A 72,089-nucleotide genomic window follows, 5' to 3' on the forward strand; every position below is an offset into this window, starting at 1 on the left:
GTACAGAAATGTAATAAATAATTAATAAATATTTCACCATTCCTTCACGGTGTCCGGTCTCCCAAACGGGCCATTTCAGGATTGGAGCCCCCACAGTGACTTCCACTGAGGAAGCAAGTGCAGATGTGATAAAACAGATTGGGTGATGGCAGGCGCGGCTCGTGAACTCATCTCCGGGGAAGCGGTGGGTGGCTTCTTTAACTGTAAATGGAGCTGGTGCTCCATGCCACCCAGCAGCCCCTGCGGCGGGGAATCTCCTCCCCCACTCACTGGGCTCCTACGGAGGCGAGGCCTCGCCAGCGGCCAGGTGAGTGGCAGAGGCGATTCCCCGCTGCGGGGGCTGCTGGGCAGCACGGAGCACCGGCTCTGTTTACAGGTAAAGAAGCTGCCCACCTCCCCCCCCCCGGAGGTGAGTTCACGAGCCACCCCTGGGTGATGGTAATCTCAGACATATCAGCTTTATATATGATAGAACTCTGCTAATTCCCTATGAGGGAGTGGTGGTGAAATGTTTATCAGTTGTTGGTTTTTGTTTTCACTTATTTGCAGATCTGGAGGATAGGGGATCATCCTTCTTGGTTTGATAGTGGGACACAGCAGTCACCATTGGGTGTCCCAGCACTGTAGTGATCTGCATCTGGGTTTTTCACCGGACACATGGCATGCGGTGGCAAGAACTAATTCCACCTTTATCCAGTCTGGTGTATCAAGAATGCACTCCTAATGTGTGAGTGATTCATTTAGGAGAGAACAACCTGGTGCATATTTCTGCTCTGGAGCTTATCTCCTTAGTAGCTAGGGACCTGAGTAAGGATACTGGAATTGTTCCCCAGTGCAATTTGCTGTTTGGTCAAAATGCTCCCTTGGTTACAATGACCAGGGGAGAGGGATATTGTGGCAGTGAATCATGCCTGCAAAAAAATGAACAGTGAGTTGGCCAAGATCTTGGCATGGAGAGGCAGTGTAATGATTCACCAGCATAAGTTTAGGTTTCCTTGCCTGGAGCTCTTTTGTAGGGATGGGATCCATCTATCTCAGGAGGGTGATCGAGCATACCTTAGTTGTTTACAGTTTGGTTATTTCTGTTATCTTTTATGCACATCTTCATGGAGGGACAGGCGCATATGGTTTTGCATGCCTGCCTATGGCAGGGTGAGATGGAAGGCAGTGTTGCATAAGTAGCATGGGAAAGTTATGTTAAGGAGGTTATGGAGGTCAGAATGAAGAAAACTGATTTAATTTGTAAGTTGATATTGAATTTTTAGCATAATTTTGTAATTTGAGGCTTTATAATAGGGGATCAACCACCAGGCCTGTCAGCTGGGATCCTCTCCTATACTTTGCTTAGCCAAGCTTACTGAGCCCTGGGTAGCTGGGGTGGCTGGGCTCCCATGGGCACATTATTTAGGCATGACCTCCTTCCCTGCCTTTAGAACATCAACCTTTAGAACAACTTGACGCATCTGTTTCATTCTTTATATTGTGATTTAATATGTGAAGATAAACATTTTTGTCTATACCCCTTTTACCCAAATATTGGTGTGTGGCTTCTTCATTGATCTCAGTGCAATTAAAGGCATTAATTGAAATCATTGGGATTTAAAGGTGCTTAATTTGGTTTGGATCATGCCTAAGTTTTATTAAAGACTGAGAACCAAGGTTTTTTTTGTCTCGGTTTCTGATGTCTCTTGGTTCAGGAAATTCCAGTACATGGATACAGTGTTTCCCCTGTGGGTTTTGTTCGATTTGGGCCTTATTTTGAAGACAAAGAAATGTTGGAAGACTCAAGATTTCTCCATTGCTCATTAACAGAAGAAGAAACTTGAGTTTCTTGGAAAGAAATGATACATCTCCTTTAAAAATCTCCAGAGACTCCAGATGAACAAAATAAAATTATGCTGGTCATGATGGTTCCTTTTCTTCAGTGCATGTTAGCTACAGAAGTCCAACATCACTCATACTGAGAAGGCCGGTAGTAGAGTGCTATCCCCAGGCAACAGAAATGAAAGGGGGAAACACAAGCCCCAGAAAACTAGTCACCACCTTTTGCACATACCTATTTGAGACATATAACTGAGTGTATGTTGAAGACAGCCTACTGTGACTTGATCAATATTCTTAAAGGATAGTTCTGCTCCATTAGAAACAGCCACATTGGCAGTAGAGAAGAGAGAACACAAAGCCAGAACTTGAAGTAATTTCATGTTATAAGCATGCTCTCAAAGCAACAATCTCATAAAAGAATAAATATTGGTAATAAATATGACTGATATGCAAGTAGGATGCTTGATTTTTAGAGGGGAATTCTGCTATTGATACAAAGGCTATATGCTAGTCTACTGTGAATAAACAAGATACCTGTGCCTTTTAATTTTGTTTTCATTTTGTATTAGTTGAAATGAAAACACATGCCCATACAAATGCAAATAATTAATATGTATCATGCAGCCAACTAGAATTTTGCCCTGTCTGATCCCAAAATAACAACCAAAGTTCCAGTGAAGGTAGGGAAAGAAAATATGGAGGAGGAAAGGGAACGTAGTAGTAACACTGCATTAAGAGGCATGCCAAGGTCCAACTCTACTTTAAAAAGCCAGACCTTTTTGGCCTTGACTCTAGGTGGCCTTTCACAAGACCTCAGGGAATGCTGCTGGGCATGCGGTGGGGAAGGCAGGAGCTTGCCTGCCTTCCCTAGCAGATGAGCAGCAGCCACCCTCCACCCCACCAGGCTGCATGCCCTCATGAGTGGTGGTACGGCAGAAGCTGGCCATTCCTTCCCCCCAGCTCACTGCCAGAAATATCGGCGGACCTGGGGGAGGTCTCTTCCCAGCAGCAATCACCGAGCCAATCACATGCTGAGGTAAAGCGAACCACCTCGGCTAAATGCCAGGTATAAAGAAGCTTGCAGGAGAGAGAAGAGAGACAACATCTGCTCCCAGGTAGACCCCGGGATGTGAGACTGGGTGCCTGCCTGTTTGCTTGTCCTGCTGCCCCCCTGTCTGTTATCTGTCCCCCAGGACTGGTTGCTGTGCTGAGGTAAGGCCTTGCAGGATTGGGGCCGGGGAGGAGGGTGACTTGGCAGTTTCCTGCATTCCAGCTGCCTAGAGCTGCCTGCTCAGGGCTATATAGGCTTCTGCCAGTGGTGGCAGGCCTGCCACCGGCGGGGTCGCCACTAAAGAGGCGACACAAAAGGGGGTTGCCCCCTTGAGGGAGCCACCTCGGGGGGTAGTGAGGGCCAAGTCTCTTGGCCTAGGTGTTTGTATGGGGGGGCATTTAATAATGGAGCTTCTGTTTTAATTTGTCCTGGCTGAGACAATCTTAGAATGCGTCTGGTCTTAACTGGAGATGGGGAGACAGGGGGCGTGTCCACTTACTGTGGGGCGGCCATTCTGGTAGTGGTGGGGAACAGAAGAAGTAATGTTGGCAGGTCAGCAGGCCGTTACAGGGGAAGGGGACTTGGAAATCTAATAGCTGTTTCCCCTTCCGGCTGTCGTGCCAGCAATTTTAACTTGGGGAGCAGTGCCGATCATCCTTGGAACCTCACCTTGCTCCTCTGTAATGCCAGGTTGGTCCAGAACAAATCAGAAACCATCCATGATTTGATTCTGGATGAAGGTGCCGACCTGGTATGTATTACAGAGACCTGGTTGGGGGAGGCTGGGGGCCGAGTGTGGTCCCGGCTTCTTCCTCCAGGCTACTCTGTTGAAGAGCGGGTGAGGGACCGGGGGCGGGGAGGTGGAGTGGTTGTAGTCTATAAGAATAACCTTTCCCTTAACAGGATCCCTGTTGGAGTGTTGGACCATATCGAATGTGTGTACTTAAGTCTGGGGACCAGGGATAGACTGGGACTTCTGCTGGTGCACTCGCTGCTCAACGGGGTCCCTAACCAAGCTAACGGACTTGGTCTCGGACTTGGTGTTGGAGTCCCCCAGGCTTGTGGTGCAGGGGACTTCAATGTTCACTTTGGGACCAATTTGTCCGGGGCAGCTCAGGAGTTCATAGCGGCCATGACGACTATGGGCCTATCCCAAGTGGTCTCAGGGCCGATGCACATTGCTGGTCACACGCTTGATTTGGTCTTTCACTCTGATCAGGGTGGTGTTCTGTGGGTGGGGAATCATGTGATTTCCCCATTGTCATGGGCGCACCACCATCTGGTTAAGGTTGGACTCACAATCACTTCCCACCTTCACAGGGGTAAGGGAACTATTAGGATGATCCGCCCAAGAAGTTTATTGGATCCAATAGGATTTCAAGAAGCCTTGGAGGGATTTAGTGTTGGCCCTGCTGTTGATCCTGTTGATGCCCTGGTGGAGAATTGGAACAGCAAACTCACTGGGGTAGTAGACATGATTGCTCCTAAGCGTCCTCTCCAACCTGCTTCAAAATTGGCCCCTTGGTACACAGAAGAACTATGGGGGCTGAAGCGGCGAGGTAGATGACTGGAGCGCAAGTGGAGAAAGACTCGGCTTGAATCCAACAGATTGCAACATAGAGCTGATTTGAAAACCTATGCTCAGGCCATACGTGCGGCAAAGAAGCGATTCTTTTCTGCTCGTATTGCATCCGCAAGTTCACGTCCGGAGGAGTTGTTCAGGGTTGTGAGAGGGCTAGTGAGTGCCCCTCCTCTCTTGAATCAGAATCTGGAACCATCGATTACCTGCTGTGACGTGTTTAATGAATTCTTTGTGGGGAAAATCTTTCGTATTCGGGCCGACTTAGACTCCGTCTCCACAATTACTCAGTGTCTGATGTGAAGGTGTCCAGCAACTCCTCTTGTGTGATTAGGTTGGATCAGTTCCAGTTTGTGACTCCTGAGGATGTGGACAAGCTGATTGGAATGGTGCGGCCTACCACCTGTTCTCTTGACCCTTGTCCGACATGGTTTATATTATCTGGCAGGGGGGTTGTTGTAGAAGGCCTGGTAGAGATTATAAATGCGTCTCTGAGGGAAGGTAGGATGCCTCTTGTCTTATGGAGGCAATTATTAGACCGCTTCTGAAGAAGCTTACCCTGGATCCCTTGGACTTGAACAACTGCAGGCCTGTCTCCAACTATCTGTGGCTGGGCAAGGTAATTGAGAGGGTGGTGGCCTCACAGCTCCAGACAGTCTTGGAGGAAACTGATTATCTTGACCCATTTCAAACTGGCTTTCGGGCTGGCTATGGGGTGGAGACTGCTTTGGTCGGCCTGATTGATGATCTCCAATTGGCAATTGACAGAGGAAGTGTGACTCTGTTGGTCCTTTTGGACCTCTTGGCGGCTTTTGATACTATCGACCATAGTATCCTTCTGGAGCGTCTGAGGGGGTTGGGAGTTGGAGGCATTGCTTTACAGTGGTTCTGCTCCTACCTCTCAGGCAGGTTCCAGATAGTGTCCCTTGGAGACTGCTGTTCTTCAAAATCTGAACTTTTGTATGGTGTTTCCCAGTGCTCCATATTGTCTCCGGTGTTGTTTAATATCTACATGAAACCACTGAGAGAGATCATCAGGAGATTTGGTGCAGGGTGCTACCAGTATGCTGATGATGCCCAAATCTATTTCTCCATGTCAACGTCATTAGGAGAGGGCATAACCTCCCTAAATGCCTGTCTGGAGTTGGTGATGGGCTGGATGAGGGATAACAAACTGAGACTGAATCCAGCTAAGATGGAGGTACTCATTGTTCGAGGTCAGAACTCCAGAGATTATTTTGATCTGCCTGTTCTGGATGGGGTCACACTTCCCCAGAAGGAACAGGTACACAGTCTACGAGTGCTTCTGTATCCGAGCCTCTCCCTGGTGTCCCAGGTTGAGATAGTGGCCTGAAGTGCCTTCTATCAGCTTCGGCTGATACACCAGCTGCGTCCGTTTCTTGAGATGAATGACCTCAAAACAGTGGTACATCTGCTGGTAACCTCCAGACTGGATTACTGCAATGCGCTCTATGTGGGGATGCCCTTGTACGTAGTCCAGAAACTACAGTTGGTCCAGAATGTGTCAGCCAGACTGGTCTCTGGGTCATCTAGGGGAGACCATATCACTCCCGTATTGAAGGAGTTACACTGGCTGCCGATATGTTTTCGGGCAAAATACAAGGCGCTGGTTATAACCTATAAAGCCCTAAACAGTTTGGGCCCTGGGTATTTAAGGGAACGCCTTCTTCTGCATGAACCCCACCGCCCACTGGGATCTGCTGGAGAGGTCTGTCTGCAGCTGCCACCGGCTCATCTGGTGGCCACTCTGGGACAGGCCTTCTCCGCTGCTGCCCTGAGGCTTTGGAATGCGCTCCCTAGTGAAATAAGAACATCCCCATTTCTGACACCTTTTAAAAAGTCTTTAAAAACACATTTCTTCACTTAGGCTTAATTAATGATGTTTTAATGCTGTTTTAAAATATTATTTTAAAATTTTAAAATTGTTGTAATGTGTGTGTCCCCCCCCACCCCATTTTTGTCTTAATGAATGTTTTACTTTATTTTTATTCTGTTGTAAACTGCCCAGAGACGTAAGTTTTGGGCGGTATAAAAATGTTTTAATAAATAAAAATTAAAAATTAAAAATTAAAGCAGGGCTAGGCGAGAGGGCAGTGCCGGATGGGAGTCAATCCTGTTGCTTCACATATGCAGCCTAGTGAAGCCTGGGCTGCCAAAGCCTGGGCTAGGCAGCACATGTGAACAGCCCCCAGTAGTGCTTAGTGAGTCATGTGTAGCAATTAGTGGCTCTGTCAAGGAATGTTCACTCTTAGTAGGGATGTGCATTTCGATTTGGCTACAAAATGTTTTGTATCCGAAAATGGCACTTTTGTATGTTTTGTACACATACCGAAAATGAAAAATGCCATAATGAAGAGTTTTGTACCCGAATCAAAATGACCCCATTTCAGAAACGAAGATTTGTATTTTATTTTTTAAAAAAAATGGACCTGTTTTTGTAATTCCTAGCAGTCTCCAAGAGTCTCCCTTTTAGTTCTTCTGCTGACGTCTGAATTTCCCGTCCTTCAGGCCTACAGATTGGCAGGCAAAAGCAGGTCTGGATGTGGCAGGGAGGAACTTCCAGAGCAGCAGGAAAAGAGCAGCAGCAGAGCGTCAGGGGCAGGGACTCAGGGAGCTTGCTGCCCGAAGCCCAGAGAGCTCCTTGCTTGTGTGGGCAGCAGCGGCGGGCATGGCTGTGGTGGTGGGCATGGCTATGGTGGCGGTGGAGGAGGCAGATGGCGGGGTGAGGAGCCATGGGCCCTGGCAGAGGAGGCGGACAGCAGGATATGGCAGATGGTAGGTATGGAGGCGGTAGTGGGGTATGGATGTGGTGGCGGCAGGCCCTATTGGAGGAGGCAGGTGGGCAAAAATGGGAGGGAAGGAGGGAGCCTGGCGCTGGGGAGAGAAAGCAGGGAAGGAGAACAGAAAGGAAGGAGGACAACAACGGGGACGGACTTGGGCGGAAGGGAGCGGGGAAGTGGCGGGCAGATGCAGCCCGCAATTCAGATTCAGTTTCGGAGCAATTCGGCTCTGAAACCAAAAATTGGGGGCTTCGGGAGGGTTGAATTTGGACCCTCCCCAAATTAGAGGTGCTTTGGATTCAGCCAAAGCCGAATGGAAAACCTCTCAAAATGCACAACCCTAACTCTTAGCTTTTTCAAAAGATTCAGCCATCCAGATCCAAAGGGCATAGATGAGCATCACAATGCAGATGTGGATACACATCTATATGCCACTTCATCCCCCATTGGTTGCACATGCAGGAACTTGCTTCTGTCCAAAGATCTCTCTCTTTTTAAAATCAGAACACCTCATTCTAAGTATTGACATATGTGGCATCCTGCTGCTGAAGTGGAACTATTAAATTTGGCCCCACTAACCACTTGCCTTTTGAATACAATGCCTTACTACAGCATTTTGCTTATGCAAAGTCATGCTGCTGATAGGGAGATGGATCAACTTTAAGATGAGCCACAAATAGTAGTTGGTGTCCCCACATAGTACACCCCATTTCTCCTTTCCCCCTTCCCAACACCATTGAGCTGTCCACCTGTCTTACACAGTAGCACTGCCAATGTCTTTATCAGCTCAGGGTACAGAACCAGATCACCGAGCAGCACGAAGGGGACATGGTGTCCTCTTAGTTAGAGTCTCTGTCCCAAAACATAGTGCCCCTGTGCACTGGAGTGTAAGAATAGCATGATTAATTCCCGTAACATTTGGCTTTGAAAGGGATTTGGTCTTCTGCAGGCTGAATACAAATTATGAACAAAAAATACCAGATTCACTCTCATGCATTATATCTGTCAGAAGCATAGCATGCTCCTTGTGCTGAAATGGTTTCAAGAGAGTCAGAAATCTCTTTACAATCTTAGATGATATTGTATTAGCCCATAGCAATAAATAATGAATGCAAAGTGTGGTGTGTACTAGTACTGGAGACACAGAGCTATGAGGTGTAGCATACACGTTCCTAACGATTCTGCACATTTGAAAATGATTAAAGACAAGGATCAAGGTTATGGAAATGTTTTATTACTGGCTACTGTTCTTGAAAGGATAGAAACCAAAGCAACATTAAGCGAACACATTCTTCTAATTTTCACTGGGTGTGGAATTTAATGCTGAATATGCTTGGGTGACTATTTGCCAAATATTCTCCAGCTATTTAAGATCTGTGATTTGATTTGATGTGTATGTGGTATTTGACAGTATCTGCTGTCTGCGGTGGTGTTTGACAATATTTCATAGATAGCATGCAGTAGCATTTAATTTTTGAAAAGCAACATGCCATGCTATTTAATATATTCGACAGCTTATGCCATTTAATATTTGATGCCTGTCAAAATTATGGCGAGTTTACTCTAAATCACTCACATTTTGTTCTAAACTAGATTTTCACTTTCAAAACTTAAGTGGCAAATAGGAAAGTTTACCACATGTTGAATATCTATGAATATTTGTTTCAGTTTTAGTGTATTTAGCATGTATCTACATATCAGACTTGCCAGTCAAAAGGTTGTCGCTTGCATGCCCACACAGACCTATGTTATGTCAAGTGCGATCTAAAATAAGGGGAAAAAATTGATCTGGCTAAAGATTACATGCCTAGTTTTCTGAAGGTGACTGATTCTTATTTGTCACAAGTGACCGTGTGAGTGGATTTCTGCAATTCTCAGCTATGTGTGTATGAATATATTTGTGTACAGTATTTATATGTATACAATAACGGCCCAAGTCCAGAAGTCATGGTGTGTATTACCAGGGTCCCTGTTAGGGTATCAGACCATATTGAATGTGTGTACTTAAGTTGGGCACCAGGGATAGAGTGGGACTTCTGCTGGTGTACCGATCGCACCACTGCCCAACTGAGTCCCTTACTGAGCTCACGGACTTGGTTGCATAACTTGCGTTGGAGTCTCCCAGACTTTTGGTGCTTTGGGACTTCAATGTTCATTTCAGGACCAATTTGTCCAGGGCAGCTCAGGAGTTCATATAGGTCATGACAACTATGGGCCTATTCCAAGTGGTCTCTGGACCGATGCACATTGCAGGTCACATGCTTGAGTTGGTCTTTTACTCTGATCATGGTGGTGTTCCATGGGTAGGGACTCTTGTGATTTCCCCATTGTCATGGATGGACCACCATCTGATTAAGGTTAGGCTTACAACCAGTTTCCACCTCTGCAGGGGTGAGGGGCCTATTAGAATAGTCTGCTTGAAGAGGTTATTGGACCCAATAGGTTTCCAAGAAGCCTTGGAGGGATTTAATGTTGGCTTTGCCTGTGATCCTGTTGATGCCCTGGTGGAGAACTGGAACAACATGCTCACCAGGGCCTTAGACATGATTGCTCCTAAGCGTCCCCTCTGACCCACTTCAAAATTGGCCCCTTGGTATATGCAGAGGCATATCTAGGGAAAATAGCACCTAGGGTAAGCACTGAAATTGCGCCCCTGTCCAAACAGCAATGATGATACTTGTAATCAACAATATCTGGAAATCCCTGTTGAAAGGAACACTGTACCAGCTAGACATGGTTGTTGATCAAAACCTGAAAACAGGAGCCATCTCTGTAAAAAGACTTAGAACAACAGTCAGGAGTTATGTGAGGATTCCAAGTGTCATTTTCTCTGTCTCATCTCATTCTTTGAAAAACATGACTTTGTCCTAGAGGATCACCTGCCCAAATAGCCACTAGCAAAATAGGGGAAGAAGAAGTGGGGGGTGGGGGTAAGCCTATAAACCAGTGAATGATTCCTGCCAGCCTTTGTCTTGTGATGACCGTTGGCTCATGATAGGGTATATGAGCATTCACCACACTAGTGCTTACTAGTGCTGACACCAAGAGGGAGGAGGATACATTAGTTTGCCACACTAGACAGAGGCATTTGCAACAGGAGCCGACAGCCAAGTTCTGCCAGGGCCAAAACCAGCCCCTGCCAGACTAAGAAATCATTGTAATTTGCCCCTTCCTGTCACAAGCAGTGTGCTGTTCTTTTATTATTGACTCTAACTCTCAGATATCCCAGTCATGGATGGAAAATTCAGGGTCAATTTACAAGAGACACATTTTCTACATGGAAGTTTCTTCTGTGCAGGTGTTGTGCAGAAACCCATGTGTAGTGATCAATACATATGTATCTATTCTGCCAGGGGCATAGCAAGGTTGGAATGGGCCAAGAGATGAGATTTTAAAGTGGGCCCCCAGCCCCACAAAGTCCAAGGCCTCTGCACACTCCAGGCCCCCAAGGATTTAAGTCTGATATTTCAAACTAAGTATGCTGCCTGGAAATACATTTCACTGAATACACACATGCACACTTCACAATATATAGTGATATACATTGAGTACTATATATTTGTGCTACTTTTAATGCCTAGAACACACTAGAAACACTAATTATTAAAATGGGCCCCTCCCTGCAGATTAGCAAAGGAGACATTCAACCATGCAGTGTGAGCCTGTATGTTTTCTCAGAATTCTGAACAAATTCAGTAAAGTTTGATTCCAAGAGGTTTTTCACACGAGGCTTTTAAAGCCCTTTAACACACATCTCCTCTGGAATGGAGGTGCTGCATTCACATGTTGGACAGATTGACCCTGAAGTCCCTGCGAGTTATTGGGGAGCAGCTCACACACAAGAAAAATAAAATAAAATAAAAGCACCACACATGCTTCACAGTTCTCACTCAGACCTTCTGGGTTGCAAAACAACTTGAACATAAGTGCATTTATAAATGAATGAATGAATGAATATAATATTGTTTGTTCCAGAAGTTTTTGTAATTTTCTGCCATGAAACAAGCCGCATAGGCCTTTTAAGATAGTTTTTGTTTTTAAAGCCAGCAAATTTTCCAATCTGTTTTAAATTAAATATTCAGAGACTTTGCAGTCTCCCCCCACATATCAAAGCCCTATGGCAAGCAGATCCCTATATACCCGGGGTGGGGGCAACCACAAAAAGGAATTCACAGTCTACCTTGCAAAAGCTGTGCTTGATGGTCCGGGCAGAGGGTCTTCTGCTGCAGAGAACTCTGGCTGCCTCCTTCCTGGCTTGCTTGAGGCCTGCCGAGTTCAGGCTTCAAGGAGGCCCACACGGAGGCCTCTCTGGAAGCCCTGCCCGCCCACTGATCAGCTGAGAGGCAGGAGAGAAGAGCTCTGCAGTTTGCAGGCCTCTCTGATTCTAGGCAGGAGCCAGAGGGCAAGGCAAGCAGGAAGGCAAGTGGCTGAGGGGCCCTGGGGCTGGGCAGGTGGGCAATGGGGTGGGAGTGGCAGGCACTGGCGTGGTGCCCCCCCCAGTGGCGCTTAGGGCATGTACCCTTGCTGCCCTCCCTCAGTTCCGCCCATGGGTATATGGAAGCTCTATGGGGGCAGAAGTGGCAAGGTAGGCAACTGGAGCACAAGTGGAGAAAGACTCGACTCGACTCCAACAGATTAAGACATAGAGCACATTTGAAGATCTATGCTCAAATATGTGTGGAAAGAAGCGGTTCTTATCTGCCCGTATTGCATCTGTGAGTTATTTATTTTTAATTATTATTTTTATTTAACAACATATTTTTATACCGCCCAAAACTCATGTCTCTGGGCAGTTTACAACAAGATAAAAACAAAAGTAAAACATTAGTTAAAAACAAAAACAAGAAATTTAAAACACAACAATTTAAAAATATTAAAACAATATTCTAAAAACAACATTAAAACAATCAAAACAATATCAGTTAAAAGCCTGGGTGAACAGGTGCGTCTTTAAAGACTTTTTAAAAGTTGTCAGAGATGGGGAGGCTCTTATTTCACTAGGGAGCGCATTCCAAAGCCTTGGGGCAGCAATGGAGAAGGCCTGTCCCTGAGTAGCCACCAGACGAGCCAGCAGCAAATGCAGACGGACCTCTCAGCCTGGAGTTCACATCCAGCAGAGTTGTTCAGGGTTGTGAGGGGGCTAGTATGCACCCCGCTTACTTGAAACAGAATTTGGAGCTGTCAGTTACCCGCTGTGATGTGTTTAAAGAATTTTTTGCAGATAAAATCTCTCGGATTCGGGCCAACTTAGATGGAGGCTCCACAATTAATTCTATGTCTGAATTGGAGGTGTCCAGCAACTCCTCTTATGTAGTTCAACTAGATCGGTTTCAGTTTGTGACTCCTGAGGATGTGGAATAGCTGATTGGAACAGTGAGGCCTACCACTTGTTCTCTTGACCCTTGTCCAACATGGCTTGTTCTATCTAGCAGGGATGGTGGTATTGGAAGGACGCTTCGGGAAGGTGCCCTATGATAAAAGATTATGCCCCTGCCAGAACGGTGAAGTGGAGACTACGGAACATCTGATGCTGAAATGTAGATTTTATACTGAAATAAGGGAAAAGCTTCTCTCCCCTCTATTAATTCATTACAATTCTAATTGCCCTTCTGATGGGGACAAGTTCCTTTTTCTGCTTGCTGATAAGTCAGAGTACGTTTACAGGAGGGTAGCAAAAAAATTTTTCATAGCAAGCAAGATTCGGTTTAGAATGATTGAGGCATGAGATGCCGGGCTGTGCATTTCAGATTAACCTGTTTCATTTGAAGGAAATTAGTCATGTATATGGTATTTGAAGGTATTAATGTTTTATGTATTTTATGTATTTTATTGTTGTTGTTGTTGTTGTTTGTTTTTCTTGTATTTATGCTGGCCTTGGGCCAAAATAAACAAATACATACATACGTACATACATACATACATACATACATACATACATATCTAGCAGGGAGGCTGCTGTAGGAGGCCTGGTAGAAATCATAAATGCTTCTCTGAAGGAGGGCAGGATGCCTCCTTGTCTTAAGGAGGCAACTATTAGACCTCTTCTAAAGAAGCCTGCATTAGATCCCTCAGAGCTGAGCAACTATAGGCCTGTTTCCAACCTCCCATGGCTGGGCAAGGTAATAGAGAGGGTAATCTCAGCTCCAGGCAGTCTTGGAGTAAACTGATTATTTAGACCCATTTCAAACTGGCTTTCGGGTGGGCTATGGGGTGGAGACTGGCTCTGCCAGCCTGATGGATGATCTCCAATTGGGAATTGACAGAAGAAGTGTGACTCTGTTGGTCCTTTTGGACCTCTCGGCGGCTTTCAATACTATCGTCCATAGTGTCCTTCTGGAACGTCTGAGAGTGTTGGGGGTGGAAGGCAATGTTTTACAGTGGTTCCGCTCCTACCTTTCGGACAAATTCCAGATGGTGTCAATTGGAGACTGTTGCTCTTCGAAATCTGAGCTTAAGTATGGTGTCCCTCAAGGCTCCAATGCTCTTTAACATCTACATGAAACCACTGGGAGAGTTCATCAGGGGATTTGGAGCTGGGTATTATCAGTATGCTGATGACACCCAGATCTACTTCTCCATGTCAACTTCTTCAGGAGATGGCATAACCTCCCTAAATGCCTGCCTGGAAGCAGTAATGGGCTAGATGAGGGAGAATAAACTAAGACTGAATCCAGATAAGACGGAGATACTTATTGTGCAGGGTCAGAACTCCAGAGATGATTTTGATCTCCCCGTTCTAGATGGGATAACAATTCCCCAAAAAGAACAGGTTTGCAGTCTGGGAGTACTTCTGGATCCACACCTCTCCCTGGTATCTCAGGTTGAGGTGGTGGCCAGAGGGGCTTTCTATCAGCTTCAGCTGATATGCCAGCTGCGTCCATTTCTCGAGATGAATGACCTCAAAACAGTGGTACATTTGTTGGTAACCCCCAGACTTGACTTCTGCAATGCGCTCTATGTAGGGCTGCCTTTGTAAGTAGTCTGGAAACTTTAGTTGGTACAGAATGCAGCAGCCAGGTTGGTCTCTGGGTCATCTCGTAGAGACCACGTCACTCCTTTGCTGATAGAGCTACACTGGCTGCCAATAGGTTTCTGGGCAAAATACAAAGTGCTAATTAAAGCCCTAAACGGCTTAGGCCCTGGGTATTTAAGAGAACATCTTCTTCATTATAAGCCCCACCGCCCACTGAAGTTGTCTGGAGAGGTCCATCTCCAGTTGCCGCCAGCTGGGCTTTCTCAGGCTTTCGGACGGGCTTTCTCGGTTACTACCCCGAGACTCTGGAATGTGCTCTCTGCTGAGATACGATCCTCCCCATCTCTGACCATTTTAAAAAAGCATTTGAAAACCCACCTCTTCACCCAAGCTTTTTCAGCTTTTAAAATTTTTTGGGATTTAATCTGTGGTTGATTTTTAAATTGTTAAATTGTTTTAAGTTTTTGTATATGTTTTTAACGTGTTTTATGCTATTGTTTACCATTCAGAGATGAAAGTTTGGGGTGTTGTACAAATTAGGTAGGTAGATAGACAGACAGACAGACAGACAGACAGACAGAGGGTCTGGTGAACTCAAACTCTGAGGCATGCAGTTAGGCATATGTCCATACTGGAAATGACCTTTAGTGGCTCAAAGACAAAGGTTTGATTAGGCTGAAGCTGATCCTTTTACTCTGTTCAGGTGCACCAAAAGGGACCTTAGGCAGGCATGTAGCTCTCTTTTAAAACTTTTTTTTTTAGTGTGTGTGTGTGTGTGTGTGTGTGACTAGACAGTGTTTCTCACACATTACTCAAGGGGTGTTTTAAATTTCTGTGAAAAGGGAGGGCTAGAGTTGACCTTGACTAGACCTTGACTAATCCCAATGACCAGGCTCTAGAACTCCCCCAAGCAGGGAAGCTGAGTCACTATTGATATCCTTATCAATCTATGCCAGTTTGCAACCTTATTATGCATCTGGCCATGCTTTCAGCCTCCTGTTGCACAGGTAGAGATCTTTCAATTCTTACTTTGTCTGAGGTTCTAGGAATGCAAAATCAATTATACTGATTGCATCCCTATGTTTGGGAGTCAAACCATAGATAGATTGGGGGTATCATTGGCAAAAATTATCCATGCCTTGTGCAACCGGTAATGGTTGCCACCATCTTGTTTGATAGTGACCTGGGACTGGGCTTTCTCTGTGGCTTCTCTGGGGCTTTGGAATACACTCCCTACTGAAATAAGAGCACCTCCTTCTCTGTTTTCAGGAAGACCCTCAAGACTCACCTGTTCTTTCAGGTTTTTCATTAGAATTAATTTTAATAATTTGTTTTAATAACTTTTATGCTATTGTTTTTATTGTGTCTCATGTAGTTTAATCTGTGTTGACTCTTAAATATTGTTTTACATTTTTTACACTGTCTAGAGATGTACACAACAGGCGGTATAAAAATATGATAAATAAATGTCCTGTGACGCTCAGGATGCTCTCCATTGTGATGCTTCTTCCTGGGTGTGAGCACATGGTTAATTGGGATGTCAGCCAGGGCCATAGCAAAGTTGGAGTGGGTCCTTCAACAGAAAGTGAATATGGGCCCTGGCCCTTGCTCCCCTGACACCCTCTTCAGAGAGGCATGTCAAGAGCAAAGAAAAAGCAGCCACCCAGATGGTGGGGCCTGTCCTCCCTCAGGACCCTAGGGTCATTTGTTCCTCCTTGTTTAATTGTAGCTATGCCCCTGATGTTGGCCAGCATATCTGGGAACAGAACTACTGAAGAGACCTTAGGTTAATTGGTTAAGTGACTGTCAAGTTCCAGGGCTAGTCATGAGTCAGTGATGCTTTTTACTGCTAGACTACATTGACCAGTCAGGCACATAGAACAGTGCTCATAATTTGTTATTCTGAGCCAGTCTGAGATGGACAGTAGATGATGATGGTATTTAACATTACTTATGATTTTCAGTAGTGATTCATGGTAAAACATTTGTCTGCTGACTCTGATATCAGCAATCTTGAAGGATGCTTTCCCCTTCCTTCCTTCTACTGCTAACTGAGGTTTGAAAAGCTAAACAACTGAGTGCTTAAACTGTGATGATGATGATGATGATGATGATGATGATGATGATGATAATTAATAAATAAAATCTGCAGCAAGGAATTTGTATTTGTAAAGGATGAACTTTATATCATAGAGAATAGTAGCAATGATCTCTGAGGCTCCATAGAGCTTTTGTTTCACTGATTGACCATATTCTATTAATTTATATCTCTAAAAGAAAGAAAAGATCCAATAGAATAACTTTGCTTTCTACATTGTCCCCCTAATTATTAAATGCCATTTATTGCAAAAACGTCAATAGAAGAATATTGGCATGCACTAACAAAAGGAAACAATGGGCAACTGCATTTTTCTTTCAATTCAGAAGCCTTGAGTGTGCCTGGGCATGGAGATATTGGGTGACATACTGCACAAGCTTACAAGGGCAGAGGTCTTCCACCCTTGCAAGCAATCAGGAAATGGATGGCGTGTGAGGCTTGCTTTGTGATGCAGAGCCCAGGGAGGGGAAGGAAGAAGCAATTTTTAGCTCCTCTCTGCTCCCTGTAAAATTTCTCTTCATGTTCAGGAATATGCCCATGAGGGCTGCATTTTTTAAGGAGTGACAGTCTTCTGACATCACCAGGTTCCACCTTGTGACATCACTAACCCTTGGAAATCTCAGAGTTTTAAATGCATCCAACTTGGTAACCCAAATGCATCCACCACCCTGTTGCAATGGGGAGTCCCTATGAAGCATTGATCCCCTTTGACCATAGGGGTATATGGGCAGTGACCATCATCTCATATGAGGGGAGTAAGAACACACTGAGATTCTCAGGTGCAACCCATGCCATTGTTGAGAGATGCAGGGGAATCCCAAAACCATTGCCATTGTTCAGAATGCAAGGTCTTGTCCCTGACTTAGTGGGCAATGCAGAGAATGGGAGGCAGTATGAAATGAGGTATCCCAGTTGCAAGAAGGATGACTGTTTTGGGAACTGATATGCACACATATATATCTTTCTATCCATATATCTCCATGCAGATATACTGTAGATAGATGTATCCATAAAAGAGTCAAGTGTGCCTCCACTTTTAATCCAGAAATAAACTGCTTTTCTCAGGTATCCGAGGTTCAGGAAACACAGCAGTGCTTTTTGCCTTTTGTTTGCATTTGTATGTCTCCATCTTTGCTTTACTAAGCTGTAGTGATCAGCCACCCCTCCCCTAAAGAGTTAACTGGAAGTGAACCCTGTCCTGACTGACAGCCTAGTAGGGTTGTGCACAAAACCGGTTTGCCCAGTTCGGTTCGAATTCAAACCAGGTTTGAACCAGGAGGGGGTGGTTCGGTTTTGGTTTTGCGTGAACCATGGGTTGTTGTTAGCAACCCATGGAGGTGGTTAGCACCCTCGCTCTGGGCCACCCCAGCACCCCCCAAGTGCAGTTATGGGGCTGCTGAAACCTCCATTCTTCCCTATCGAGAAAAACCTTAAAGCCACTTGTAGGGTGCTGGGGTGGCCCAGAGTGAGTGGTGGTCTAGTGCAAAGAGGGTGCCAACCACCCCCATGGGTTGCTAACCCATGGGGTACTGGGTTTTGTTGTTTCAGAAGTGTTCTGAGTGTAGATTCTTTGGTAGCATATAAGATTTTCAATGACAAACCATGAATCCACTCTCATCTGCTAACCTTAAAGACACATACACTTCAAAAATCACTTAAAAATCAGCCCTTTGTTCAATTCCTTTCAAATAATTCTGATAGCTTCCTTGCCCCCCTTGGGCACTACCACCCACCACACTCTGCTCTAGGCCACCCCTTTGCCCACTACGTGAAGCTATACATTTGCTGACACCTCCATGCTTCTTTATGGAGAAAAACCTTAAAGATGCATAAACTTCAAAAAATCACTTAAAAATCAGCCCTTTGCCCAATTCCTTTCAAATAATTCTGATAGCTTCCTTGCCCACCCTAGGAACTACCACCCACCACACTCCACTCTATGAAACCCCTTTCTCCCCGACGTGAAGCTATACATTGCTGCAATCCTAATTATTCCCTATGAGGAATTCCAAAATACCAGTCAGCTTTTTTTCCCCTTAAACATTTTCAAATGTTTCACTGCTGGCGAAGAGCCAGAGGCAGGAAGTGTGGCTGCAGATAGACCAGAATCAGATACCAGTTCAAGAAGATAAGGAGCAGCTGCAGAAGATGAGGCCATGGTCAGGACAGACCAAGTCCACATAGTACTCAGTACAACCTGCTCAGACTGAAGGGTAAGCTTGGAAGCATGGATTTTATACAGCCTCATGTCTCATGCATTTTCATTGGGTTGTAAGGTAAGCTGACTGCATTCAGGCTATGCCTGGCTGGCTGATGAGCAGTGGTAGGAACATAGGAAGCTGCCATATACCAAGTCAGACCATTGGTCTATCTAGTTCAGTATAGTTTTCACAGACTGGCAGTGGCTTCTCCAAGATTGCAGGCAAGAATCTCTCTCATCCCTATCTTGGGGATGCCAGGGAGGGAACCTGGATCCTAGGTGGTCTTCCCAGAGAGGCTCCATCCCCTGAGGGGAATATCTTACAGTGCTCATACATTAAGTCTCCCTTTCATATGCAACCAGGGTGGACCCTGCTTAGCTAAGGGGACAAGTCATGCTTGCTACCACAAGACCAGCTCTCCTCTCTACTACAGGATCAGCTCTCCACCGTACAGGAGGTATGTTGCCAGGGACTGTCTCCGGGAAGTTTTGGTTTGAGACACACATACCCTGGCACATTACAGCCATAGACAATGAAGAAAAGTTAGGAAAAGATGTTTTTTAAGTCACTCAACACAAAGCAGGGGGCGGGGACAGGACAGTCATCAGTGATGGCACTAGTACCCCAGCTTCTGTCTGCCAGTGCCAATTGCTCATGACAGGCTGCCTAACTAAGACAAAAAGTCTTATTCTGTTACCATGTGTAGCTCTAACAGCAAACCCCAGGCCAGTGTTTCCCTAATACATCAGCCCACTACCCTGCTTACCACAAGGACAGCACTTGCCTGATGAGAAAGACACTATACTTGGGGAGATTCTCTCCATTACTTCAAACACTGCCAGCATTTGCAATCATGGGGAGACTTTCTCCCCTGGTAGGTTGGCCTCGACGAATGTACTGTGTCTGCAGAAGGATAGGCCTTGCTGCTTGCATTTGTAACTACTGTACATAGTTTTGGAGCCACAGAACAAGGCTTCCTATATACAGAAGGGGCCTATTTAGTTTTGAAGCCTCTTCAAAGCCTGCAAGTGCCTGAGACTCAGAGAGAAAAAGGTTCAAGAAACAATGGTAGGTTTGGATGATGCTTTCGTCTCCAGCCCTAGAATGCACTATAAGGACATGCTTGCTCCTTGAGTATGCACATCCTTCCCGTCCCCCTGGCATACCAGGCATCTTTTCCCTGATTATTGGGGGACAGTTCATCCAACTGCCCCCTCTACATGCACTACATAGATTAGTAGTTCAAACTAGTATTTCTAACATGTATAGAGGGATGGTTGGGATAACTTCCCCTGTGTGGTAATGGAAAGGTGCCCTGGTGCATCGAAATGGGGGAAGGATGTGTACAGTTGCACATGTCCTTATTGCACATTCTAGGGCCAAAGTATTGTCTGAATTGGCCCAGATTAATCCTCAAATTCCTAGTTTTCTTCTGCTTTTTCAAGAGAGCATTTGGAAAAGTATATAAAGCTGAGTGGGCCTTTAGTTTACTTGGGCAGGGCTGTAGTTCAGTGGAATAGTGCATGTTTGCACGCAGAAGGTCTCACATTCAGTTTCTGGCTGGGAAAGACCCCTGGAGATCCACTGCTAGTCAGCACAGACAAAACAGATCAATGGTCCAACTGAGTATAAGTAAGGCTTTCAATCTGCTTTGTACGCTAAGATAAGAAAACAAAGTGGCATTGGCTTCAAACCTGTGTGGTAAACAGAAGGGATAGAAAGAAGCACAAGTGACCCATGCTTTAAAGAAAATGTGTGTGTGGCTTATTTGGTAATATCCTATAGAACTGCCTTACATTGAGAAAGACCATTGGTCAATGAAGTCCAATGTATTGTCTACTTTGATTGACAGCAGCTCTCCACGGTGTCAGTTGAGATCTTTCCCAATCCTGCCACCTGATATCCTTTGTCAAATGGGTGTTGCTGAAGTAGCACAAAAATAGGAAGCATGTAGTACTCATACTTCCTGTTTCCCATAGAAGCTATAATCTTTAAAACTGTTAAAAGATTTGGCTTTTGTTGTGGCATAACATGGAAGGCAGAAAATGGAATGTTTCAGCAATATGGGTGGAGGGGAAAGCTAGTTCGAAAATGAGAAGAAAATTCAAGTTCCTTCAGTGAATACTGCCTCAGATTCATCAGTATTCTATGGTTTCAGTCAAGGAAACAAGAACAAATTTCTTTGCCACCAAACCCTTTGTCACCAAACCCTCACCAAACCCTGGATGAGAATTCAAGACCCTGCAGTTCTGTCTTCCAAGAGCTTCAGTCACCTCCAGCAGCCATCCACCCTGGCCACATGTGTTCTTCTCTGCACCTCCAGCCCAGCTTCTCTTCTAAGAAAGAAACCTGTTCTTCCTCCCAATGACTCTCTAGGTCCCACCCACCTAGTGTGCTGATTGGCTAAGCCCTGGGCTGTAGGGATGTGCGAACTGGTTCAAATTCGAACCGGTTCGAATTCAAACCAGGGTGGTTCAAAGGTTTGAATTCGAACCAAACCAGCCATCAGGTTCGAGCTGCAGGTTCGAATTCAAACTGAACCAGGGGGTGGTTTGATTTGAACTGGTTTGAACCAGTTTGAACCAGTTCAGACATCCAAAAATTGGAAGTATGGTAGCTGGCACCCAGGGGTACCTGCCACCCAAACCCCAAAGCAATCGGACACTCGTACGATTTTTTATGAATTTTTGAAAAATATTTTTATTTTTTTCTCATAGGGTATAATGGGACTTGAACCAGGCCATTATACCTTATTGTGGAGCACCCATGGGTGCCAACAACCACCCAAACCCTGAAGCAATCAGACAGTACTACAATTTTTTATGAATATTTGAAATATTTTCAATTATTTTTCTCAGAGTATAATGGACCCAGAACCAGTCCATATCCCCTATTGTGGAGGACTTAGGGTCACAAAAGCAGGGTGGGTGGTAGACAGACAGGAGTTCCTACCACCCACAAAACCCCAAGGCAATTGGACACTCCTCTGATTATTGGTGAATTCTCCTCTGATTATTGGTGAATTCTACCTCCTACCACAGCTCATCAGCCAGCCAGGCATAGCCTGAATGCAGTCAGCTTACCTTACAACCCAATGAAAATGCATGAGACATGAGGCTGTATAAAATCCATGCTTCCAAGCTTACCCTTCAGTCTGAGCAGGTTGTACTGAGTACTATGTGGACTTGGTCTGTCCTGACCATGGCCTCATCTTCTGCAGCTGCTCCTTATCTTCTTGAACTGGTATCTGATTCTGGTCTGTCTGCAGCCACACTTCCTGCCTCTGGCTCTTCGCCAGCAGTGAAACATTTGAAAATGTTTAAGGAAAAAAAAGCTGACTGGTGCCACCAAGGTGAGTCCCACTGCCCTCACTCTACAAACTAGAAAGCAACTATGTAGGTGGAGGTCCACAAGTATGGGTAGTCTGTTGAGGATCTTCTCCAACCTGGTCTGAATACAGATATACTTTTGGTCATAATTGTAGCAAGCAAAGGATTGTCAAATTGTCACATTTAAGCCCGCTTTGCATTCAGAGCAGGCTATCTAGAGGTGTGAGCCACCTAATGGTGCAGTGGGGAAGTAACCTGACTAGAGAGGCTGTTGGTTCAAATCCCAGCTGGTATGTTTCCCAGACTATGGAAAACTCCTACAGTATATCAGGCAGCAGCGATATAGGAAGATGCTGAAAGGCATCATCTCATACTGCACAGGAGAAGGCAATGGTAAATCACTCCTGTATTCTGCTAAGAAAACCACATGGCTCTGTGGTCGCCAGGAGTTGATGCCGTCTCGAAGGCACAACCTAACCTAATCTAGAGGTGTAGCAAATAGCTTATTTGGATTTGGACAGGGTGATCTTTTGAGATCACCTGGGCTATAGCTGGTTCAAATGATCCCAGGGAAACACTTGCAGCATGAAAAAGGGGCTTTGTGGAAGGCCCTTTGTTCCTTGAAAGATGAACAATTTACATTTTTTAATAGTGGTTTGCTGGTGGTTGTTTACATCCTGACTGGGTGTAATAAATGTTCGGATGTTTATCATCTCCTAACCATGATGCATACTATAAAAGCACAGCTAAATATGTTGACAAATTAATGTCAGATTTCTTTCCTGATCAAGCATGCAGGGTAGATTGCCACATGCACTTTATCTCATGTTACCTGCACAAGAATCACATGTTGGTTTGTCTGAGAGATGATGATTTATTCAAGGTAATATGATGAGAGACTTCTGTGCTCTTTATCCTTTATAGATTGCCAGTAGGTAAGACTTATCATTGATCAGGCAAAGTCATTTTGCATAGATTACACTGCTGAGAATTTTCAAGAAATGAAATCCCAGTAGCCCTATAAATCCCAGTTGTGCACGTGCACTGGCCACTGATGCTTACCAGGGCAGCAAGAACGTACGCTGCTGCCCTCCACAGTGATTTTGGGCACAATGCTGGCAGGGAAAACAAAGTGGGGGGAAGGTAAGAGCACCCTCCCAGTCCCTTAAAGGTAACTCCTCTGCCGACGAATCGTCGGATGGTTTGTGCACATCCCTGGTTTAAAGTTTAAATCGCCACTCTCTCAACTTCTCAGCTGATGCACAGAGAGGTTTAAAGAAGCAGTGAAAGAGCGAAGCGTGGATGGAGTAACCTGTGCTTCTCACACCACTTCTTTAAATCTCCCTGCATGCCATCTGAGAAGTGAGGAGAATGGCTATTTAAACTGTATACCGATTTAGTTAGGTGGGTAGAAAACTACGAATAACTGAAACAACCCCCACGAATGACCAACGAATGAACAAAACTGTGGGAAATGAACCAGTGATATTCGAGTGTCATTTGTATACATCATAGAATTTTTTATTAATGTGCTTGTAAAAGGAAAGTAGAAAAACAGTTTGTAATTAGTAGGATTTCAACTTCAAACAGTATTCGTTTTACTGAATCATACTATGTATGGTAAATTTTGATCATAGTAACTTTGAATCTGAGAAATGTCCTGCTTATCTTGGACATGATGTTGTTTTGGAATTATGGATCTGATTGTGTTAAATCTGTTGAGAGCAATAAACAGTAATAAGTCTGATGATTCAGAATATCTTCTAAAAATACAAACAATTAAACCTTTCTCCAAGCATATTCCAGTGTAAAGAGCATTGCATTCACCTAATTTAAGTGGCAAGATTGTTCATGCAAAATTTATAGGTAATTGGGAAGTTTGATATTCAGAATTTCTCATTAAAACTATTTAAATTTTATTCAAGCATATTGCAGTGTAAAAAGTGATCCATTAAACTAATTTCAGTGGCAGAACTGTATGTGCAAAATTTGGTATCTGTAGGTCATTGGGAAGTTTGCACAAACAAATCCTTCAAATGAGATTCCCCCCCTATTTTGTACTTTTTCTAAAAGTTGGAATCTGTGTGGATTATGATTATTATTATTAGCAGCCCTTTTTATCTCCTTCTCTGCCCAAACTACTACATCTATTAATCATGCTTGCAAGTATGGGTTCTGAACACTTTTAGCGATCAACGTGTGTGATCCAAAGATTTGTTTTAATTGGCAATGATCTGGTGTGCATTCAGTTGGTCTTTGCACCTCATTGAAAACAGAGACTTAAGCAGCTTGATTCTGAAATCATTACAGTACTGTATTAACAGGACTCTACTTCTGACTGAAACAAGATAATATGGAATTACAATCTTGTAAGACACCTTTGCAGTTGCTTGATATGCAAATGTTATATTTGGAAAAAGGAATAAGATGGCCAAGAGCAAAAAGATATGGGAAGGCATCTTTCTTGTTGTTGTGTTGAACTTTAGCCAATGTTTCTTGTGTCTTGACTCATCTTAACAAATGATACATATTGGCTCTGTGGAAGCCATTCAGGATAAATCCAGTGAACTACCTGCTCCATTTGTTATCTGCCAGCTAGCAACTTACTCCATGAGTTAAAAATAATCTATATTCATTCTCTGACTCATCAGGCAGAATATTAAGAAAACTAGCAATCAGGGCGTCACATCTTGTAGTCTCCAGAAGTGGCAGTTGTTCAAGGAAGGTAAATAAGCTGGAGACCACTTTTGGTTTCTTGCTCTGAACCAAATGAAGCCTGTTATGTGCTCAGGCTCTGATTGCACAAGGAAATTTCATGAATCAGTGCTGCAGACTTGCAGTGACACAATCCAGTGGGAAGTCCTCCTGTGCAGGTCCCATAGAAGGAATGGGAGCTATACAACAGCACATGTGGAGACTGACTGGATTTTAGGGAACGCCCTAGAATGGGTTCTCCCCAGCAGCTCCCAGGCTGGATGGCAAGCAGTGGGCAGCCGCTGCCACCACAGTGAATGGAGTGGGGGAGGAAGGGGGAGTGCTGAGTGATGTGTGGCAGCAACCCTGGCAGGCAAGCATCAGGAGTCACCAGGGCAAGTGTGTGTAAGGTGGCAAAAGGAGAGGGAATGGAGAGTGATGCCTGGAACATGGGGAACACTGGTAGCTCTTCTCCTGCTAAGAGAATTGCTAAAATTGATTCTGGAACTGAAGCATGTGCAGTTCATTGCAGTTTTTGGTTCCTACCGTTCATTTCCAACTTTTTAGCATTGCTAAAACACTGCAGAGAAGCATTCTTGAAGTGATCACATACATAATTGCCTCAAGATTCTTCTTCTTTTTGAGGGGTAGTATTTTGCTGTTGCACAAATGTGCTTCAGCACATTGGTAAAATACAGTGTGTAGTTGTTGAGGAAATTAGTTTCCACAAGGATTCACCCTTACAAGTATACCTGAGCTGGCTTGGGTAGGCTCAAGGGCCAAGCTGGACCTAGCTCAACTGAACCCAGGACTGGATCAGTTCAAATCCAGCCTGTATTCAAACAGAGCTGGCCCAGGGTTGTAAGGGGGCAAGTATGTGCCCCTCCCTCTTGAACTCTAATTTGGAACCTTTGATCATCCACTGTGATGTTTTTAATGACTTGCTTATGGAGAAAATCTCTCATATTTGGGCTGAACTGGATTACCTGTTTATTTCAGAGCCTACCAGGAAGGTGTCCAGCAACTCCTCTTATGGGATCAGATTGGATCACTTTCACTTGTGATTCCTGAGGACGTGCGCAAGCTGTTTCAGACTGTACGTCCTACTATCTGTTTTCTTGACTCTTTCCCAACTTGGCTAATTTCATCTGCCAATAGTATTATCAGAAAGAGTCCATTTTGGCAGCTGCTCGCTTGTACGGAGGCCCGAAAGGGCCAAAAGGGCTTTGCTTACCCAGCTGCGGCAGTGATGAGGAAGGCCGGTGGGAGGAGAGGGAACCTGCGTGGGACCTCCCACCCCACCCCCGCAGCTACAGCAAGCCCTCTGAAGGAGCTACAGGTACTTCTTTTATGGTTTTTTTTTTTTTTTTTTTTACAAAAAAAAGTTTGCGGACCGGTCCCGGACCAGACTGGACTGGAGGGGGGCGGGGTTCGAAGGGGGCCAGACCGAACTGGCCCGGTTCCGTTTGATGCTGGTCCAGCCTCGAACTGAACCAGGCCAGACGGTTCTGTGCCCACCCCTAGTCTATAATGCTCAGGAAAGTTGAAGAAAAGAGAAGAAGAGGACGACCACAGCAGTAAGGTGGATGTTTTTTGCAATTACAACAGCAATGAATGTACCGCTAAGATACCTTAAAGGCCAAGTTGAAGACAGATCATCCTGGAGAGTGTCTATGTGGTCGCTAAGAGTCAACACTGACTTGATGGCACTTAATCAATCAATCAACACCATCTAGGGATGCACATGTCAGATACTATATAAATATGATAAATAAATAAATAAGCATGAAGAGGTTGAAGAAAGTGAAGGTGCAGCAAACTGCCCACGCACAGTCCTCTCTCCAAATTTCATACATTAAAAAATGGAACAATGGAGAATTCCACATCCATCAGTTCCACTTTGGAAACAAGAACAGATCATTTCAAACTCCAAAATCTAGGGAGAAATTGGTCTGTGGTATGTCCTGGAGAAACTATATCACTCTGGTTTTAAAAGAACTACACTGGCTATCTATTGGTTTCTGGGCAAAATACGAAGTACTGGTTATTACCTATAAAGCCCTTAATGGCTTGGGCCCAGGGTATTAAGAGAATGCCTTCTTGGTTATGAACCCCATCACCTATTAAGATCTTCCGGGGAGGTTAGTCTGATGCTGCTTGCAAGCTCCATCTGACAACTCGAAGGAGAGCTTTCTCTGTAGTTGCCACAGAGCTGTGGAATGCACTTCCTGCTGAGATTAGAGCTGCTCCATCTCTGTTGGCTTTTAGGAAACTACTAAAGACACAGCCAAGCTTTTTCACTATTTGGGAGTATTTATAGGTGTTTTAATTTGATCCTTTACATCTTTTAACTATAAAACTTGGATTGTTTTATAGTTGTAAACCACTTAGACTTTGGTAGTGGGTGGTAAACAAATACATTAAATAAATCAATAATCAAGAAATCTCCATGCTTACATTGTCTGTCTGCAAGACGAACACTGTACTTGTGGAGAGAGTTTTTTCCCATGAGCAGAATGCTGGGGTGCCCAAGCATTCCGCATAATGGAGGGGATCTTTCCAGGAATACAGCATTGTCTTTGCAGATAAATACAGAAATTTTGGAGGGGGTGGTGGGACTGGGTTTCAGAGTACATCATAATGGTGGTGGGCTTCCAAACGTGTTCTTGGGGATACTGTATGTTAGGTGTGTGCTGTTACATAAATCCAATGGGCATAACAGGCCAATAGTAGCCATGTTGTTACTATCAGCAGTAATTCCACAGCTGATAAGAGAGGGGTCTCTCATCTCAAAATCCCAATTGCCCTCCATCCTATTGGCGTGGAATTACGTATTTCCAGTATGCCTATTGGAAATCCCCCCACCCCCACCGAACACACACTTAGGTCCTTTAAAATTTTTAAACTCACCACCACCGTTCCAGGTCACTACTGGCCACCTGCCACTCCTACCAGCCATCTGCCGCTCCTCCAGACCAGCACTAGCCCTGTTGCTGTCACCAGCTCGAGGGTCACTTTGCCCAGCCATGCCTCCAGTGTGGGCCCCCAATAACACCTCCAGCCCTGCTCCCCCGTGTGGCAGACCTCCAGTGCCACTGCTGCTTCTCTTTTGTTTACAAAGCAGAAGAGAGTAGGGGGAAAGGCCATTTCAAAAAGCCAAAGACCTTACTTGGTGCTTGCCTTTTAAAAAAATGGCCACAAGGAATGGAAGATTGTGGGGATTGTAGTTCCTCTACAGCAGGCCTGCACAACTCAAATGACCTGGCGGGCCGAAACCGACCGTGACTTGGTTCATGGGGGCCGAGGTCAATTCCTAGGGTGCTGATTATTAGAGTAACACTTAACATCAATCAATCAACCAATCAACTGAATTAAAGTGAAATGAATTAAAAATGAATTAAATCAATATTTAACTTTTGATGTTCGGGCAGGCCAAGATTGATTTAAATTAATATGAAATAAGTTGAATTAAAATTCATTCTAATAATATAAATATTATACAATCTGTACAAAATACATAATAAAATTCATTGTTCTTTCTTTCCACCTCTGCCAAATCATCACACAAAACATGGAACACTTTTAAGGGGAAAAAAATGAGAACCTCTTCTCATAATTTTGGAAAAAAGGGAGAAGGGGAAAGAAAGATGGAAAGGATGCAGCAGGAGGCTTGACCTGAGAGAGAGAGAGAGAATGGAGCAGTCTTGGTGGGGGAGAGAGAGAGAGACTTAAGAGACTTAACTGCGCAGGCGTGCCTCGCAGTTGGGAAGCAACACCGGGCCAAATAGCAGACCCGAGTGTTGCTCTGGTTTCTGCCGCTGTGCGCCACTGCTGCCGTGGGGGAGGGTAAGGAAGAACACCCACACCCCTGCAGCCATCTCCTCGGCCATGCAGCGGTTGGAATTTTTTTGGGGGGGGGGGGTTAAGCAGCAGGGGGAGGAAGAGGAAATAGCCCCGGGGGCCAAAAAAAAAAAGGCCTCGCGGGCCGCATCCGGCCCCCGGGCCACATGTTGTGCAGGCCTGCTCTACAGGATGCAGCAATGGAGGCTTCTCAGAGCCAGCAGTGACTTGGAGCAGTGTGAGGGGGGGGGGCTTGAAATTTTAAAGGGTCTAAGTGTGGGGGGAGGATTTCTGTTAGGATTATCTGTAATATATCGGATCCATTCTGACTGGATCCAAATTCCGATAGTATTTTTCCCCAATCAGATCAGATATTTTTAGTGGAGCACAGGCCTGCTGCATGTCCTGCATTCAGGTAAGAAATATCAAATGCACAAGGATGGGGGAAACCTGGGTTGGCAGCGGTACATGTGAAAGGGACAAAGGTGTCCTAGTAGACTACAGATTGAACATGAGCTAACAGTGTGATGTACCTGCTAGAAAAATCAAGTGTAGCCTTTGGCTGCATTAACAGTAGCATAGTATCCAGATGACAAGAAGTGATAATTCTGTGCTGGCCAGACCTCACTGGGAATATTGTGATCAGTTCTGAGCACCATCTTTTAAGGAGGACACTGATAAATTGGACGAGGTTCAGAGGAGGGCAACAAATGTGAGGGACCTGGAAACAATGATCTATGAGGAATAGTCAAGGTACTGGGTATGTTAATGTTTAGCCTGGAGAAAAGAAAAGTAAGGGGAGGAGGAATAGCCATCTTCAAATATCTGAAAGGCTTTTGCATAAAAGAAAGAGGACTTGCTCCCTTTTGGTTCTGCGGGCAGAACTAGAACCAATTGGTTGAAATTATGAGGAAGCAGATTCAGGCTGGATATTAGGAAAATTTTCTAACCAAGAGAGCTGTTTGACAGTGGTATAGAGAGTCATTTGACTGCTGGGCTCTCCTGCACTTAGTGATTTCCGGACAGAACCTGAATGGCCATCTGTCAGGGATGCTTTAGTAGTTCCCTTCTCCAACTAGTGGGCTGGACCAGAAGAGTCCCAAGGTCCCTTACAACTCTGAAACTTTATGTTTCCATTATTTTATAACTGTTGAACAGTACTACAGTTGGTACTATCTAACTGTAGTACAACATTACTGTCAATGGTAGTAGATCTAGGATAGCTGTTTAGGCATGCAAGTTACCATCAAATGATGAATATGTATATAGCAATAGCACTTACATTTATATACCACTCTATAGCCGAAGCTCTCTAAGCGGTTTACAATGATTTAGCATATTGCCCCCAACATTCTGGGTACTCATTTTACCGACCTCGGAAGGATGGAAGGCTGAGTCAACCTTGAGCCCCTGGTCAGGATCGAACTTGTAACCTTCTGGTTACAGGGTGGCAGTTTTACCACTGCACCACCAGGGGCTCTTTCTGGACCAAATTTAGGTGGTGTTAATGAAAGTAGATCCTTGGAATAAAATAAGTAGACCATCTGACTGAGTTTTCTTCCACATCAGTTGTAATAAGGCAATTGCACACTTCTTATTTCCCCTCTGATTAAATATGGTCACTTCATGTATGTGTTTTACCACTTCCATTTTCTTTGTGGGTGAAATAAAATCTCATTCTCTTTGATATTTTCTCTGTTCAACTGACAGTATAAACAACATCAGTGTACCCTCACTGTGAAATAACTGCTGTCAATACAGTAATTAGACCATTAAATAGCAATGGATATGCATTAAGCAACAAGGAAGCCCCTCAGCTGTGTGAAACAGGTTGCTGAAAATAGCACTTGCTTAAGGCGGGGCTAGTTAAGAATATCAAACAGTTAGATGAAAAAAGATAGGGAGCAGAATAAACTTATTTTTACTGATAAGCATCTAGCAAATGCGAAAGGGGAAAAAAGCAGCAGCATTCTTGGCAGTTTGTGATGGATCAGCTTTAATCTCCAGAGCAACCTGCAATTAGTGTTAGTTTTTTATCTTAAGCACAAAGCAAGAATAAATAGTCCATATACATGGAAAATAGATTTGAAATCTAATTAACATGGAGGCCAAGTAATAAGCACAGAAACCTTATCTTGCCAAAGAAGGAGAATTAATCAAGAGAGACCAACGCAGAACTCTGCTACCAGTCCCTCAGGGTTTCCTGAATTTTTACAAGTTGCAAAGAGAATTTGGTGGTAGGTGTTGCTGTTAATGCTGGAAGAAGTACATTTTCATGAGGTGTTTGGTCACAGTGAACTGTGATATAGCGAGGGTTGGCTTACCTATCCAACAGCCAGTAGCAGTTCTGTATTTGTTTATGCCAATAATTGGTATAAGTGGCTTAAAGAGCTTAGGTCCTTCATACTTCAGGGGAAAAACCACTTCTTACTAACTGTTGTGAATGCTTATGGGTGCTTTCAACATTACTTCTAAAGCTGCAAGAGGAGAAATGGCAAAAAAAAGGGGGGGCATCTATAGGATCCCATGGGGGTTTGTGGGGGAAAGTGAAAAAAGTGTTTATAATCACCCACTTGCCCATTTCTTTTGTGGGTTGGGTGGTAGGTAGCACCCACCATGCCCTACCATACAACCCACATTGGTTTCCCTAGGAGTTACCCATGGGGGAATAATGGGGGGTGCTTTGTGTTCTCCGTTGTTCCTTATGGCTGGAACAGTTTTGCATTGCAATTTCCAATGCATTTTGCAACCCTGCCTTGAAAAACACCACAGAAGCACACCGTAAAAGGGAATCTGTCCCTCCCAACAAAGAACACACATTTCAAACATAGTCCAAAAAAGAATCACTTTCCCAGAATCCACTGCCAGCCACAGTGCCTGTAACAACATTGGCACAAGTTGCTTTCACACACAATTCTAACACTTTCTTCCTAGCATTGCAACAGCTGCCACAGAAGCACCATTATTTTATTTATTTATTTATTCGTTCGATTTCTAGACCGGCCTTACAGAATAGCTCAGGGCGGTTCAAATACCACAAAACAGTTAAAATCAATCAATGACTGAAAACAAAGCTTTAAAAATACAATAAAGCAGCTTAAAAATGCAAAACTTTATAAAAACCCGATACACTAAGAACCATTTAAAACAATTTAAAAACCCTGGAAGGCCAGGCCGAACAGGTAGGTCTTTAGGCCTCTCCTAAATGCCGATAAAAGAATTCAAATTATGGATTTCTACAGCGAGTGCATTCCACAGTCTAGGCGTGGCTACAGAGAAGGCCCGCCCCTGAGTCACCACCAGATGAGCCAGTGGCAACTGGAGCTGGACCTCCTCAGGCGATCTCAGCGTGCGGTGGTGATCAGACTGAAGAAGGTGCTTTCTAAGGTAACCTGGACCAAAGCCTTTCAGCGCTTTAAAGGTAATAACCAGCACTTTGTATTTTGCCCAGAAACATATTGGCAGCCAGTGCAACTGTTTTAAAACAGGCATAATATGGTCTCTCCGAGTTACCCCAGAGACCAGCCTGGCTGCCCGATTTTGAACTAACTGAAGTTTCCGAACTACGTACAAAGGCAGCCCCACATAGAGCACATTACAGTAGTCAAGCCTGGAGGATACCAGCTGGTGCACCACTGTTCTGAGGTCATCCTCCTCAAGGAATGGACGCAGCTGTCTAGTCAGCCTAAGCTGATAAAAAGCACTCCTGGCCACGGCCTTCACCTGAGATACCAGGGTGAGGTCTGTATCCAGGAGTACCTCCAAGCTGCATACCTGCTCCTTCTGGGAGAGTATGACCCCATCCAGCACAGGGAGATCTAACTCATCCCTCAGATTCTGAGCCCCTACAATGAACACCTCCTCTGTGGCTCACCGCCACTGTCCGCTTCCTTCCTTATAAGTCCTGGGCAGAAAGCCCGGCTGGTGGAACCAGGAAAAAAACCTGCCAAGTCACCCTGGGCTTGGCTGCAGTCCTGCAAAGCACCACAACCAGTCTGGGGGGTGGGGGCGCAGATGGAATTAGGAGGAGGCAAAAGGAGATGAGGCAGCCAGGCAAGAACCCCAGACTGTCACCCTGAGGGGTGCCTGGCAAGATGGTAGTTCCTCCTCCACAGATGGCATCCCCCTCCTCTCTTCCCCAGCGAGCTTCTTAGAAGTAAGCACAGCCATAAGCTCAACTAGAGCAACTTCAGCCACATGTTGACTTGCAAGTCAGATTGCAATTCAGATTGCAGAGCAGAGAGTGATGCACAAGTTAGTCTCAAGGCCAGACATGGTGCTCATCACAGCAATCACCAATAATTATCAGAGAGAGAGAGAGATAGCAAGAGAGTGTGAGCAAGCTGCCACTGTCCACTTCTTGCCACAACACTCTCACAAACAAAACAAACCACAACTAAAGGAAGGAAGGCATTCAAGTCCTGCCTTTTTCAATCTGAGATTCCTCAAAACCAGATAATTACAGCAGCAATAGTACAGCATATTATACCCAGTGTTGAGAAAAGAAAACCACAAAATCAAATCTTCCTTGATTCCTCTGTTCCTGATAAGAAAGGCACAGTATAAGGACTCTCTCTCTTCCTCTCTGAATACATTTTGAAATTCCTTCCTTCTATTTCACCCTCTTCCCTCCTCCCCCCCACCAGCCAATGGAGACACAGTTGCCTATGACACTTGATTTGTATGATAACAAGCCAATCAAGAAGCAAAGGGATCACAAGCCAATTAGAAGCCAGTGCCAGAAAGTCAGTAATCAGGCCTCCAAAATGGTGCTCGAAATGTTGAAACATTTTGACCGAAACAGGGTTGTTTTGCTCTGTGCTCAGAGCAGGCCCTTTATTTAAAGGGTGCTTTGTTTCAAGCTCAAAACACTTAAAACAGCCCATTTTTGCCATTGAAACATTCTGCACATGCCTAGTTCCACGATAAGCCTCAAAACTGTATAGCTTATAAATGACATCTGCTGCGTTAATAACTTGAATTTTGGCATATGTGACTGTGAAGAACTGACTGGTTAAGAATTGTTTATGTGTTCATATGATAATTGGTTTGGGGGCTAGTCAGTTACAGCATGGTAACTGTTGCCCAGTACTTAGATTGACAGAAGGAGTTATATACAGTAGGTGTGTGCTGTAGTTAACTGTAAAGGAAGAAGCTGGCAAAGGGACTTAGACTGAAGGACAGAAAACTGTAACTGGTTATGCTTTTAAATGCACATTTCTTGGAAAGAATCAACTTTTGTTTCATTTCTTTTTCTTTGTGAAACAATTAATCATCTTTATTTTTAAAATATTTGAACTTTCCATATTGGAGTGACACCCCATGGCTATAACATTCCCTCACTATCGAGGACAAAAGTGATTATAGGAGAGGACTGCTGAAGATAAATGATGGCACCAGATACAGGAACCACCACAGTGATCAACTAGACCTTGTTTAATTCCAAAATGATCTGATAAAAATTGCTACAGGTATCGCAAGTTAAAAAGTGCTGAAAATTGACACATTGACCCTTTGTCCAGTGTTTAGACTGGCATATCATATATTTCTTTCAAATAAGCAACTGATGTAATCTCTTTGGGCTTGTCTAGGAAGGTAATCCTTCATTGATCTGATTAAGGTTTGAGCAGTGGTTCAAAAGTTAAGGCTTTCCTGTCCCATTAAAGTCTATGGCTAGCAAGTGCTGGGAAAGGCAGTATCTTCCTGCCCCATTAAAGTCTATGGCTGGCGAAGGCAATACTGAACTGGTACAGCATGGGGCTTCTTTGATTGTGCCAGGCACTCCATCCTCTCCATCTTGATTTGTGTCTCAGAGATCAAGGAAAAGTGGAGGTTCATGGAGGGCAAGTTGCAAGTGAGCACAATTTGTGACATTGCACAACATCATTACTGATTATTTGGCACACCTGTTAAGGCATTAGCCAGAGGTTCCAATTTCCTGATGTTATGGAGCTTGAGCCAAAATGAGATAACCTTAACTCTGGTTTTAAACTGGCAGGTCTTTTGATGATAAAATATCTCTATATATAATTCTCTAAGGTTTACCTGTGGCTAATCCCATGTATGGCAGCTCTTGCTAGAGTTCACGAGCAGCTGCTGGAAGAGGAAGAGGAATGTTGGGAAGGGGTGGCTAGCCAGCTGAGAGAAAGTGGTGGCAGTGGCAGAAGTGGCTGAAGGGATGAGGGGGTGGGGAGAACTAAGTGGCTCAAGGAATGGAGATGAAATAAAGACTGGGCAGGGAGCCGGATCAGTTGCTGGTGGTGGGAGACAGGGAGAACTAGGGGCACAGATGCTCTGCACCAAGTTAGCTAGTCTTGATTCATACCTGAAGGGTCTGTAGAGCCTTGAGAATACTGGAGCTGAAAAGAATTAGATCCTCCGCCCCCAGCATTCCCAGTCATCAGTGCTATTGGGTTTAAGGGTTTTAAAATAATTAGTATACTAATCCTACTTGTATTTAAAGATGCTTTTCTTAGTGCTCAAAGCACCTGACTTTATCTGTGTATTTATCTGTATAAACCTTACAACTGCCCTGTGAAATAAGGACTATTATTATTATTACTAGCACTTTTAAGCCCGTTTAAATAACGGGCGCCAGTAGGGTTGCCCCACTCTCTCTTGCCCCCCACCTCTGCCGCCTTCACCACGCTGCCAGCCGGGCCGCCCCCGCCAGCGGGCTTAGTTTTCCCGCTGCTGCTGCCAGAGGGGCCAGTCCCCCCGCCGCGGCTGCCAATGCCCGCGGGGCCAGTCCTCCTGCCTGCTAGTGGGCCCGGGCCCAGCCTTCCCCTCGCCTCCGCTGCCATGGCCACGCTGCTGGGCCGGGCCGCCCCCGCCTCACATCTGCGGCCGGGCCGCCTTGGTTGGCTGGGCCCGGCCGCCGCTGCCTCATGGCCTGGCACGCTGCTGCCTCGCCCCCACCTCACATCTGCGGCCGCCGCCACCGCCTCTGCTCTCCCTGGGCTTTCCCTTCCCTGCGGTCCGGCTGGACCGCCGCTGCCTCTGCCCCCCCCCCCCGCAGTCCTCGGCCCGCCGCTCTCCTCAACATGGCCGCCTGGTGCCTGCAGCCGTATCTTCCTCGGACGTTCTGGGCATCTGGGCATTCTGCGCTCCGCACATGCCCAGAACGGCCGAGCAAGACACGGGTGCAGAGACACGGGCGCACACCCTGGCATCTTATTATATAGGATTATCCCTTTAAAAGATGCAAAAGCGGGAGAGGGGGATGAAGGAGACAGATGGTAACCTATTTAAAGTCAACTGGTGAGTTTATGACTGATGAGCTGAGATTTGAACTGGGAACATTCAAGCTTATAGCTCATGCTCTGCAACATTAGACAAGATCAGCTTAATGCATGGTGGCTCTTGGCTGAACCTGTGAAGTTCACATTGAAAAATACTTGTGTTTGAGTGGTCATTGGGTGGTATGAAAATCTGTTACAATGATACGTGGTGGCTCATTACATATCCAGGTCGTCCCTTGATGCCTAACAGTCAATGTGTGATGAATATGAAAGTATGAGCCAGCCCTTACAGTATTTTCACAAGTTTTATAAATAGCTTTATAAATAGCTAAATGCATAATTTAGTAGAGAACGATCGTTCTCATGGTATGTTCTGGAGAATCCTAGGAAGTTTAACAAACGTTCCTCAGTTAAAAGTTCAGTAATGCCAGACAAGCTGCCCTAAAAGACAGATTACCCACTTACTATTGATTTTGATTTTATTTATTTAGATGTTTATATCCTTCTTTTCCATTTTCTATTGCTGAACATGGTATACATTAAATCATACAAACATCAATTAATACAAAGTTATAAAACCCAAACCAAAAGCAGAGCCAAAAATAACTCCAGAAGCAGACAGACAATAGTTCTGAAGCAGAAGGCAAGAGACAGGGGGCAGAGAGGGAAAAACACCTTCCTGTCTAAAACAAGTGGAGATGGCGCTAACCATATCTCCCTGAGGAGACCAAGAGATGGGGTAGGTCTGCCATCACCATCTGACTCACCTCTGAAGCTGGGGATACTTGAAGCAAGGCCTGCAACGATCTCCATGGGTAGGCAAGTTCAAATGGATGTAGAAGTTCTTCAGATAACTTGAAGCCTAAAAGATGATGATCAACATTTTGAATTGTGTGCATTTGGTAATCAGTGTAGGTATAATTAGTATACTAATCCTACATATATTTAAAGAGGCTTGTCTTAGTGCTCAGAGGTTCCTTCATCTCCAGTTTTGTGTGGCATGCGAATGTGGACACAGTCTCCATCTTGTCTGGCTTACTAATTCAAGATGTCTGAACTCCAGGGCTCAGCCAATCAGCACACCAGGTGGGTGGCACCTAGAGAACTGTTGGGAGGAAGGTGAATTTCTTTGTTAGAAGAAGCTGGATGGAACTGCAGAGAGGAGGACACATGCACCCATGGAGGATGGCTGCAGGAAGATGACTGCAGATTTTGAAAGACAGGGCTGCAAGGGCTTGAATTCTCAACCAGGGTTTGGGTAAGTTCAAGAAAAAGGAAGCCTGGGCTTTGGCTTCAGGAAGCTTGCTGCTGCTGCTACTACTACTACGAATGTTTATACCACTCTTCAACAAAATTCTCAAAGCGGTTTACATAGAAAAATAAATAATACACAAATAAGATGGTCCCCTGTCCCCAAAGGGCTCACAATCTAAAAAGAAACATGAGGTAGGCACCAGCAACCAGACTGTGGTACCAGCATTTGGAGGTAGTGCTGGCACCACGGAACCGGTGGTCCATGCAGCAGATCTCACTACAAACCAAAGGTACAAATCGCTGTCCAGGGAGGGAAACCACAAGTCCATTCTTCTGCAATACTGTGCTTGCCCGCATTTGGCTGTACTGAAAATGAAACCAGGGGTCCCTTCACCTCCAGTTTTGTTTTGCATGCAAATGTGGCCACAGTCCCCATTTGTCTGGGTTAAGTTATTAGCTTCCATCCATCCCATTACTGATTCCAGGCACCTGTTCAAGATGTCTACTGTGTCCTCTTGAACAGATGAAATAGAACTGAATGTCATTATCACAATAATGGTAAAGTGTACTGTCAAGTCGATTTCGACTCCTGGTGCCCACAGAGCCCTGTGGTTTTCTTTGGTACAATACAGGAGGGGTTTATCATTGACTCCTCCCACGCAGTATGAGATGACACCTTTCAGCATCTTCTTATATCACTGCTACTCAATATAGTACCAGCAGGGATTCGAAACAGCAACCTTCTGCTGTACTTCATCCTAAATCCTAGATGACCTTTCCCAGTGGTTTCATGCATTTTAAAGATGCATAGTGAACAAGATAGAACTCTGTATCATTCCATAGCATGATTTTCATAGAGTAGATCAGAAGTCTCCCAGCACCAGTTTCTAGAACCTATCCATCAACAAGCTGCAGAATCACTAGAGTGCATTGCCCCCAATGTATGTAGACAGTCTAGAATACTGTGATAGATCGTACTGAAAGCCACTGAGAATAAAAGAACATTGGCAGGGTCACATTACCCATATTAATCTCCTGGTATAGTAGGAGTGTGCAGAATCGGGTTCGGATCTGGCCTCTACGGATGCACAGAAGCTGGAACCATGCCGTCACCACTAGGGATGTGCATGGTCCGGAGCGGTCCGGACCGGCACTGAAGGGGGGGTCTCCCTTTAAGGGCGGGGAGGGTTTACTTACCCCTCCCGCCGCTTTGCCCCCTCCAGCGCCCGTATTCTTAGTAGAAGCCGCCCCTTCTGCCTCCTCCAGTGCCAATGCCGCCTGGGCGCGCGCGCGGCTTTGCTTTTAAAAGTTCCTTTTGCTGGCGCTGAGGGATTAAACACCAAACAGAAGCCGGCAGAGCACCGCGCCGGCCGGCGGCTCCCCCATGCTCAGCTGCCCAGCAGCCACTGAGAACGCCCAGCGAGGACGCGCCGTCGCCATCGCCGACGCCGCGGCCCCCAGGCAACCCTAACTTCCGGCTTCCATGCGACTTCCCCCAGCATACAGAGTGGCTGCATTCTGCCACTCTGTATGCGGGGGGAAGTCGCATGGAAGCCGGAAGTTAGGGTTGCCTGGGGGCCGCGGCGCGTCGGCGATGGCGACGGCGCGTCCTCGCTGGGCGTTCTCAGTGGCTGCTGGGCGGCTGAGCATGGGGGAGCCGCCGGCCGGCGCGGTGCTCTGCCGGCTTCTGTTTGGTGTTTAATCCCTCAGCGCCAGCAAAAGGAACTTTTAAAAGCAAAGCCACGCGCGCGCCCAGGCGGCATTGGCACTGGAGGAGGCAGAAGGGGCGGCTTCTACTAAGAATACGGGCGCTGGAGGGGGCAAAGCGGCGGGAGGGGTAAGTAAACCCTCCCCGCCCTTAAAGGGAGACCCCCCACCCGAACCGAACCGGCCAGGGGACAGACCGGTCCGGACAGTTCGGAGGCCTTTGCAATGGCCTCCGAACTGGTCCGGACCCATCTCTAGTCACCACACGGGCCATGCTGCTAGGGGACCATCGGGATTTAGAGGAGCCAGCAGCAGTGGTAAGGTGCCCTCTCGCCTCCCTCCCCCCCCCCGCCACTGTTAGAAACCTTTTAAAGGCAGGATTCCTCTTTGCTTGTAAAGGGGAATTCTCTCTGGATTCCCCTTTAAAAGCATAGCCCCTGACACCAGGCAGAACTGGTTCAAACCAGCTTTACCTGGCTCAATTGAACGAACTGGACAGCCAGCCCATTTGACTGAACTGGTTTGCGGACTGGCAGTTCAGTTCAAATTTGGTTTGAATTCAAACCGAACCACCCAAAACAATTCTGTGCACACCTCTATAGTGGGGATGAGCCCAAATAGGCTTGGGCAGCAGCAGGCGGTGCAGGAAGTGGTTCCCTTAAAAAGCAGCTCCTTATCTGCAGTGGCCATGTGCATACTGATACCATCTGCAGGCTGCAGGGAGCAGTGCTGCAGCCACGTGTGGCCTTTTGTACAGCAACTGTACAGCAACAGTGGGGTCACGTGGGAGCAGGTAAGGATTCGCTTAGAACCACTCCCTGCCCTGCTGAATAGGGGTGTGCACGGAACCGCCAACTGCGGTCCGGAACTGGGGTGGGGGGTAGCTTTAAGAGCGGCGGGAGGGTTTACTTACCCCTCCCGCTGCTTACCCCGCTCTGGCGCCGTAATGCTAAGAGTAATTGGGGTGGCAGGATACCTCCCTGCCGCCCCTTCCCTGATGTCGCTGGAAAAAACTCCCAGCAGTCCTTTGTGTGCGCACACGTATCCAGCCGCCCCAATTACTCTTAGCATTACGGCGCCAGAGCGGGAAAGCAGCGGGAGGGGTAAGTAAACTTTTTCTTTTTCAATGGCCTCCGGACCAGTCCGGGCCCATCCCTACTGCTGAATCAATTCAGCTGCAGGCACCCAAGCTGGTTTGGTACTTCCTTAAGGAGCCACTGAACCAGTTTGTGCACATCCCTACCCTACTGTTTAGGTAACCTACCAGAGCAGCCAAAGCAATTCCAGCCCTAATCGAGGGTCAGAAGCCAGGCTGAAATTTGACTGAAATAACTTGTCATCCCAGAGCTCATGGAGTTGAGCCTCCATTACCTATTCAAGCACTTTGCCCAAAAAGGTGATTTGGCATAAGATGATGGGATATAAGCATATTAATAAAGTCTAAAATAAAGGCTATGTCTTAGGGTAGTCAATAATTTCCTCAGTCATCTGGATCCAGGGAAATTTTAAGGAATGGTTTAACAACTTTTGACTTTAAGGCAGTTGGGAACATTATATTTCTTAGAAGGTGTTTACAGTTTTCTAGATCCAACCAGTCACTGCCCTCTGGCAAGACATTATCAACCAATAGGAACAAAGGTTGAACAGGCCGTTAGCAGGCTATACGTATTCAAGAATCATCCAGAAAGAATGATCCAAATGAAACTAGAAAATTGAAAATGTTTGCAGTAAATGTTATCTTAACCACTTGTACTTAATATACAATATAAAATATAATTGTATATATGTGTATATTAAAGATTTTCAGCTGAGGCTGAAAGGAAGTGATAGGAAATGAGTTCATAGCAGAACCAAGATGCAAGTTTTTATGGGAAGTTTTTGAGTATGTATGTGGATGGAAATTTTACTATTTCTTTGGACTTTAATATATACATTTTCAGTTATATATTTATATTGCAAACTGGCTGATAAATACAATTGGTGAATATATTTGCCCCTCATTATTCACACTTTTTCAAGCCGCTTGTAAGCATACTCTGTCTGCTCTAACTGAAACTCATTCAAACCATATTGACTACATGAAGCCAGTGGAATGTAATGTATTGATGTTGCCTCGAAAGTGACAGTGAACAATTTTACCCCCAAAGTACTTTCAGACAAGCTGTCCATGTGATTTCCCTGAGATTTTCTCCAAGCAGACGTCTTACCACTCCGCTCTGTGTGTTTGCAGTGTTGGTAGAATTTTTTCTTTCTTTCCTGCTATCTCTAAGGCTCTAATACCAGATTTTGCCTGTGTTGAGACATATTTGCCTTTTCTCCATCTGTGTCCAAGTCACATCTCCTACTTCACTGCATAAGCTCTCTAAATATCTAGGGAGCCACATAGCTCAATCTGGTTGGAAAGACTATTTGGGAGTTATCATGCATGAACCACACAGGTTACCTTCCAAATTCTACTGATCACCCACAGCTTCAGCAGAGTCACCAGCTGTGTCATGTGGGCACTACCTAAGAGACACCTGGAAACCCTCTAGATGCATTCATTTTGGGGGCAGTTTATTCATTCTGGTCCTTCACATCCCTGTGGAGAATATGCATATTTGTAAGTCTTCAAAGCTGAAACCGTGGCTGAAGGAGGAGTTTTAAGATGGCACCCCACTCAGATTAATGTGTAGTTGGCTCTGTTAAAAGCTTCAGCAGTTCTTGATGCCATATGTGGATTTTTCTATTTTTGTTTTTCAGGCTCTAGTTGGCAAATTTAACATGATTCTTCCACTTATAATATTGAGTACTGATTCTATGTGCTTTTGTGTTTTCTTTCACAAAGTACAAAAAATTTTCAGACTGAGAAACATTAAGCACATCTCCAAGATGTTACTGACTCTGAAAAATATTTATGAAAATGGACAAAAACACAATAGCACACTCAAAGTACTCCTACTAAAAGTAGGAACATCTTCAACAACCTTTCAGAAAGCACAGATCAGAATTGTAAGCACACATGACATTTTTCAAGCAATAATCAGGAACATTCAGTCCTGAGTATTGCTTGATGAAAACCATTTGTGTTTGTAACTCTGAAACAATCAATATTATACCAACCCACACAATACATCCCTTCCTAGCTCTTCCGCTGTTCTTATTTATCCCATTAGCCTGAGGGTGTCTTCACACATCACATAGAACCTCTATTTATTGTAATTCTGAATGGCTGTGTTATTGTCACTTCTGCTTCTGTTTGGCCTATGGCTGCAATAAAAGAACTGCTACTGCTACATGGAACCTGAAGTTTGGCAAAGTGGACGGAGCCCTGGGAATGTGTTGAGATTGGGCATGCAATACAAGCCCACCAGTCCTTGGCCTATTCTATCCTCCTTGTGGTCCAGAATCCAACATCTGTCCTGATTTTAGTTACAGATATATTCTGGACAAGAAGAATGGTAGAATAGGCCAAGAGCTGGTGGGTTCATACGACATGTACAGTCGAGGCATGTCCCTCCTGACACTGCAAGTATAGAGTGTGCGTATTTCTGGGGCTCCAGCCTCTCTGTCAAATTTCAGGTTTGGATTGAAATTTCAGGTTTGTAAAGCCACCCTGAGTGTTCGAACTGTATCCTGAAAACAGCCTAGTCCTCCACAAAGTCAGCTGTCTCATTGCATCTTATTAGTGCTCCAGTCCTGGGTTTATACTGCACACCCCTATTCCCTTCTGTGCTTGAAGACAGTTCTGAGGCAGATACATAACTAGTCCTGGTAGCTCATTAGGTAGCTTCTAGCCTCAGTCCTTGAGGTTCCTGGTTCAAGCCCTGGAGTCTCCTTCACCAGTGTAGAAGGCTGGGCTGAGGATCAAACTGCTAGTTTCTGGAGCCATGTGGGTGCTGCTGCTCTGGATCTTCTCAGTAATATAGTTTGAAACTATGCATGATGTGACATTATCCCATTGGCATTTCTCTGCCTTCTGAAAGTGACTAGCAGTGAAATGGGGAGGAGAGGAAATCCCAGCACAATAATGTCATTATACAGGGTGGCAGGAGAGGGCTTGTCTGTTTGTAATTTGTAGTTTAGGCATGAGATGCTGAGGTTGCCCAGTGAACTTCATGGCTGAATGTGGATATAGGCCAGATTGCCTTGACCCAAGTTCAACATTCTGTCCCTAGCCCCCACTGCCTGCACCTCCACTGGCCAGGGTGCTTTCAGCATTTGCTTGGCAAGCTAGATAATAATTTCGCATTCCATGGGCTCTCTGATTCTTTGTGACTGCTATGTGAACAATATTCTTCCCATTCCAGCTACAGCATTTCAGGGCTATAATGTGAAAACTCCCTTATAATGTGATATTTTATAGAGCAATCAAACATTTTGTTGAGCAGTAAAATATCATGCTGTAAAATGCATCCTTAATTAATAGATGTAAGGCAGGTTATATTTGGTATATTTTACATATCCACAGCACCTTTGGATTCCCCCCACTTTTTTTAGTTCAGTGTCCTGTCTATTAACAACATTCAAAAGGCTATAAATGTCCTGGTTTCCCCCCCTACCTTCCTTATCTCCAGAGAAAGAAAAGGCCAATAATGGAGCCATTCAGATGATATGTCCATAGGCACACATGATAAGGATGGGGTTGAGCCAAGAGTGCGCTTACCATTACATTGGCAGAGGACATCCTGTTGCTCTCTTGGTGCATCCCTTTATCATGTGAGGGTGGGTGTTAATCTGATCAGTTTTGTACCCATGCTCCCAACACCCCAATTTTACAGATGGGGATTTGGGAGTGCATGCAGATATGGGATATGGAGAGCATGCAGCATGGCTGTGTTTTTCCTGTTGAACAAAGAGCAGAGAGTGCAGATGGAGGGGATTGGTCTACTGGCCGCTGATGTCACAATGGCAGGATACATGACAGCTGAGGTTGTCTTTTCAGTCATTTGGATATATCCTGTTGTGCTGCGTTTCATTTCTGTTCCTCATGAGACATAGTCACTGCTTTTCTTCCAGTTCATGGAAATAAAATATTCATTATGCACGAAGGGAACTATACTCATATTTAAACATTCAGGATAAAAATGCTCATCAGATCTGCTTGGCAGAACTTTAGCTAAGATGGTTTGCTTTCCATGTAGTTGCAAAGACATCAAGGGCTTCTCTAAATTGGTAATGAAAGTCATTATGTACCAGAAAAATTTGAGAATATTAATGCTACATTTCTTCCTAGTAATATTGCATTTGCATCTGTGAAGTTCTATATTGCTTTTGCGCTACTTTCAGATAAGATCCCTGGGGATGCTTATGTATTCTTAACAATCTCCTGTGACTTAGTTTGCTCAAAAAAGAAAAAAGAAACTTTTCTCTCTTTTTGGTCATAGATTTTTTTAAAAATCATATATTTTTGTGGGGTGGGGGGATACAGAGCAACAATAATAATCCAAATCAGGAGAAACATGAAACAAACGATTCATACGACCTAAGCAAAAGTCCAAAATATACATAGCATAAAAACTATAATATACAAATATAAAATAGGTTATTTGAGGAGAAAATAAACTAGATTCTTAACTGTTAATGTAGAATTATTAGCTGATATCCAGAGAAATGCAGAAAGGTCTATCAATGGCTACTAATCTAGTGATTGTGGGCCACTTCCATCCTCAGAGGCATGATGCCTCTCAATACCAGTTGCAGGGGAGCAACAGCAGGAGAGAGGGCATGCACATACGTACCTTTTGCCTGTGGGCTCCCCAGTGGCATGTGGTGGGCCACTGTGTGAAACAGGATGCTGGACTAGATAGGCTTTGGGCCTGATCTACCAGGGCTGTTCTTACATTCTTAACTGATACTGTGAAAAGAGCAGACTAACTGCACTTCCAGACTATTCCAGTGCATTGGGGAAGGGGCAGTTTCCCCAGGGGAATGGCATCCAAATATGTCCCTGAGGTTTATGCTGCCAGGCCTGTACATATAAATAAAATTGCATCTATCAAGAGCATGTTACATTGCTATCCTTTAGTTCCTAGATAAGAAAGGAATGGGAGCCATGATTCAAAGAAGGAATTTAGGTTTCCCTGTCCCCTAGATCAGAGGTCGGCAACCTTGGTTCTCCAGCTGTTGTTGAACTATTTATTGTGGCTGGGAATTTATTTATTTAATGTATAACAACCGATTGTGGCAGGGAATGATGGAAGTTGTAGTTCAAGAGCATCTGGAGAGGCTAGGTTGCCTATCCCTGCCCTAGATGCTCAAATCTGGCAAGTTGTCTACAGGAATAGATAGTAACTTTATCTCATCTCTCCAAAGAGGTTTTGATTTCTTTACATTTATATCCCACTCTTCCTACAAGGAGCCCAGGGCAGTGTACATTTTTGTTTATCTTGACAACAGCTCTGTGAGGTGGGTTAGGCAGAGAGATAAGTGACAGGCTTTGAGTCTCCCAGAGAGTTTTATGGCTGAATGAGGACTCCTCAGTCCTAGCCCAACATTCAAACCACAACACCAACACTGGCTCTCGCCATGCCCAATTAGAAGCCCAGAAGTCCACCACCTCCCAATACAATTCACACATGTCAAGAATAACTTTCTTCTAGGGCTTACCCTTCACAGTAAAGAATACTAATTTGGCTGGACATCAACACACCAATACTTTGACAGAATTCAGAGTGTGTCCAACAATATTGCTATCCCCTTTTGAAATCAACTAATCATTCTGATCTGAACGTACTTTCTTGGGAATGCATCCAGTTGAAATCACCATGACCTGCATTTGAATAAATGTGTTTAGGCCTAGGATATGGTGACTGGGGCCATGTGAAGGCCACTTTACATTTATCTGCATGGCAGTTGCCACTACCTAGTAAGCCTATTTCTGTGCACTTTCATCACCCTCTTACTAGAGGCACTCCTACCCCTGGACTTCTGGGCTGAAGTCGAGGGCCTCCACACCCCCTGGGGGCCTCCAAATCCTCCTTAGTCTGTCCTAGGTAGTGCTGGCCCACCACTTTGCCAGGTGGCTGAGTGTGACCTCTGCTTTAGAGACAGAGGGGGAGTGGGGAAAGAAATATGTGGGGTGGGGATATGTTAAATTGTGTGTTGAAATGTTTCTACTAATGCATATTTGCATACATATTTGTTTTATGTTCTTACATTCTTGTGAGTTCAGTTGCTGTTTGTGCTCTCAAGAATCCATGTGTTCTTGAAGGCATGTGTCAAGGTGTGTGTGTGGGGGGGGGTGTCTCCAAAGTGGTGGGAAGGGGGCTCCAAAGGCTTTTAGGTCCAGGCTCCCAAATCACCTAGGTGCACCTCTGCCTCTAACTTCAAGTGGCTCTACCAAAAGGGAGCACATATGAATATATAAATTTGCCTTATACTGAAAGGGTGTATTGGTCCATTAGGTCAGTACTGTCTACACTGACTAGCAATGACTCTTCAGGATTACAGACAAGAGTCTATCACAACCTCCATCAGAAGATGCTGAAGATTGAACTTGGGATGTTCTGCATGCAAAGCATGTGCTGTTCCACTGAGTGATGGCCTCTTCCCAAATCATCAAGTCTGCATAGTAAGCTACTGCACATGAACTTTCCATTGTGAGATAGCCACTGAGTGATCTAAAGCAGCTTCCATATGGTGGCAATAATGTGTATCAGCCATGTGATAATTCATTGTTCAGAGTGGGGCTTCACTCCAGTAGCGGTGATGTATGCCCACATCACAAGCTGAGCTTAGCAAAGGGGCTTTTGTTTGTTGGGAGCTGGTGTGGCATAGTGGCAAAGAGACTGAGCTGTGAATCAGGACTGCCTCAGTTTGAATCTTGCTTCTGTTATGAACTCACTAAATGTCTTTAGGCATCCCTCTCAGCTTCAGCTCCAATCTGGGGATAATAATACTTCTATTACGAGTTTGTTATAAGGATTGCATCTAGCTAATGTACACATTTAAAAAGTGATTAAAGAAACCTGAGTATTATTTCTACAGCAACCAAGGAAATCTTCTGCACATGCATAAAAAGTGCATGCCAAGTCTTTCTATCGAACTATACTTGATGCAAAATCCATAATTTGTGCTTCTGGTTTTTTTTAATTAAAATTGCTGCCGTGGGGAGCAATTGGGATCAAGACAATGGTGTATAGTGAGGAGGTAGCAGAGCAAAGAGGCATCTTGTAACATGGCAATTCTCTTATATTTAGTGGGGAGAGAGCAATTGTCCCTATCCACTCTTTCCCCCTATGCCAAGGTCCTATTGAGAATTGCCCCCTCTTCCCAAAGCTATTATTGACCTGGTGGTGAAAGTTTCCATTGGTGACAATGGGAACTTCCCCCAGAACTAATAGCTTTGGGAAGGTGAATAAATAATATTTGTGCCCAACATTGGATGTTGGGTAGAGAATATCATCTGGAAGGCTCAGGAACCAGACTCTGGCAGGGGTGTGCACAAACCAAAAATCGTGGTTTGGCTCAAATTCGGATAGAAATTGAACTGAACCACCTGTTGCCAAACTGGTTTGGTCGAACTGACTGGCCAGCCCAGTCTGTTTGAACAAGTCTGGCAGTTCGAGCGGCTATACTTGTAAAGGGTTGGGGGGAACCACAGAAGGACAGCCGCGGGGCAGTGAAATAAGTAGTTTAAAGTTCTTACTAGCCCAGCGTGGCTGCCAGCACTGCTGCTGCCGCCCCCCACCCTCGGTGCATAGGAATGGGATATGATTTTACTGGTTTGTATACTGGTACAAAATTATATTTAGGCATAAGGCAAACCATTGGTTAGATCTTACGTCTTCTGATCAGTACATTAATTTTAATTTAAATATTTATACCCCACCCTTCCAGAAATATACTGCTCAGGGTGGTTCAAAACACTAATGGGATAGACACAATAGGGTTTTTTAAAAAATAAAACCAATTAAAGGTAAAAGACCACGCTAAAACCTAATGTAAAAGCTATAAATTATGAAAGTTTCAAAGCTAAAGAGTAAAAGCTAAAAACTAAGAAGCCTACCTGATCTAAGCAGTGGATAAAGCATTGAAAAACCTCTCTAAATGTGCCTTTTGTTTAAAAACACTGAGGGAGGGAGCCTGGTGAAGCCCTTCCGGGAGGGTGTTCCAAAGCTGGATGTCATGATCCCTGAACCTGACCCCGCCATCTGACACAGACCCCAAGCTTGACACCACTTCATTGAAGACAGACCCTGAGCCTCAGATAGACTCCAAAGACCTGGCTGAAGAAGAAAGCCCCCTGCTCCAGAATTTGGGAGACCCTGTGTCTCTGGAACCTCCCCTTCATCCTGAGGATGCACCCTTGCCCTCTTCCTCCTCCTCCAGCTCAGAGGAAGAAGCTGAAGCCATGCCTTAGCTATGTTGCATGCAGAGACTGAGGGAAAAGGTATGGCTACTTTAAGACTGACACACTCCAGACCAGGAGGCATATCCAGAACTGACTTCTCTTGAAAAGGGCTCAGTCTACTGCAGGCCCTTGCTGCAGCAACTTCATTGCCCAAGCTTGTAGCCTGTTCCTTGCCCTGCTCCTGTGTAGACCTGGTCACTTAGCTTCTGACCCCCGCTTTGACTGACCTGACTTGCCTGCTCCCATGTAGACCTGATCTCCTGGCTTCCAATCCTGGCTTGTAATCTGATCTCTACTTCTGCTTAACTCCTCTGGTAAGTCTTCACAGTGAGACCAACACTGCCTGACCCTGCAAGACATGAAATGGAGGGGCCACAACTGAAAAAGCCCTGCCTCTAGTCCCCACCAACCAGATCTTCATTAGTGGCAGGCCCATAAACAGGGCCAACAATGCTGAATGGAGGGCCCAGAAGGTTCATATGGACAAATGTGGTCTGAAATGTACCCCAATCCCAAACCATGTAGGCTTTAAAGGTCACGACCAGCACCTTGAATCTAGCCTGGAAGTAGACTGGGTAACCAGTGAAGCTGCCTCAAGATAGGTATGACCTCATGAAGTGACTTGTGTCCATGAGCATTCTTGCAGCAGCATTCTGGACCAGCTGAAGCTTCCAAACCATCTTCAAGGGCAGCCCCACATACAGTGCATTGCATTCATCCAATCTGGATATCAGTGACTGAGGTCAGGTGGGTCTGGTTTCTCCAAGTAGGATCGCATCTGATGCACCAACTGTGGATGATAGAAGTCCAGAAGACTCAGCAGAGTCACACTTCCTCTGTCTGTCTCCAGGCATAGGTCATCCACCAGGGTAACCAGGGCAGTATCTGTCCTGTATCCAGGCTGGAAGGCAGATTGGAAAGGATCTAAGTATTCAGTTTCATCTTGGTGAAAATCATCTTGGTCCAGTGAAAGCTTTTTTTAGGAGAGACCTAATGGCTGCCTCCTTCAGCTGGAGGGCACCACCCCCTCATTCAGGGAGACATTCACCACCCCACCCATGGATCCAGTCCCCCCACCCCCAGCAACCTTCACCAACCATGAAGTGCAAGGGTTGAGCATGCACTTAGTGGGTCCCAGCCTTCCAAGCAGCTGGTCCACTTCCTCATAAGTACCAAAAGTGCAAGTATATGTAAAAATGACTAAGTAGCATTACTTTAGTTCTTTGTGTAGAAATGCACTCATGATCTTCTTATGAAATCTTCATTTTTCAGTCCTACAAAGAACATTGATTTTTATTATAGTTTTTAGTAGTGAGCTACTTGGAAGATATAATACATAATTGGCTTATGTTTGTCTCTGTGTCTGGCAGGTGTTATTTTGTCCTCACAGATTTCTTTCTAGTGATTAATTAGTTTTGTCAGTCAGCTGTCTTAAATTGCATTTCTGAGTCATTACAAACATCTTTTATCCCATTAACTGCAATATTTGTGAAAGGCATAATGACTGGTATATCACAGGAGGTATAGAATTGATCTCAAATTGCAATAAATGTATGTGGCTTCCTTCAATGTGCAACTGCATCCCTAAAGCAATAGTAAAAGATTAAAGCTGTGAATGTAAATTTGCTTATTGTTTTATGAAAGATATTATATTTTAACAATGGTGTTAGGAAGAAGATCAGGCTGCTGAATGACAGGAAGGAGGTGTGGGAAGTGGAAAACTCCACACAACTACTTGCTGGCATGGTTGAACCTGCTGAAGCATCAATACAAGTTTTGTTCCTGATACCCTGATCTTAAACATGTCTACTCCAGAAGTCTAATGGGGATTTGCCTCTGGGTAACTGTGCTTAGAACTGCAGCTTAATATTGGCTTCCACTTAAAGTGGTAGAGGTTCATATACTAAGGTGATTAAACTTTATGAACTTCTGTTGTGACCAATGAGAATATTACACAAATGAATCTTGGGCAGAATTGCTTATGTCCTTAAAGATTTTCTAATGGACACAAGTTGAGAATTTACCAACCATGGATAATGATGTATCTGATCTTAATGGAATGTTACATCCACAAAGAAATTGGGGACCAGAAACAAAGTTTGAGTTCACTAGTTCAATTTCCTTTGTTTTAAATGTATTATCTAGTTAATGTTGGCATGGCAGAAATATAGCAAAAAGGACAGTGGTAGAAATAACATCCTGTTTTTCATTTTCTCTTATGGGACTTTGATAATAATATAGCACTGTAGTTGATTCACTGCAGTGTCTGAAGGCAAACTAAGAAAGGGGAAATAGTTCCTTTAAAAGCTTTCTCCATTTCAAGCTTTTCATTTTCTCAAGACACAGATGGAAGAAAACTGAACTGAGTGAAGAGCCTATTTCATGAGTTTTATATAGGCACTTCAGTAGTTGGTCATTGGCACTGATGAACTGATCAGTAATGGCAGAAATCCAGAGAATTGTTTTGTTAGCTCAAAGTGTGTGGCCTGTATCACTTTAAATATATAGCCACTGTGTCATGTTCAGAACTGCCAGCTTTTGCCAGAAGCAAATAGATAAAACTAGCTGGCCTAGGTGCAGCACATCTGCACCTCTAGTTCTCCCTCGTTCACAGCCCTTCGTTCTCAGCCCTCACCCTCTTCCCCCCTCCAATGTTTTTCTCTCTGGCCGGCCACTTTTTCTGGCTGGCTGCCACTTTCTTCCCTCCTGGCTGCTGCTGCTTTCTCCTCCCCCCCCCCCCGCCCGCCACTTTTTCTTTTTCTCCCCACCTGCCCACTTTCTGGCTTGTCCATCGGCCTTATGTTCCCCACCGCCATCGCTTTCCTTTCCTCCTCCCCTCGCTTGCAAACTTTTATGAGAGCTGCCATGCATGAGATTAGCGACAGGTTCATCTAAGAGAATTCTATAGAGAGAGAAGAGATTATATATTTTCTTCTTGGGCAATATGTTAGATGCAGTGATATGGGAGCCACTTCACCATGACTTTTCCCTATAGTACTCCAGTCACATCTGAGTATAGAAACTGCATGGGATACCTATAGTGATTCTTCCATCACCCTTCCTTCTGGAGGTAAACCACCTCCATCCCATACCCCAGGGTTTTTTTTTAGCTCACATGTGTTTATGCCTAAGGAAGACTCATGTGTCCAGCCAGCTCACTCATTCCATACCTTCGTTCCAATCCAGCAAGGAGTCTTATTTATTTTTAAAAATTTTATCCCACATTTCAACCTGAGTTCCCAAAGTGGGTTACAATATTAATAGAAAGCAATAAATACATTCAAAGTTGCATTAACATCTTTTTATTATTAACATTTTTGTTGAAATTCTCATATGTTGAAAATGCAATGGCATTATACATACTAGGCCTGTGTGCATTCAGAGAATTCAGATTCAGATCTGACCTGGTGTGACTTTGACAATGTTGGATTCGGATTCTATGGGCTCTGGAGATGTCCGGGATTGGATTGGATTTGAATTTAAATCGTAATTGCAATTTAAATCCAGTTTTTCCCCTTAGTGGTCAATGGGGAAATTGAAATAAAATCACTAGTTAGATCTGGAACATTGGAACCTTCCACACATGTGTAGAAGGAGATCAGGACTCAGTGTAGTGAATTTAAGGAAAATTGTTCAATCTGATTTTTGGTGGGTGGGGGGGGGGTTGGTTAAAAGTGGTGAAATCTGGCTTGTTTCAAGCCCAAATTTCTGAAACCAAACCTCCCTGGACCATCATTCTACCAGCATGTGGAAGGATCTGCCCTTCATGAAATGGGGTAACAGCATGCCCCTTTTGCCCCCCTCTCCTTATATATTTCTAGAATGGATGGCCATACAGTTATGAAATCTGGCACGTAGGAAGTCCACCTTGCCAGGACTGTTATTTTTTTTAAATCAAAGCTATGGGTTACTGCTCTGATGTTTGGATCGTTTTAAAAAACATAACTGGTTAAAAATGGTGAAATCCGGCTTGTTTCAAGCCAGAACTTTACAAAACATTCTGGATCAGAAGCCCTCCTTGGACCATCATTCCGCCCCCCTATGGACAAAAAAGGACATTCCTTTGATATTATATTTCTTCTTCTCCTCCTTTGCAGGAACAGGCGGACCTTTTAAAAAGGATTAAATGGATTTCACAGCTTTTAATCTCTTAATGTCTAGAAGGGAAAGTGAGAAATTCTTTCTAACCACAAAAACAGAATCATTCAAAGTACTTTCACTTTCTGCAGAGTTCTGGCTTAAAAGAAGCCACTTTTAGCCCTTCCCCCCCTATTTTTAGTTTCCCCCCCAAAATTTCCCCCCAAACCAGAGGAGTTACCCATAGCCATGAAACACACACACACACACACACACACACACACTCCTGCCAATGTGTACTTCATTTTTCTCAGATTTCATAACTATATGCCCATCCATTCCAGAAATATAAAAGGGTGAGGGCAAAGGGGCTGTGCTATTATCCCTTTTCATGAGGACAAAGGGCAGATTCCTTCATGACCTCAGGGAATGATGGTCCAAGGAGGTTCTTCAGTTTCAGAAGTTTTGTAAAATTCACAATTTTTAGCCATTTTAAACCAAATTTTCAAAAATTCACTGGCAATCAGGGGATTGACCAATTATCTTCAAATTCATTAAAAGGGGGCCTGACCACCTTCCCCACATTTTTCAAGGCTCTAGGACTAATCCATGTTTTAAAGTGATTTTTTCCCCCATTTCCCTATTCCCCTCTATGGGTTAAAATGCTATTTTTTCAAAGGTTTTTTAAATGGCAGTTTCCAGCATTTTGTACTTCTGATCTCCCAACACGAATCCTGACATGAATTCTGGTTTTCTGACATTGGATATTTCCAATCTGATATTGGGAAGTAAATGTCTGATTGGAGATGTCAGCTTTTATTTTACTGATTATGAATTCCAACATTCCAATCTGACTTTGCACAGGCCTAGCATGCCATTTGATGAAATGCTCCTTTCACTTTTCCCTCTGCCACTCAACAGACCTCTCCCTCTGAACCCACTCCCATCAGACCTCTCTCTTTAGATTTAAAGCAACTGCCCTGCTAACTGGGCAAAGAGGCACCTTTTACCGTGGTGATTCTCTTTATTTAACAGGGGGAGAGTAACTGGCCCTATCCATCCCCTGCGCTGTACTTCCAGTGACTGTTGCTGGTGTCTGTCTTATGTTTCTTTTTAGAATGTGAGCCCTTTGGGGACAGGGAGCCATCTTATTTGTTTGTTATCTCTCTTTGTAAACTGCCCTGAGCCATTTTTGGAAGGGCGGTATAGAAATCGAAATAATAATAATAAATAATAATAATACAAGCTAAAAGCATTGAATTTTAATCTTTTGAATTTTTTCAAGCTCCCCCACCCCCACATGAAAAATAACTAAACATGATTTTAGATAGTTTATTGAGTCCTGGGTGACAAAACACATCACAGGCATCATTTTTCAAATTCCAAAATTCTGATGTATTTCCTACATTAATTTTGACATTTCTGAATTAATTCCAACTTTACTGATTTTTTAAAAAAAAAAACAAAAAAACAAATTGGATATGGATTTTACCAGTTTTCACTTTTGAATTTCATTTTGGAGAAGTTTCAGCGCCAACCTTACTTATGGCTTCTGTCATGTAACTCCCTGGGTATAGAACAGTGTCTATCCAGTCATCTCATTTTCTTACTTCCAATCCTACTTCAAACACCAGCATTTTCCACAGATGCTGAATCTATTGCAGCTGAAACAAAACTTTGCACACATTTGAAATCTGATTAAATTTCCAATTTCGAATTCCACTTTTCAAATGTAAGACAGCTTTAAATTTTGCTAGAGAAATTTGCCTGTTAGGAATGCCTTTACAAAACTTAAATCTTGATGATGAACATTAAATAATGTTAGTGGTCAATGTATTGCTGAGTTTAATGTCCATTATAGATACAGTAAAACCATGAAATCAGTTCAGTAAATCCAAGGAGGATTTAGGCTTTTTCCCCCTCTCAAGCAGCATCTCCCCCAAGTCATGCTATATGGCATTTTTAAAATATGAAACTTAGGGGTGTTTCAAAAGCATTCTGTGATACAGCCTGAGTCTATCAAAGGAAGGAAAGCCAAATATGCTGCTAGACCAGCTAAGTTTGTTGTGTGAGCTAAAGTATTGGTATACTTGTACATCTTGCTCTTTTCTAAAATGTTGAAATAAACAACATCCATTGTCCACACACCAATAAAGACACAAGACCAGATTTCTTGGAGGTAAGGGCTAGGGCTGTGCATGTACCTAAGGTAGGGCAGACAGGGCACGTGCCCTGGGCGCCACTTGAAGGGGGCGCAAATTCTTAAAATTAATTTTTTTTAAAAAAATGGCCACCAAAAACAAAATGGCCTCTGCACATGCTCAAATGGCCTCTGTGAGGCCCTCGGCCATGCCAGGCCTCACAGAGGCCATTTGCGCATGCACGGTGGCCATTTTGGTTTCAGCGGCCATTTTTTTAAAAAAAAAACACCAATTATTTTTAAAAATGGCCACTGCACATGCTCAAAGGGTCTCTGTGAGGCCCTAGAGGCCAGTGGTGGGAAGGGTAACCTTTGCAGACACCTTCCTCCCACAGCCTATAGGAAAGTGCCCTGAAGGGGCTACAGGTAAAAATAATAATAATTTAATATAATATGTCACTGTACACATAGTCAGTTTGGCACTATGTACAGAGAATCAGGGCTTGTGAATAATGAGCTGAAGCTTATGAGCTAGGATTGTATTCATTTGCTCTTACTTTGCTTCTTATAATAAGTGAGTTAAATGTGGTGTCTTAATAATATGGCTATTAATGGTGAGTTTGTCTTTGAATCAGTGTGAAATCCTTAGTATTAAGGCCCACTGGGAGTTTCTTGCTCTCTTTCTCTCATTTTAACTGTCTTTCTGAAATACTAGAATATATTCCAAGCAGTGACACAGTTTACTCTGCATATCCTTTAATTATTTTCAGAGTATCTAGGAAAAGTCAAATTCTCCATTTATTTTTAAAACTTATGTAATAGTGATGCTACAATGCATAGTAGAGAATTAGATAGGCACTTCTGTTTAGTTTTCCAACTACACCTCCACAAAGTATTTGGGTATTTCATGAGCCCCAGAATATTGAAATTTGTAATTTTCCAGCATTTTTTGGTCTGGCTACATCCACTGCTAAATAGTCTTTGAACTTTTAAAAGATTAATGAGCTTGACTTGTATTTTTCAGCTGATATTATGGTAAGGTTATCTGAAAGATGGGTGTCAGATGTCTGGACAGGGGGCGCAATTTCAGTGCTTGCCCTAGGCGCTATTTTCCCTAGATACACCTCTGGGTTAAGTACACCTTCCCCCACTCTTAAAGGGAGACCCCCACTGCCTTTGAACTGCCCCTAGTAAGGACCACAACTTCATTAATCAAATCCAATTAATACTGCAGCAGGAATAGGCTCTCCATTCCCCTACAGTGAGGGCACTAATAGCTTCAGAGCCAAAATGCTAACTCTATACCTAAATCTTGTCAGGCAATTACACTCCAGTTTGAAGCAACCTTATGGCCCTAAGGCTGAGCACCGCTCTTCTTAGCCAACCCATATAGGGTCAAGGTGTATGCAAGAAGCATCGCCTCACAAACACTGAGCTGTTTGTAACCAGTGAGCTGGCAGAGCTCTCTCTAACCCAAACTAGCAGGGTTAGAGATAGCTCTGCCAGCTCACTAGTTACCCCCACCTAAACCCTCAACCAATTAAATAACTCCATCAGCCTTGTGCTTTAACAAAGGCTGGGTGGGGCAAAATCACTGCTCCCAGCATACACTGGCAGTGTCATTACCTGGCATGTTGGGGTTACAAGAATATAAACTTTAATTTTTGCAAGCAAATTGTAGCTAGAAGAATTTGCTTGAGAATTTTTGTTCCTGAGTTTTTTTCCAACTCTGTCCTCAATCTTGTCATGCTTTCTTTTATTAGTTTACATTTACCTTGTCCTCTCCCTCTGTCTTTGTCTTTTCCAGCTAACAGGGATCCTTTCACACAATGTCCATTGTAAGCATATTCAGCTGACCCCAAATCACAATATGAGATGGTCTGGATGTGTGATTAGGGAAGTATAAATAGGGAACTCTGGTAGTCAATCTCCTCAGGATGAATGGACCAAAGTTGGCCAAAGTTATCTTTGGCTGGCCAAAGTTATTGTTTAATCAGCTGAAAGTAATATTGCCCCAAAGATACAACAACGATTTGTGATGGATGAGAGACTAAGAAAGGGCATATTTTTCCATTGTAACCATGGAATATCTAGATCAACCTCAAAATAATCCTAATAACATACCAAACACATAAGTGAATGCATATGGGAGCTTTCCATACACTGATTATAAATAAATATTTAGTGGTTGCAGTGCTTTACAGACATATACAAATGTGCACAGCAAAGAACATACTTCTAGAAGCCCCAGTTTTCATCAATGAAATGAAATTATCTCCAGAAAAAATGTAGCAATTGTATAACATCATGCATGCATACTTCAAATGAATCAATGAATTCAAATGAATCAAAAGAGGGGGGAAATTATGGAAAGAGATGGCTGTTTAAAGTAATTACTAATGCTGGGAAAGAAATAACTGTACAACGGCTGACATCCTGATGAAGCACCAATGCAGTAAGACAACCAGAATAACACTTCCAGACTAACTGCATTAGTGCACTGGGGAAGGGGTGAATTGTTTTTATTACTTCCTCATGTGTCCCTTACACAGCCTTTAGGGACATATTTTTGGGTGGCACAGAGGGCCCCTTCCTGGGGAAGGAAAGGTAATCAGAAACCACCCCTTCCCTGGTGCACTTCTGGAAGCACTGTTATTCTGATACTCTCACTGCATCAGTGCTTTCTTAGTCAGGATATTGGTCACTGTATCTTTATTCTTTCTGGATACAGTAATTACAGTCTTTCCACACACACACACACACACACACCCCACCAGCTGAATAGGTCCTAGTAATTTTAATGATGGCTTCTTGGTGGGAACTTCACCACCTACGTTATTTCAGTTTAGTTCACCAGCACCATGGTATGTTTCTTAGTTGCTCCTTTCTTCTGATTACCATGGGTTAGTGTTGAGCTGGAGATGGTTTAGCACTTGGCTGTTCTGCATCATTGTTTAAATAAGACACACTTGTTCATGACAAAAGTGTGCGGAAAGAAAGAGAGTGTGTGTGTGTGTGTGTGTGTGTGTGTGTGTGTGTGTGTGTGTGTGTGTTCATGATAAAGTCATCAAAACTCTCCCAGGGCAGTAGTTTTGGATTGACTACCATGAGAATGAATGACAGCTTTAGGATTTAGTTGCTGAACACCTGTCACTCTAGGATAATTCCCACAGTGGTCCAGTGTCCAGGCAGACACGGACAGTTGAAGTAAGGTGTAGAGAGTGTTGTGTTCCTCCAGAAATATGTGACATAGCTCAAAGGGCCCATCAAAGAGAAGTAAGTAAATCAGTGGCTTGTATATAAGATATCAGTCATTCAGAGAGGCTTTCCAGAGGTGGAGAAGGAGGAGCAGTCTTGTGAGAGAAGATAGTGAGCTGGGTTTCTTTTAAATCCAAAGAGAAACACCATTGCCAATTCAACTTGGTTGAAACCTAATAATTCATGTTCACGTGCATTTTCTCAGTGTATCATTTTTCTGAGTAATAAGATTATTATGTGAGATCTAGTAGCCACCCTTTTAAGTTATACTATCAACACCCCATTTGGGCATTTAGCTCAAGTTTCAAATTAGCAAAGTGTTTCCCCCCCTGCTTATGTTCTTCTCATCCCCCCACCTTGGAGGCTTCCACCTACTCTTGCTTACTTCAGCCAATTCTCTGTTCAAGAAATGAGTGGGAGGTGAATGTTCTGTTAAATTACAGTTCCAGGCTAATTCTCTTGGAACAAAACCATTCATTCTCACGTTGTGCAAGAGAGAGGGTAAAAATAAAACTGGAGATAGGTGCATTAATTTTTGCTTCACAAAAAGTTCCAGAAAGAGAAAATGCTATTACCAAAAAGTTTTAAAAGCTCTTCTGCTGCCACCACTGGTGAAGTTTTACTATTTAGGAAAATCAATAATGACATTTGATTTTTCAGGACCCTCAAGAGTCTGGATGATCCACATTTTAAATGCAGAGATCTATCTTACTTGAAGTCATTAATAGTGAGAAATGTCAAGCAAAGTACTTTGTAGTAAAGGAGAAAAATGACTTTTATTTGAAAATCTGGATTGGCAGTTTACCACACAGGCATACACCACCAGGCCCACCTTCTTCCCTCTCTCCTGGAAACATTTCACTCCTATAAGAGCTCTATAAGATTTTCTGCATTTCCCCTTCTTAGCCATATTACTGTTCACAGACCCATGGAGTAGTGCGACATTTCTAAATGTGACTGAGGCCTTTGTAACATTGAGATTTTTTAGACAGAGGCTTATTCCACCTTTAGCTTTGATTTCAAAGCAGGGTGATCAGACGATGCACAGCTCCTCCCGTATTTGTTGATGACAAATAACCCTTCCATCCCCCAAAAGGCACTGCTTCTTCAATACAAATTTTTGCTGACTTGAATGAACAGGTAAAAATATTCTGCCAGGAGGTGTGATGTGTGGGCAGATCAAGTGTGAGCTGTGGAGGTGTGGCTACCTGCTTGGGTTTGACTTTGGATTTAAGATTATTGTCAGTGATGACGGGCAGTTGGAGGGCAGGTGAAGAAGGTCTCCAGAGAGAGACTGCCACAGTGACCCCAAGGAGCCTGGAGGAAGAGGACTCTGGTGAACCAAACCCCTCCCCTGAAAAAACTCTGAGGCCTTGCCTGAGGTGAGAGGGAGAAGTAAAACAAGAGAATGGCCATGGAGAGACCAGCGTCATGACAATTACCATCTTCACAAGTTAGCCCACTTGCACCTCAAACATTCCTGAGTTCACCACCTTGAATTGGGGTGGATGACATTATTACAAACTCTACCATTGACACATCCCTAATTGTCTCTACAACTGTACCAAATTTGGTCCTAATTGGTTAGGTGGTTCACACGTTAGTCTACTTAACTTGTGTATCAAATGGTCACACATCCACCATCTTGAATCATGATGGATGATATCATTACAAACTATATCACTGAGGTGTCCCTGTGTATCAATATAATAGTCCAAATCTGTTCTCACTTCTGTCTCAAAGGTTCATGCATCCTTAAGGAAATTAGCCTAAAAAGGACACAGATGAACATTAAAACAATTCAGTGGTAAATAGTAAAAGCTCACCAGTTTAAAACAAGCTAGACAAATAAATAGATAATTGTCTGACACCAGAAATGAATCCAATTTGATTCCAAGTGAGCCTCTCTGGGAGGGCTGTGTGTATACAAACAAATGCAGCCACTGTAATGTTCTGGTCCACAGATGGTGATCAGGTGCCAAGGTTAGTCACACAGGGGTAAGCATAGGTGTAGTCAAATGAAGCCAGGAATCATTATGAGGGCCAAACAGGAGCAAGCAAAGAGCATAGTCAAATGAAGCCAAGATCAGAAACCAGGAGTCAGAACAAGCTAGGAACATTGGGCAAGGCAGCTTTGCAACCATGTTGCTTCAGCAATGGCTTAGAGCAGAATGAGCTCTTATACAGTCCTGCCCTCAGATATAGCCTCAAGCCCCACCCTACTTTCAGAGTTTGTGGCCATTTAAAGGGGCCACACTCTATTTCCTAACTGCAGGCTCCGACAGCAAAGAGGTTCAACCACTGGAGGTGAGTCCCAGGGCATCCTCTGTATCTGAGGACATGGGCAGAAGAGGGTGAGGTGCAGGTGGTGCTTCTTCTGGACCAGATATATTTTGGGTTTTTTCATCCCCAGAGCTCTAGTTACTCAGTCCAGACTCTGCTGGATATACAATCAAGTTCCTGGACAGAGCTTCAGGGCCAGGTTGTGCAGCTATTTCCTGTGGGTCTGGGCGGGTCCATAGTGGTTCTTCATCCTCAGAGCTCTTAGGTTCTGACCCTGATGGTGGTTGTGGTGACAGGTTTGAGTCCATGACAGCCACACATACATAATATATAGCATTTGTGTGCCATCTTCCTTCAAGAAGCACAGGTGATATTCATGTGGTTGTCCTGGTCCTGAACAATTCAGTAAAGTAAGTTGACCTCCTGTGAAATAGTGACTGGCCCCAAGTAATCAATGGCACAGGGTAAGGGTCCCTGCACCATTTTCCTACTGAAAATCACCCCCTGAAGTGGGTGTTTCTTGCAAATAGCTGCTTCAAGAAAATTATGCCGGGGGGAGGGTTAATCTCCCTCCCTGTGTGCTATAACCCAGGATGCATTGCCCTCACCCCCTGCTGACACAAAAAATACACTTCCACGGTTAAGCCTGTCTTAATGATGGGTTTAAGGAAGCATGAGAGCCAGTGTGGTGTAGTGGTTAGAGTGCTGGACTAGGACCAGGGAGACCCAAGTTCAAATCCCCATTCAGCCATGAGACTTGCTTGGTGACTCTGGGCCAGTCACTTCTCTCTCAGCCTAACCTAATTCACAGGGTTGTTGTGAGGAGAAACTCAAGTATGTAGTACACCACTCTGGGCTCCTTGGAGGAAGAGTGGGATATAAAATGTAAATAAAATTTTAAAAAATTTAAATGTTGTATGGCCCTTACAGAGCCCAGAGATTTGCAGCACAACATGTTGTTTATCACTCAATAGCTATTGTCTGAAGATACTTGATTCTGCAACCTTGCTGGAACTGAGCTTTTCTGAGTCTGGTCAATGCCTGTATGGGATACTGTCTGGGAACACTTTATACACTGCTTTGGGCTCCATGAAGAAAAAACAGAATACGCATCTAATAATTAATGGCATGGTATTTTGACTTTTAGTTTGTTAGATTACGTGATTAAGTTAGAAGTCATTTAGAGAGATCCTTGTATTAGAGGTTATTAGGTTTAAAGCTATTACATGATAAGTGTTGTTTTGAAATGCAGTTTAAATTGCATTTCAGCAAGCTTCAAACATGAACTACTTGTTAACACATCTGAGGGGGGTGGAAACTGAGAAGACCCAGCAATGCTTTGAGTAGATGTGATAATAATGTAATTAATGCCTTTTGTGGTTATTTGGGGCTTAAGATAACCATTTCTTTTGTACAGCCATATAAATAGTTTCCCAGTGCTTTTTAATACATTTATTTAAGGGCCAGGGCCATTGGCAAGCTAGGATGTGGACTGAATGCAGTATTAGCAGGGTCCCTTTCCAAGGGCTTTTGCAGTGTAAGAGAAAATGGACTGAGAAAGGGTGAAGGTGGTGGTGATGGTGGTGGTGGTGGTGGTAGTAGTAGTAGATTATTATTACAGTCAACGACCAGACCAAACATAATTATAAACATCCAATGGAAAGTGGAAGACTCAACTCATCAAAATAAATAGTGAGGATGGGTTCAGGAACCCTAACCTGGCAGCAGACAATATAGTAAAGGTATATACAACTATAGTTATCAGTGCCTAAGAGCCGTTTTACATTTGACATAACTGAGTGGCAGAATTCTAGCATGTAGCACTTAACAGTGGATGTATATGGATGAGGGAAACTTAACAATAATAGGAAAAGTAAAAAATTACTGTGGAGATTGTGATAATAAATACAAAGTACATGAGATATTGATTCAATAGCACTGGAATCACAGGGGCAAATTCTCTCATCATATGGGATATTACGATATCTTCCCTCTAGTAAGGCCACAGGTAAAACATTACTGTATGTCATGCCAGTGTGGATGCTTTTCAGTATCTCAAAACAGTCAAATTTTGAAGATAAGTGGCTGATTTTGAAGATAAGTAAATTTCTTACTCTGAAAAGCATAGCAAATTGCTTTATATGTAGGAATAGAGCGCAAGTTCCTTTGTAGCTCAGGGTCACAAATATGCTGCTTAAAAACCAATTTTGGTTTGTGATATCCCAAGGGCGTTAAAATTGGGTAGAAAAATTATTATTCAACGCACAATTTATAAAAGTCTTCTTCCAAGAGTTTTCATGTATATCAATAGCTTCTTAGTGTTTTGGCTAAGACCACGAGTAGTGTCCTAAGCATGTCAAAATATTTAATGGGCTGCATTTTGGTTCTGTTTTTTTTTTGTTGTTGTTTTTTTTTGAGGGGGGGAGTTGCCACTAGATAAATAATTTAGCTTGAATTTATGAATGACCGCAACCCACCTTCAAGCCCAGTTAATTTGTGGCTTATGGATGTGATCTCTCTGATGGATCGCACTTCAATTAGGCTCCATGGGTATGCTTAAAGTAAGTTAGTCCCACTGCTATCATTTTAGAGCAAAATCATATCAGTACCATTTGTCTGTTGGCAAATCTGTTGACACCAATAGCTGAGAATAATTGTCCATTTCACTGGTTTGATTAAGTTAATAATCTCATGTTGGCACCACTAGTTATGTAGGAAGAAGAAACTAAATGTCATCTCTAAATGACATTTGTTGAATTATCTCTTACACAATGTCATTGCCTTTTGATGCTTGTGACATACTTAAATTACATCTGCAATTGTTCACACAGGTTTTTAGGTGGAGTGACACAGAAGTAAGAAGCTCATAGAACTTTGAATAGTTTTTTGTTTTTTTTTAAACAAACTGGAAATGGCTGGTGTTTCATTCTTGAATTAATGTTACATTAAACTAGTGGAAAAGACATTGAACTGCTTTCAGTGGCACTTCACAAGCACTTAAGAATTGTGTTTCTGGCTAATTATATCACTTACGCTGATAGGACCAAACTTACGCTGATAGGACCAAACTTAATGTGACATGCTGATGTGCTCATCTTTTGTTCTCTCATTTTTTTGAACCAAAAGCAGTATAAAGAGGCTGCATGTTTGAGCAGGAAAATGTAGGGGAAAGGGCAAATCATTTTTAAAATTTTATTTGTGCCCAAATTGAATCACCTGATTTGTTTTATGTCCAAATCTGTCCCCCGACTCACCCCAGATTTGGTTTTGATTTGATTTGATTTGGATTTCAGATAGATTTGGAGCACTTATAAAGGTCCTAGGGGCACTAGGTTTGGGTGGTGGGTAGGCTGCTATGGCTAACACCTACCACCCAAATTTCAAGGCAGTGGGGCACTTGGTTGATTTTTAATCATTTTAAATTTTTTAACTGATTTTGTATATTTCCACCATAGGAAATAATGTGGGTTCAGTGTTTCCCTATACTAACCCTAACATGGATCCCCAGCTTTAATTTTTTTTTTTAAAGCTAAGCTCTAGCCCTTGTAGAAGTGGAGTTATGGAGCAAAATATGTGGTCACTATTTTTCAAGTGTTTGGATTCTTTGGTGTATAATAACATTTCCCCATAATGAATCCCTATAATGAATCCCGATTCATTGCACACCTTCATTTCTTTTGTTCATTTTGACTGGCATTGGACGGTGCCAACTGTTGACTGCCATGTGTCAACAGGAGCCAGCATGGTGTAGTGGTTAGAGTGCTGGACTAGGACCGGGGAGACCCGAGTTCAAATCCCCATTCAGCCATGATACTAGCTGGGTGCCTCTGGGCCAGAGTCACTTCTCTCTCAGTCTAACCTAATTCACAGGGTTGTTGTGAGGAGAAACTCAAGTATGTAGTACACCGCTCTGGGCTCCTTGGAGGAAGAGCGGGATATAAAATGTAAATAAAATTTAAAAAAATTAAAAAGTTGTATGGCCCTGACACAAAAGGAAGAACCTAGCCAGAGATCTGCAGCACAACATGTTGTTTATCACTCAGTATGTATTGTCTGAAGATACATGATTCTGCAACCTTGCTGGAATTGAGCTTTTCTGAGTCTGGTCAATGCCTGTATGGGATACTGTCTGGGAACACTTTATACACTGTTTTGGGCTCCCTGAGGAAAAGACAGAAAATGCATTTTATTCTGAGGTACTCAGTTTATTTTTTAGGAAATTTTGAAGTGTTTAGATTCTTTGGTGTCTTCATTACACATCTTCATTTCTTCTGTTCATTTTGACCCCACTGCAGGTGGTGGTGGGGAATTAGTGGCATCCCATGTGCCAACTACCCCACAACCTGCAAACCCCTGGGTACTCAGTTTATATATTAGGGAATTCTGAGGTATTTAGACTCTTTGGTGTGCAATGAATCCTCATAGGGATTCATTCTGAGGAAATTGGAAAAAAATTCCTAGAACATAAACTGAGTAGTACCCCACTGCCTTCCGGGTGGGAGGGGGATGTAGTTGGCACATGGCAGATGACAGTTGGCACTGTCCAAAGATAGTCAAAATGAATAGAATAAATGAAGGTGTGTAATGAATCCTCATAGGGATTCATTAAGGAAAGTTATTATACACCAAATAATCCAAACAGGGCTAGAGCTTAGCTTTTTTTTCTTTTCTTTTCTTTTTTTTTTTAATGAAAGCTTGGAGTCCTGGGACATTCATAGGAGAAATCCAAATCTTGAATTGATTCAAATCAAATCTGGTGCGATTTGATTCTAATCTAGCCAATGGACCACAGGTGTGGTTTGTTCTGTCTCCTAATCATCCAGATCACCTAGATTTGGGTACAAATCTATTTGTACCTGAATTGATTTGTACATCTCTAGGATTAAACAGTGCTCCTGCTCAAAACTGGAGGATAGAATCAGAGCTTCCTGTGAGTGCTTTTGGCTTAAAAATAAAACATCAAGTGACTAACCTAGTGCTGAACCAAAATGCTCCCCATGTTTGCCATTCCACTGACTGGCTATGATGGGGCTGCAATGGGGGCATTTTGGTGATTTTAAAGAGATGTGAACAGGGACAAAAATGCCCCACATCTGTCCAGTGCTCACCATCTCAGCTTCTTCTTCTACTTTGAAAGCTCCTTCCATTCCTCTTCTGCTCCTGACAGCAACTGTTGCTTCCACTTTTTACCCTCAGTCTTATGGCTTCATTATGAAGTCAAATTGATAAATGGTGCCAACTTATTAGACATATTGATGTCTGTTACATCTTTCTTCTTGCAAAACAAGGGATAGTTTGACTAATATTAAATATGGAGCTGCTAGCCCTCCTTGCTTCCACACCCCCAAAAGACATACAAGTGTATGGTACTGAAGGGCCACAATTTATGGATCAGAACAGAGGCAGATATCAGATGGGATTGGTGCTCCACCCCCACAGTGCCGTAACTAAAGACAGGCTCCGTCAGGACGTGCCTTGCCTAATAAGCACTGGCGATGCACCTTGGCTCCAGACAGCCCTCATTGCTCTAAAGCAGAGGCTGCCTTTCTTAGCCAACCTTAGGCCGCCGAGCTTTCCGCAAGGTGTCGCCCAACACAGTAGAGTGTACAAGGTCAAATTCTTTGAGCCACCAAGTCTCTAGAGAAAAGACCTGCCCCTCCAATAGCCAAACACGTACCTGAAAGTGCTCACCGAAATTCAGCTGTTTCTTCCTACCGCACTGTTCCTTCCACAGTGGGGGTTAGCCTAGCTTAACCCCATGCACTGCCCACCAGCCACACAGTGAAGCAGCCCATCCCTGCCTCAGATCTTCCAAAATATCCATGTGCCTGCAGGCAGCAATTGGACCCATCACCCCTATAACTCGGCAGATTAAAAACAACAACAATGTCTGGATGTTCCAAGCACTCTCCTCCCAAGGATTCAACAAACTGAGTAAGGGCAACCTTAACTTCCTACGTGCTCTACCAATCTTCCCTGTTCTCACCGCCCCCCTCTCATCCCTGTGCTGCAGCAGTTTGGATCACATAACAACTAAGTCTGAGAACCACCGCAGAACCAATTGTATGTCCTCCCAGGCCCTGCAAATAAGTGACAGCTTTGACTGGGTAACTAAGTCATCCCCTCCCCCCAAAAGAATGAAGCAGCAAAATGTCAGGTGGAGGGTTAATCTCCACATACTCCAACATGCAGGCAAAAAATTGGCCAAATCTCATAACCCTTCGGATGATCCATGAGATCAAAGCCCACCTCCCCAGTGCTAGTTTTGTTCCAGGTATCCCCCACACATGTCTCTTGTGAGACCAGGACACAGTGGAGTGCCCCAAATATGAGGACAGAGTGCAGTGATGATCAAGCTGTGGACCCTCCAACAGCTACCAGGGCCATGCATGCCCAAGATGAAATGTGAGAGTGGCCATCCATCCCCTTGAACAGACAGGCACTCCCTTGCAGGCCCTCGCAGGGCCATGAATGCTCCATGGGCCACACGGGCACCAATCAGGGCAACTGCCCAGAATTGAGACTGAGATGATAGTTGTCCATCCCCGAGAATGAATAGGCAACCCCAGCTGACACACGCCGGGTTGAAAAAAATGCTTCAGCCCCAGTGGGCACACACCAAGGCACAACCACACAAATGTGTAACTGCGGGGGAGGCTGCCCATCCCTGTGAAGGAACAGGCAATCCCCCCCCCCCCCGTTAGACCCTCACAGGGTCCCAAAATACTCCAGAGCCTCAATGGGGCACCGATCAGGGGTCTCAGACCTATGAAAGGCAACTGGGTGCCCCTAATCCCTCTAGTTTTAGAAGAATCTAAAAGTAACTCAGTGCACCCAGTCCTGAAGGCAGGTCCCCTGGAAACCCCAAGCTTCCATCCCAAGTGACACGCTTGCTCAGTGCTAAAGGGCATTAAAGTACTGCATGACTCTCTGTGCCAAGGCTCGAAAGCTACTCAGGCCTCAGGCCAGGCCAAGGAGCTGTTCCCTGTGCCAGCTGGAGGACTTGGTAAGTCCTGGAATGAGACAGGGTGTCCACACTGCCATATTGTGTCCCTGGGACCTGACCTGATCCTAAATAGGATCCTGCAATCCAAGCAGGCACAGACAACAGCCTTTGGAGGGCATGCAATTTAATGCTTCAAAGGGGCACTCTGATTTGCTTCAGACAAATATGAAGGGATCACTTAAGATCAAACCTACAGTGATAACTGCAATGTCATAATGATAACTGGACCGGATCAAACTATATGTGTATGTGCATCCTCATACAACTTATGCCTCCAACACATAGCAGTCTGCAGCCATCCCTTATTAAACCTTCTCTGAGGTGACCAATAGACACGGAATAAAGGGTTTTGCTGTATAAGCCACATTTTAAGATCTAAAAAGGCACATTTCATTGCCTACTATGCGACCTGTCATTGATTTAATAAAATAGGATATTCAAGACCATTGTTCCATAGATCTCGGATATAATAAGTGTCAATCTTATTAATGTCTTTAATTTTCTGATAGAGTGATGCTACAAGCTTAGGTACATTTAATAAATGTTCCAAATCTATTAATAAAGGTGGGGTTTCAGAAGTGCATTGCATTAGGGTCAAAGAGCCATGACAATAAATGTTTTAGCTGGATAAACTGCCAGCTAGCATTTGAAGGTATATCAAATTCAGCTCTCAAAGTGTCAAAGGATTTAAAAACAGCTTCAAAAGATATCAATTGATCTAATGTGATGAAGTTGCAAGAGGCGTATTTGGCCCAATAAAAAGACTTCCAAGCAATCTTTAAACTTGGATTCACCCACAATGTAAGCTTTTTATGATGAAAGGGATCAAAGCCATGCCTAGAACCCAAGATTCTCCATATATGCCTTGCCGCTTTAACTACTGGTAATGAGCCCAGTCAATGAACAAATAATGAACTGAGCACCTCCCAAGATTTCAATGGGGTCAAATAATAATTCTCAAGCTGTGCCCAAGGTGTAGCTGAAACCTAGGGCTCATTGTTTTAGCCCAGAACTGAAGATAAAAATGACTGCTCAGTAATAAGTCTGAAAATGCAGAAAATTAAATCCTCCTTCTGCAATAGATAGTTGAAGTTTGCGGAGTGAAAATCTGGGTGGGTATCCTTGCCTTTGTCATTTACTAATGTATAAACTTGCTTAAAATATGATAAGCACAGGGAGACCTCTTAAGATCTATATAAGCCTTAGTGTTAAATTCACCTTAACCAACTTTATTTTGCCCCACATACTCAATGGAATCATAACCCACCAATCTAAATCACTTTTTTTTCATTTGAGGCAAAAATTTGGGAAAATGTAGATTCACCAATTGAGAAGGTTCGCTAGAGATTACTATACCTAAATAAACAACAGCAACAACAACAAACTCTTGGCACCACTTAAGATCCCATAGCCTACACTCATCAGGAAAATCTATAAAACCCAAAGGCATCAAATCCAAATTACCCCAATTTATAGAATAAGTGGATAAATTACCAAACTTTTGAACCATAGAAATGAGATTGGGAATTGAGACCTCTGGTTTATCAAGAAAACATAAAATATCATCTGTGTATAAAATCAACTTGTGTTGAATCCCACCAAGTGTAATACCCTTTATATTATCAAAGTCTCTAATAGCACAAGCCAGCGTTTCTAGCACCATATTAAAAAAGAGAGGAGATAAAGATATCCCTGGCATCATGTGCCCCATTCTAGCCTAATTAAAGGGGATAATATACCACTGGCGATAATTTGTGAATAAGGAGACCTGTATAATATATTCGGGATGTGCAAACAGGTTTGACGTCGAGCGTGTTCAGTTCAATGGTTCAGGGTTGAACCCAACCACCCCCTGTTCGTCCCAACCCCAAACCGACACCCCCCCCCCCCGCCGGCCTGTTCGGGGGTTTCACAAGTGTGTTGTTTTTTTTAAAATTAATTTTTTAAACCTTACCCCCTCCAGTGGGGGTTCTCCGAGCTGGTGGTGCTGGGAGGTTCCCCCTCCCTCCCACCGGCCTCCCATTAATCCAAAACTGGCCTGTTTGGCCATTCTTTTCCTGTTTGCCCATTCTCCCCCTGGCGTTTTGGCTATTTTTTAGGCCACTGCACCTGCGCAATGGGCCTCTGCATAGCCTGGCATGACTCAGGCCATGCAGAGGCCCATTGCGCAGGTGTGGCAGCCTCCAAAATGGTTGCAACACTGGGGGGAAAGGCCCAAGTGGGCCAAAGAACGGCTGAATGGGCCAGTTTTTGATGAATAGGAGGCAGCAGGGGAGGGGGGAACCTCCGTGGACCCCCACCCGCTGCCTCGGAGACCCCCCTGAGGGGGTAAGTTTTTTAAAAAATCTAAAAATTAAAACAAATCTCACCACCCTCCTGACTGAACTGAACTGGGGGGGGGGGTTCAAGAGGGTGGCAGACTGAACTGGCCCTGTCCAGTTCGGGTCCTGTTTGGACTCGAACCAAACGAGACCAACCAGTTCTGTGTACACTCCTATAATATAGTAGCTCAAATTTAAAAAAAAATTGGGGTGGGGTGGGGAGCCAAGTTTGATCAAAGCGTGTTTCAGGAACCCCAGATGGACCATATCAAATGCCTTCTCTGCGTCTTGCCTCTCCAAGGAAAGAGTTAATACATCATTCAGCAATCTGATGTTGTCTAATCCTTGACAGCCAGATATAAATCCAGTCTGAACAGGATGAATAATGGTGGGAAGCACAGTCTGCACCCTATGTGCCAATGTAGCTGTCAATATCTTAGCATCAAAGTTTAACAAAGAGATCATCCTGTAACTAGTACATAATTCAGTGTCTTTACCAGGCTTAAGAAGAACTGTTATATAAGCTTCATTAAAAGAATATGTTTATTTTTAAAAACATCATTGTAGACCTCCAGTAAAATTAGAGCCAGGGAACGCTTATATTTCTTGCAAGACTCCACAGGAAATCCATCCGGCCCAAGGGGCCTACCAGAATTAATAGATTTAATTGTAGGGATATGTATGAATTGGTTTTTCAAAGTCAATTTCTACCCAAATCAAATCAACCCTGAATGGTTTTGGGTCAGAATCTGGCCAGCTAGTGGTGTCTCTAAGATAAAGGACAGTGGGAGATGGTCACTATCCATTCGTCCCTCGATGCTAAATTGAATCAGAGACTTAAGCACATTTTGTGATACAAATACATAATCCAGAATACTCAGTCTTAGCCCAGAATAGTGAATAAATTCACCCATTGTATCCTTATCTATCGCTCTGTTTAGCCCAAACATATCTAGTACATTCATTGTACGAGCCAAATACAGACCCGCTAGGTTGCAAATCTGATCTTTAGACTGCCGTCTTTTTGTGGTGATGGGCAATCTCTTTCTGGAGGATAACTCTGGTAAGTTGTATACAAACAAACATCATTTGGCCCCATTCTAGCATTAAAATCACCTCCAATTATACAATTATAATCTGTGAATTGTGCCAAGAGATTATCAATATAATGTTTAAGCCCCCCCCCCCCAAATCTCCTTAATACTAGCATAAGATTTCTGTGGTGGAATATATACATTTATAACCAGAATATTGTATTCCTTCAGCTTAATAGCAACAGATTTGGCAAAATTGGGATATGATGCCAACTCATCCATCTCTGCTTGCATTCTGGTGGAGATAAATAAGCTCAAACTCCCTCTGGCTCTACCCTGATAAGACCAGGAGCGGCTTTCAACCCATAGAACACATACCCCCCCCCCAGTTCTATATCTGCCATCAACCAAATCACCTGCATCAATATGATATCAAATGTAGACAAATAATCTTTGAAAAGGCCATCGTTCTTCTTTGCAGCCCATCCCGCCACATTCCAAGACAGGAGTTTCTTAGTTTGACAACTTGAGAGTCATTTAGTGTCCTCCGCCGCCAGTATTCTCCTGGCTGTAGCCTCTGGGGTGAGTCTGACTTGGTCATGAATTGAAGGAGAGGATATAATTGTTGTCTGTTCTTGTTGAGGATACAGAGGACTTTGGGAAATCACACTGACTGGACCAGGGGCCTGGGAAATATCCTTCAGCACCCTTAGCTCACAAATCTCTTGATCCAGGGACTTAAGGCCTTTTTGGACATGCAGGTTGGGCTCAGATAGGGCATTATGAATAATGTGTGAGTCAATTTCACTGACCCAGGCAAGAGCAAGCAGTGGATTAGGGACAGTATTCTCATCATGTAAAGCTGCCTCAAATATGTCCTGGTGACCCCCACTTACGTCCTCTGTCATAAAATCCATATCAGATTGTACTTGGGAGAGTCAGTAGATTCTGATTCTACATGCCCAAGGATTACAAACGAGTTAGGTGCTAAAGACAGGAGTGGGGAGACACCTGCCTCCGTATCCAATCCTTGTGGCTTGCTGCCACTAGAGTACTATCAGTTAGTGGGGTTGAAGGGAAGTGGGGAGGAGGCTTGTATGGTTGGATTAGAAGGGGTTGGAGGGGAATTTTTTTCCTAGCTCAGATGACAAAGCAAGCTGGAGAAGAATTTGGAGGACTGCAATACATGCCTCATACTTGAGCAAGTATTATGAAACTCATGCTTTCAAGCCTGTCAGGAGAAGTTCAATGATATCACTATTAATTTCTCACCGGATTTCCACTTCCCTAGATTTGTTGCCTTTGATATCTTAACTCAACCCAACTTAACCCATGTCAACCCTATGTGACTTTTTAAACCTACTGATTCTTTCATTTTCCTGTCCCACATTCTTAGAGTAAAAGCCTAACAGTCCATCTATTCATTCATTTTTGTTTATTCTTCTACACTCCTGGGAAAAATTTGAACATTTTTCCTCCCCTTGATGTAGGCTGCAATCCTGCACATTGTTCATTGTAAGTAAAAATCATAAAAATCTATGGAGCATACTGATGAACATTCTGTGTAGATGCCTAGCCTCAGGAAGGCTCGCTATGACATACATGCCTTAAGGCTGCTGTGTTCTTTGGAGAGTTCCTGTTTATAAGAAAGCTACCACAATTGAATGAGAAATAATAATAAAGCAGACCCATAATTCTGTAAAAGAAAATTGTGGACTGCATCCAGGCTAATTTAGATGTGATTAAGTCCCTTTGAAAGTAATGAGCTACCATTACCATGGCCATGTTAACCACAGAGCCGGATGAAAAGCAGGGCCAGAGAGAGGAGAGCTGTTGCTATACTAAGGGCTGCCTCTCTGCTGCTTACAAATATGTTGTGGGGTAGCTGGAGGCCCCAGCTCCCGATTTCAGCTCTGGAGACTGCTGCTGCAGTGTTCTTGTGTGTGCACAAGCTGCAGAGTCAAAGGGAGGTTTCGGTCATCTGGAAACAAGAAGGTTGGATCCTGCCTTCCCTCCAGCCCATCCCCATTTGGTTGTGAGAACA

General features: G+C 43.9%; 1 long non-coding RNA gene across 1 annotated transcript; it reads right to left on the reverse strand.

Moving 5' to 3' along the window:
- Nucleotides 1–23,425: 23,425 nt before the first annotated feature.
- On the reverse strand, nucleotides 23,426–43,410 carry LOC128351896 (uncharacterized). Its single transcript, XR_008320103.1, has 3 exons — nucleotides 43,238–43,410; nucleotides 36,399–36,493; nucleotides 23,426–23,571 (listed from the first exon to the last, which is right to left on the reverse strand). It is a non-coding gene; the product is annotated as an uncharacterized LOC128351896 (long non-coding RNA).
- Between the last annotated feature and the right edge of the window lie 28,679 nt (nucleotides 43,411–72,089).

The sequence above is a fragment of the Hemicordylus capensis genome, chromosome 3 (assembly GCF_027244095.1).
Source record: "Hemicordylus capensis ecotype Gifberg chromosome 3, rHemCap1.1.pri, whole genome shotgun sequence".
NCBI classification, from domain to species: domain Eukaryota; kingdom Metazoa; phylum Chordata; class Lepidosauria; order Squamata; family Cordylidae; genus Hemicordylus; species Hemicordylus capensis.